We start from the raw sequence: 72,089 nt of genomic DNA, 5'->3' as shown, positions 1-72,089 counted from the left end.
TAATGATAAATAATTACATATTAAAATGAAAAGTGCTTGAATGAAATAAACATCTATTTTTAATTACAGTGATTATTGTTTTTGATATTGTAAAAGTTGCAATTTGTTTTTTATTCTCACTGCGTTTCCATCAACGTTTGCGTAAACATTTCCACCAAATGACCATACACTTGTTTTTCCAAAGATAACTTTCGCCGCATTCAACAAATCAAGTCTCAATCTTGTAAGATCTTCACAAATAAAGATTTTGGAACCCTTAAAATTTTTGAGAGATTTTAGAACTTTCCGTTTATCCGTAATGTTATCGAATTCAACGATAACAGGTCCTGATTTAAAATTGTTTACTTCTTTCCCATTTCTATATGCACTCATATTGCTCGCAGATATGTTCGGAACAGTATTATTCAGAATGTTTAATGTTTTCAATGTTATGTTTTCTTGTTTTTCATCGGTGATTCCATAAATGCAGATGTTATTTACTTTCTCGGCCTGATATATATCATCAATTCTTTCTTCGAGGCAATCAATTTTTTCCAAAAGAGATTCTATCACTTTTTCGGAATTTTTTCTATGAAGGTCAAGTCTATCATAGATTGGTTTGAAAATATTTGTAACGAATTCTCTGTCCTTGAATATTTCAATGATGGATTCCTTTATCAACTGTTTCATTTAAGTCTTTTCTTGTTGATTTCTTGTTGGAGCCATAGGTACTTAATCAAAAGTTCTTTTTCTAATGTACGTTGAAAACGCAGAAATAAATTATCACTCAATCAAAATTGAACTAACCAAGACTTTTCAGAAGTTAATACGGAGCTCATTCAGACACGTGTTTACTCCTCGCGCATCACCTTCCGAACGATGAATATATATATATATATATATATATATATAACCTAACAAGATTGTCCTTTTTTTTGTTAATTCATGTACCAAGTAGAGTTAATACAGTATAGATAAAAGTTTTGGCAGTTTATTCAATTATAGAATATAATAACGTTCCACGTGAAACTGATAGAATAACACACATCCTTTTATATTGGATCCATACTGCATAAATCATACACATTTATTTTATTTATATATTTTTTCAAATTTAATCAATTGATATGCAACCGAGTTACATTGTATATATTTTTGGATTTTTGTTCAAAGTGAGCAATATATAGACAATACTTCAAAAAGTTATATCTATTTGTGTTTGTCTAGATTCCCATGAAATATGAATTATGAAGCATGATCATTATTAGATACAATCGTCGCCAAATATGTTGGCAAGAACTTGGTTGCGCACAAAACTGAAGGAGGAGCTTATCTTATGACTGACTATGAGTACCTAATAAACCGAAGCGTTCCATTCAGTAGCGTACATATAAAGCATATATGTAATGTCATACTATCGTACTACCTGTATATCTTATTTTCTCAAATAAAAGTATCTGTTATAAATGTAAACTTTTTCTATATTTTCTTATAATGAATGGGTCTACTCTCAATGTCAATGTTAGTTTGTTGATATATTATAAGCTATGTGTATTTTTCCAATACGATTCAACATGTAACGATAAAATCGTTAAATTTTTTTTTTGTTCTTGAATTTAAAATTTATTTATTGCATTTGTTGCACCGCCACTGCATTAGTATATTCTTTCGCATCGATAAAATATTAAATTTTTAGATTTGGTGCATGTTTTCAATCAGATGAGATATTAATCGGTTATTCAAAGATTTTGTGGGCTGTATTCCTTATACGGTGACTATCAAGTAGTTCACTGCCAAGGAATTTAGGGAAATAAAAGAACAGGATAAAAAAATACGTATTCGATTTATTTCAACCCACTAAAAGAGTTTGAAGAAGAAGAGTATTTGTCTAGATTCTTAGGGTCGCTGGACGCTTGGGTCGTTGTGGCTCGGTCGCAGGTAGTTTTTCGCCGGCCGGGAACAGATGTGATATTCTTCAATCTTCTTGTTGTCGGTGCAAGTGTGGAACATCTGTGGAAGTCGTAGTTTCTTGTAGAATGGTCTGAACTCTGTTGAATTATTCTCCTTGAAATGCCGAGTTTTATGGGCATTCAGGCTGTTTTCTATTCGCCATTCACAACGCCTTCCTACGGATCCCTAAGGGGTGTGGCTTTGATTATTCCAAGTTTTTACACCGAGTTCTTCTGTTTTTAAGATTTTCGTTCTCGGACGGAATATTTTCGAGGGAATCGATAGATTCCCTACAATTTCATTCTTTCTTTCTGCTTTGTCTAGTGAATGAGATAAATCATCAGAGTTTAGTTCTTCATCTAGATATTTTTTGGTAATGAATTTTGAGATTTAGTTAATATTTCATAGTTATATATATATATATATATATATATATATTTTTTTTTTTAACAACCACCATTTAGGGTATTCGAGATCGAGCCGAGCCAGTAGCCAAGGCAAAATCAAGCGCAATGTAGAAACCGTCTGACTATGCGTGTAGTACCCAAAATGACCTCCCTTTGGGCGTCAGAGATGAGTGAGCTTTCCAGTTGCAGTATCTTTGTGTTCTCTCGAAGATGTTTCACGATGAGACCGTTAACGGATATGATCAGTGGCACCACCACAGCAGACTTGAGCTGATATATGTTCTTCATTTCAAAGGAAAGATCATAGTACTTCGTGATCTTCTCCCTATAGGCCTTTGAGATATTGTCATCCGCTGGGACCGTTATGTCTATCACGAAGGCTGTTTTATCTTCTTTCCGTATCAAGACGATATCAGGTCTGTTGCTCGCAACAGGCCTGTCCGTGACGATCGTGGTGTCCCAGTACAACCTACAACTCTCGTTTTCCAATACATTGGCAGGTGAGTAAATATGATTTTTTTGCCTGTTCTTCACGAGTCCGTATTTGAGAGCTATGGCTTGATGGTATACTTTCGCCATCTGATTATCCATGTACTCCCTCGGAACGAGCACCGAGCATGATGATGTCACATGCTGAATATGTTCACACATTTGCGGCATAAATCAGAGGTCAAATCCAAATCAAATCAAATCAAATAATTTATTCCCAAATCAATGTACAATACATGAAGAAGAACATGTCATAATAACAAAAAATAGAATACAAGTTAATATAAATCAGCTATACAAATCCTTTACACTTACAGTGATCTAAATATTCTTGAACATTATAAGGTTCAGCTTCAATTAGAAAGTTTGATATTTCTCTTTTAAAATTTTTGAAATTATCGATTTGTTGAATCTTTCTTGGTAAAGAGTTATACAATTTCAGGCACATATATTTGACATTCTTCTCAGTCAAAGTTAAAGAGTGTTGGGGGAAATGAAAGGGAATCATTTTCCTTGTACTATTAGTATTTCTGAATTTTTCGAAATAAGAACTTTGCTGCCGGAAGAAGAGTAGGCATTTTTTCACGTATAGCCCCGTCAATGTTAGTATTCCATTCCTCCGAAAAACACCACGGCAGGAATCTCTGTATTTCATGTTATTCATAATACGTATTGCCGATTTCTGTACAATAAATATATCAGATGCATCAGAAGCATTACCCCATATCATTAAGCCGTATTGTAGGAGAGACTGAAAGTTGGCAAAATAGACCACCCTGAGAAAGGAAGAATCTACTCTCCTCGACAACACTCTCATTGTATATATTACCGAGTTCAATCTTTTTCTCACGTTTAACACCTGAGAGCTCCAGCTTATATGGCTATCAAGGATTACACCGAGAAAGTTGGTTGAAGACTGGAACATCTTTCCGCCACCTTCCAGGGATACTCTATCAGGAAACGTCAGTTTGGAATTATGTGTAGTAAATAAAACACACTCTGTCTTCTCCGAGTTTACTATTATTTGGTTATTCTCACACCATTTCAAAAAATTTTTATATTTAGCTTTGATGTCATCAACTGCGTCATCTAACAGTTTTCTAGATACTATGATGTTTGTGTCATCCACAAACATCAGAAGCAGACAGTTTTGGACACAATCAGGAAGGTCATTTATGTATAGAAGAAATAGTAGGGGACCAAGAATACTTCCTTGGGGTACCCCCATCTCCACAATCCGATCAGCCGAGAAATAGTCTTCCCCATTCATCTCAATTTTTACCTTCTGAATCCTGCCTCTCAGAAAGCTCCGGATCAGTTCCAGTTGATTGTCTCTGATCCCACAGTGGAACAGCTTCTCCAGCAGCAAGTCATGGCTAACGCAGTCAAATGCCTTACTGAGATCCAAGAACAGACTAATTGAAGGATTTCCATTCTCTAATTTCGAAATTATTTCATCAACCATTTCAAATATTGCGGTCTCTGTGTTCTTCCCTTTCAAAAAACCGTGTTGATTACTCGCAAAGATATTATATTTGCGAAGAAACTTAATTAATCTCACTGATAGTATTTTCTCGAATATTTTTGAGAATGCGCTCAGAAGACTGATAGGTCTGTAATTCCCAATATTGTTGACATCTCCTTTCTTATAAATAGGTTTCACTATTGAAGTCTTCAAAGACTCTGGAAATATTCCCTGCGTGAAACAAGCATATATAATTTCAGACAGTGGTTTGGCTATCAAATGAATTGACCTTTTGATAACTGTCATAGGTATCTCATCATAGCCAAATGAAGTTTTATTTTTCATTCTTTTGACAGTATTAATAACTTCATCATCAGTTACATTAAATACGAAAAACGATTTAACGTTTCCTCTGTTTTCAGAGGGTTGAAATTTTTTCTTAGTTTGGGAATTTTGAATTAATTTTTTGGCTACATTGATGAAGTAATCGTTGAAATCTTCAGCTAGTTGCTGAGGATTTTTTGTTGTTATTTGATTGTGGTTTTTATTATCCCTACCGGTCATGTTATTGACTATTTCCCATACTTTCTTTGGTTTGTTATGCGAGTTATTTAAAATTTTGTGACAATGTTCTTGTTTCAGTTTTTTTAAGAGTGTTTCATATTTAGTTTTTGTTATTTTGTAAAGATCCATATATTCACTTTTATGATGAGAAATAGTGTAAAGAATGTCCAGATGGTTTTTCAATTCCCTCAATTCATCAGATTCTGCATTGAAATTTCTCGACTTACCTTCACTTCTTCTGGACCAAAATACCGGAAAAGCTTGCTCAAAATGAGCTCTATAAGCCGCGAAAAACTGATCCCACTGTCGATCAGCAGAAATGCCCGGATCTATTACATCACACCAATCTATAGTTGCTAACGATGTCAGGAAATCAGCGACTGTTTGGTCATTTATCAGTCGCATACGTTTCTTTCCCCTGACCACTCTCTCAGATGAGCAACGAAAAGAGAACTTCTGAGCAGTGTGATCAGAAAGATGGGATGGAATTATAGTTGTTTCTCCGCTTTCCAGGTTAGTTATTATGTTGTCAATACAAGTGGATGAGGTTGATGTAATGCGAGTCGGTTTATTTAAAGTAAATCTAGCATCAAATCCTTCTATTAGTGAAACAAACGTTCTACTTTCTTTCGTTTGTGAAAGCAAATCAATATTATAATCTCCAGCTAAAATATAATTTTTTCCCTCAAGTGTTAGTATATTTAGAAGTTTATATAGCTTTTCAAAAAATAGTTCATCATTTCCTGTTGGCGGGTGGTAAATACATACTATTACGTACTTTGACGATCCCAACTGAACCTCCACTGCGGAGCATTCAAAACATCGAATAACACTAAGTGAGGTTAAATCAGTTCGCTGTTTACAAGAAGTATTAGACCTACAGTAAATTGCGCTGCCTCCGTGGCACCCACTTGGACGACAGAAATAAGACACCAACTTCCATCCTTCAATGACATATGCCGGCAGTTCATCTCCACTCTTCCAATGTTCCGTGACAGCCACGAAGTCTGCGCGAATATTGTTTATAAACACTTCAAGTCTGTTCAGACAGTTACCTATAGATTGGACATTTTGATGGACTAGAATACAATCTTTAGTATTTAAATTTTCACATTTCGGCGAGCGAGTCGAAATAAAAAATTATTTATACATGTACCTTCTGGCCAAATTTCCGGGTTTTTAATTTTTTCAAAGTCACCCTCCTGCACAGAGATCTTGAACGACGAATATTCTTCCGGTCTATTGGATTCTAGCTTTTCGCACTTAATATCTTCAAAACCATTCATTTTCAGATAGGTAGTCAAATCTTCAGTTTTCAAAGTTGGATGTAACTTACATACATGTAGATGACCATATTTTGGCGCACTCTTTATTGTTATTTTTTCACCTTTCCCTATTCCAATAATTCTTTTAGTTGAGCGTCGAGTTGACTTTCTGCTTTCGACCAACTTGAATTCTTCGTCAGCAGATATAGTCGGAATAAGTTGGGATAATACACTCGAGACACTTTTTTGATTTGAAGTAGATTTAGCCTTCTTTTCTTCAGTACACTTGTCCTGTATCTCCATGTCGCTGTTAGATGATTTTTCTTTATTATGTGTTACAGTAGGGTGAGTTGAACCAATTTTTGTTCCATGTTTCACTTTATGTGTTTGTTGTGAACCCTTCAAATAACCATGGAGCAAAGTATGCAGTTCCTTGTTTTCAGTAGTAAGGGCAGAAATCTCCTTCTTCAAATTATTTATTTCAGCCCTCATCGATTCAAGAACGGGATGAAGAAAAGTTTCCATTCCCTTCCTCATCTCCTCCCCGATCAAAGATAGAAATAATGATTGGTTTGGATCCAAATTATTCGAATGTGAGGTTATGTTAGCGGAACAGAAGTTACAGTTCCATTCTTTCAGAACGCCTTGTTTTTCACTCTGAACCACACTTTCCTTGGATACTTTGACACATTCAACATGATATATATGAGAACTATTAGCAGAGCAAGTAATAGACTCATCATTTCTACTAATTGTTTCAGAGCATTTACTGCAAGTAACCGCCATATTGAAAATTGAATCCTGTCCAACTATGTTCTTTAAATAGGATCTAGTCGGGATCACCTGATCCTGAATGGCAAGTAGCCGACCCTCAGTTTCAGGAAACAAGTACCCAGCTCGAAGGTGAGTAAGAGATTCCTTCTTATCAACATTTTCCTCTTCCAGACTATTAGGATATCGTCCGTGTAGGGCCTTTCCCCTCCATTCATCCTGCAGCTGCTGATTTTCCACGACCGACGCCGACGGTGTGAAGTAATCCCTAGACAGCTTTAGAGGTGTATATCCGTCATCGATTTGGCAAAGTGTCCTGAAATAAGGTGAGCTCTGTTTTCTAAAGTAATCCCTGAGCCTCATTATAGATCGATTGTGGGTAGATTCCAGGCCAACCAACCCTCTTCCTCCTTGGTGTCTCTGGAGATACAGTTTAGCAACAGAGGCATGAGGATGGTGTATGCCATACTTCGTCAGCATGGTCCTGACCTTCACATCGAGTGCTCTGAGTTCTGTAGTGGACCACGTGAGTATACCAAATGTATAAGTTATGCTAGGGGTTGCCCAGGTGTTCAGGGCAGTGAACATCGATTTTGAGCTCAATTTAGATCTTAGTACCTGACCCACACGGTGAAAGAATTTTTCCTTGAAGGCTTCCTTCATCTCTGCATTTTTTATCTCTAGGGCTTGATTTACGCCTAGGTATTTGTAAGTGGTGTCTTCTTCAAGAGACTGTATTATATTCTGATTCATGGTATTCGAATCTTCGTTTGATATTTTTCCTTTTTTCACGCTTATCTTCGCACACTTATCAAGTCCAAGCTCCATATTTATAGAATTACTGAAGGCTGTCACTACCTCCAGAAGTTTGCTCAGTTGATCTTCATTGGAAGCATATAACTTGAGATCATCCATATATAGTTGATGAGTTACCTTGATTTGTCGTGTTTTATCTAGAATGTAACCGAACTTTGTGCTGTTAAGTAGTGAACTAAGCGGATTGAGGGCCAGACAAAACCACAGAGGGCTAAACGTGTCACCTTGAAAAATACCGCGCTTTATGTCAATAGGAGATGTTTTGATGATGGAATTTTCTGACCTTTTACTTAACGATGTTCGCCATCTGCTCATAAGTCGTTCCAGCAGATGAATGACGGGTCCACTTATTCCATACAGTTTGAGAACTTAAAGGAGCCAGGAGTGTGGCACGGAATCGAAGGCCTTCTTATAATCGATCCATGCCACCGAGATATTTCTCAACCTTTTTCTAGCATGTTTAGTAATTAAAAGGTCCGTTATCAAAAGTTCTTTAGCTCCCATTGTTTTTGACCTGCAACCATTCTGCTCAGGGGCAAGAATCTTATTATCTTTGATAAACTTATTGATGTGACGCGTTAGTACTCCAGTAAGTAGCTTATACACCGTGGGTAAACAAGTAATTGGCCTGTAATTTTTTGGATCAGCTGAGTTGGAACCTTTTGGAAGCATATATGTGATCCCAGTTGTCATGTAATCAGGAACCAGTTCTGGGTTCTGCAGCATTCTCTGAAATAAACGTGCCAAGCAAGAATGAACAGCTGTGAAGTTCTTCCACCAGAAATTATGTATCTTGTCTACTCCAGGTGCCGCCCAATTATTAGCAGCTTTCAGAATCTGCTCAATGTCTTCCTTCTCTACCCTGATCTCATTCATCTTATTCCGAGAGAATTTATCTTCCACCTCTCCGATCCAATATGCCTGCTCATCATGATGTACCTCTTCACCCCAGATCTTCCTCCAGTAGTCCTCCATTGCTCCGGGCTGCGGCAACGGTCCGCCGCTCCCAGCTTTTCCCTCCAGATTGCGAAAAAATTCCTTTTGGTTCGAGTGATATAAGTTGTTATTCCTGAATCTTTTTGTTCTGTCATTGTAACGTCTCAATCTAGCTCCTAATGCCTTTGATTTTTGTTTCAGGTTATCAGCGAGGGTAGTGATCTTCCTGAGGAGATTTTCTTCGTTTATTTTTATGTTATCCTCTTTTGCAAGCGTCCTGATAGACCGCAAAAGCTTCCTAGTTGGTTGGGAAGTGTTCATAAAGGTATGTATTTTTCCTATCTTCTTTCTGAGGCCATTTATTTTTCCTTCCAATCGGATCTTCCAAGGAGGTTCACGACCGGCCTCAACTCGATCCCAACCTGGAGGTGACTTTCCCTGAAGCTCAGCAGCAGCAACCGCACCGGCATAAACAACATCCACCACATGGAGGGGAGATGGTTCGCTTCCCAAGTTTTTGGATAATATTTGATTGATAGCTTCTAGATCTTCAAGCAACTTTTTGCAATGCCTAAGTCTGGGTATTGAAGGTCTAACCGCTGGTTCCATTCCTCTGTACCTCATGAAATTCCTACAGAACACCACCTCAGCATAGCTGCCCGACCCATCGCCTCGTGGACTCCGCTGCACGGGTGCACTCTGGTGTTCAAAAGATGTTTCTGGTGTCCCAGGATCACCATCAGCATCATCAAGAAGGATCCAATCCGGCCAGCAGCTACGCTGTATCAGTTCCAGCTCCGGAGCAGATATTTTTTGTTCATCTAATATCCAACGCACTCGGTTGGAGATAACTTGGGCATAAGTCCTTCTGTCGGGCCTCATAGCATTCCATACATCAGCCAACGTCCGCATATAGTTTTTTCCTCTCTCCCCTACGATTTCAAGTGCAATATAATGTGCACGCACAGCAGTAGAGTTATCCTCTTTCGTCCAGCGTACACGCCGATCCTGTTGCTGATGTTCTTGCCTACGATATGAGGTGGATCGAGTCGACAACACGACCAAACCTACATCGCTTTCAGTTTGATGCACAGGACATGGCCTTACGGTGCCAGACTGGAGGTAGGCGCCGCTCGCCCCACCTAATCCTCCGTCGGGCTGAACTTCTGGACGGTTCCGAAGGCGACCAGCCCGCAGTCCCCCACCGCCCTGAGTATTGTTTGAAGCTGAGAAAGCAAATTAATTGAAACACCTGCTTCAGGCTGCTAACCTGGAGCAGTGATTAGCTCAGGTCCGCGGGGGCGCCACTCCCCGATAGTCTCACGACCACCCGGCGGTGTATGGTTTTATTTCAGGGTTTTCCATCCCTTAGCCTTCGAGATCCTTTCCCTACGCGCAAGGCAGCGCGGATTTGGTCCGCCCTGGGTATTTCATTTCTCCAGTACCACCCATATCTGGGAGGCGTTCCCCTATCCGCCACCTGGGAAGGCGTCCTATGGGAGTTTTCTCTCCTCAAGGACATATAAAGAGATCCATAAACTGAGAACAGTAACCATTCTCCCTCCTATAATCAGCACTAACGGGCTTGTTGAAAGCCATCTAAGAGACCACACAAATTCCTTAGATCTCGAGCTAAACCTTATTGACACAGCGCAGAAGGAAGTACTGCTCTGGACAGCAAGAATAGTGAGAATCTTCCTGACGACAACCTAAATTAGTCTTGGTCAAACTTGGAACCAATACCCTATACATATATATATATATCGTGAATCTTTAAGGGAATTCGACTGATAAGAAGGATTTCAGTTTTACTCTTTATTCATACCAAGCTTTCGGAACTGGTTAGTTCCTTCCTCAGGGTTACTACAATTTTAACAATTAAAATTAAAATTACATATACAAAAAGAACTTTCCCAAATCTTTAAAAACCCTGTTTTCTGTTCCATTCCTGGATACAAAGGTTTGCAGAATAAATAACATAATTAAACTGGACTGGTATCAAAAAGAAACAAATTCAAACAAATTCATACATTTCAAATCAGAACATCCGATAAACATGAAAATAAATTGTATCAAAGAAATGAAAAACAGGATACAAAGAATCTGCCATCCAGATATGGTGGATGCGAACATAAAGAAATTACATGAGATCTTTCGGCAAAATTCCTATCCAAAACAAATGCTCGACAAACTAATGTATGAAACTGACAGAGTCTCCATAACAGAATCTCGACGAAAACCTGAACAAATTGAAAATATAGTTCAAGATGATCCTGTAATAAAATATGGCAGCCTTCCCAACATAGGAAATCTAACCAGCAAAATTAAGAATTGTTTTAAAGATGAAAAAGTAAAAATAAGTACATACAACACGAAAACTATCAAGATGTTATACAGTAAATTGAAAGATATAACACCAAACCCACTGAAATCTAATGTAGTGTATAAAATTAAATGTTCCGAATGTGATGGCACCTATGTGGGACAAACATCTCAATGGTTAAGGGTGTTCAATACCTTGTTCATACCACTGCTATTTCAGTGCTAATTTCAGTGCATTCCAATTCCAAAGTACAGGTCGGATTCATTTCATTTTTTGAGTGAACAATGACGTGATAGTGAACTTGAAGATCTCGTCTCGTTTTTAAAACAAAAATCGATAGTATTCCGAAAATTGAAATTTGAAATTAAACACTTTCTTTAAATGACTATTCAGCTTTAGAGAGACTTCTCATTTCAAGTAACTCATCCACAAATGTTCAGTGATATTATGAGTTTTGAATTGGTGCAAGCATTTTTTTAAAATTGCTTGATTTGCTCTAATTGTAGATGTTTTTCAAATAGAATTATGCTTTTTGGAACGCCTCCCAAAGGTTCACGCCTTTTTGCAACATGAACGCCAATAGAATCTTGGACTGTATTTTATGGCTCGAGATGAATGACACTTTTATGATTTACGAGGGTAGGGTTTCTCTGATTGGCTAAAATTGTGTACATTACTAGTTTATGACAATATTGCACTGGAGAATAGGAATAGGTAGAAAACTTGTTATGAAATCATTGTTAGAATTACAAACGATACTGTTCCTAAAATATATATGCTAGCTGATTTTATTCGTAATGATGTCTGGAGAAGTACCTACATTTTGAGCGCTTAGTATCATAAAGAAAATTTCAAAAGTCATAAAGAAATTAAGATGAAAAAAAGGTATCTGGATTTTTGCCGAAATATGGAAAATTATCAATATTTGAGAAATCTGAAAAAAAATTCTCAAAAAAAAAAATTCTTTTGAAAAACTCCCTATTCCCGAAACTCTATCTACAATATTTGTCATTTAATTTAACCCTAAAAATAGGCAATTCTTGATTAAGAAAATTTTCTCGTACTTCCTTCATTAATATTAACTTGAAAAAATTTATAGTAAACATTTTTTGCTTCGTGAAGCCATTCTTGTATACATACCTCCTTGAAAATTTCATGTCATAAAAGTTTGAGAAATTGCAAAATTTTCTTATAAATAATTTTTTTCGTTAACAAAAAATGAAAAATTTATGTAATGCAATGTAAAGTGATGTGCGTTTTTTCTTTTTCATCATTATATACCGTTTCTCCATCAGCGAATGACATCTTTTAATCCAAAAAAAATCCGCCATTTGTGTAATTGAATTTCAATTATATGAAATTCTAACAGTATTGAAATATTCCATTTTTTTCTCGAGTTAATAGATGCCTTCGTTGATGAAGGAAGGATCATAACATATTGAATTGAAAAAAATCACACATTACATTTTTCGTTTCTTTAGATTTCTTAAATGTTGATAGTTTCCGAGATATCACTTCGCCACAATGGCCGTACTTTTCAAATTTTTTTTTGTGACTTGAGTAATAAGCCTTATTTTGATAATTTATAAGTTGCTTCATTTCATAAATTAAAATCACTCCAGTAATCCGGACGCCTCCATAATCCGGGCAGGTACCGGAACGAAATCTGCCCGGTCTACTGAAGTTATACTGTACATGGCTGAGCGTAGCGTGGCTGGGAATTCAGCTAAGGTAGTCAATCACTACTTTGTCGCCTAGTAAAACAAATTATTGTGTGGATTTTATTTGGCAATAACCCTTTTCATCCGATTTCGATGAAACAAAGCTTGAATATTGAACTTAGATGAGCTGAATATATCTGTAAAAACCCAAAGTGACACCCGATAGACAGAACAAAATACAACTTTTCATTCCTATTCTGTTACCCTTTTCTTATTGCCCTCACTAATTTTTTTTCACGACTTATGATACGTGTCAAATGTCAAATAATCATTTGAATAATCATTCTGAATTTCAGGAGAATATCAAAAATTCTCATCTAGATAAAGAGATCGACAACAATAACCTAATAAATCGCATATCTTATATTCCTATACACAGTGTTGTGGCCTCCAAAGGCGCATAAAATGAGAACTCAAAAGCTTTTCGAATTTTACATTCTAGAAATCTCAATATCCAAATTTTTCTGATTTTCTCTGTGAAATCATACAACCAGAGATGATCATATATTTTTTCTCAATTCGAATAAATTGCTATTTCTATTATCCATACTCAAAATAAGTCCATGACAGTGGTTCATTGTCATTTCTAACTTCACAATATTTTCAGCGATTTTCTTATTTAGTATTATATACCTAAACAGTGGCGTACCCAGACATAAGCCTTGGAGGGGGGATAAAGGAAAAAAAATCAAATTTTCCTACTTTTGAAGAAGTTTTCCAAAGAATTTTGCTTACTCATAATAAGATTGTGATATATAAGGTTGTTACATATAATGGATATTCCTCCTGGGGGTATATATCCCCCTTATCCCCCCCTAGGATACGCCACTGTATCTAAACTGAACTGAATTTCTAAAGTTTACAGAAACACAAATTTACTCTTTGCTGGGCTCCATCGAGAGTTGAGATTTTATTAGGGGCAATAAATACCAAACAGGCGGTTCTTCAAATTGAATGGGTGTGTCAGGTACAAATCTACCAAAAATTTTCGGGTAGCTCCATCTAGCGGAATTGCAGTTTCAGCGCAAAGTAGTCTACAACCTTAAAGAGTCGATTAACGTTACATAAGAGTGATATCCGGACAATGAACCCACGATGTGCTTTAGCTGTACACTCAATGAAAAAGGATCATAAAATTGATTTTGAAAATACAGAAGTATTATGTACGGAAGGTAAATATAATAAAAGACTGATACAAGAAATGATCAACATAAGAAATCAAGAAAATCCAATAAATAAAAAAACTGACGTACAAAGATTAAGCAATGTTTACACGTTCCTGTTAACATATCCAAACCGGGAACGATTCTATTATGGACCACTAGACGAATAAAAATAAGAAGAAAAAGTAAACCAAAGTTGACGCAATGCGATTCTGTGATATGTACCAAAGAAAATAATCAAGTTAGGTTAGACACACTGTTTATACTTCACATCCAATTGACAAAGAAAGATTAATCCAACTGATAGAGTATTTGAGACTAATTTACTTAAAAATTTGCGTTAATTGATGAATTTTAACTTATTAAGGAGACAACCTCAAATTCTGTAAGTGACTGTTTTTAAAGATTTGGGAAAGTTCTTTTTGTATATGTAATTTTAATTTTAATTGTTAAAATTGTAGTAACCCTGAGGAAGGAACTAACCAGTTCCGAAAGCTTGGTATGAATAAAGAGTAAAACTGAAATCCTTCTTATCAGTCGAATTCCCTTAAAGATTCACGATATTTATAGTACGACTGTTATCTGGAGACAACATATATATATATATATATATTTATATACACATATATATATTTATATATATATATATATATATAAAAAAAAAAAAAAAAAAAATATATATATATATATATATATATATATAAATAAGTATATATATATATATATATCAACAATTTTAATTCCCAATATACAACAATAATTATAAGTTAGATAAGGGGTGTGGGAAAATTGATAAGTGTTATAATGTCACTCTTCTTTATTTCATTTAGTCGACGTTTCGATCCGGATGGGGACTTTCTTCAGGACTCTACAATAGCAATAGAAAACAGTCAAAATAAGGCAATCACAAATCATGTAAAAATAGTACATACCGAAATACAGAGTTGTAAAGATCTTATTTGAACACAAATCAATAGCTCTCAAGAAAGCAACTAACAAGAACATCAACAGCTTCAGCGAAAAAAGATCTGATATTTCGTTTGTGAAGGAGTAGAAATCAATTATAATAAGTAAATAGGTAAACAGAATAATCAACAAAATGAGAGGTTGTCAAAAATGTTGTCAACCAGACTTGCCACAGAATACACGCACATGACAGATGAAACATAGAGTAGCATTAAATCACATTGGTCGCAGTAATTCACTCTCACCGAACTCAGAACAAATGCGATTTTTTTGAAAGATTCCATGAACCGAAACCAATCCCCTCTCACAGAAATGGCCTAGAACACAGAATTCATTTTCACGTTATCCCTACGACTGCTGAACTTGTTGAAATTCCTTCTGTATGTGATCCACCTAATTCTCTCCCACCGAACTGAATAGATGGAGCTGATATTATTTACATCCCTTCTGTAGTTCATCGAACAGGTTTGGCGTTTAATATGATACATCTCTAAGAAACATCTTTTTCTTCCACTAACTTCAATTTCTAGGATTTTGGTGGAATCATAATTCATTGGATGATCTTTGTCCCGGGTATGGTCTGCTAGGGCACAAATCTTACTTGAATTCTTGATGTCGCTTTTGTGTTGAGCAATCCTTCTCTTCAGAAGCTGAGACGTCTGACCAATGTACACCTCACTGCATATTGAACAAGGAATACAATATACCACACCACTCATGTTATCAACAGTCATCCTATCTTTCACTCGACTGTATAATCTGTCAATTTGAAAATAAGATTTCTGAATCAACATAATTTCTGTGGTCTTTAAGAGGTTAATTAATGCGTTTGTCATACCATTAATTAGGGGAATAGACAAGTAAAGAATTCTACCCGTGTTCTCAGTGTCCACAGTGGTGGATGCGCTCCTCTCTCCATTCGTTGGCCGTGTCGAAGGAGTGGTATTATAAATCAACCTGGACAATAACCTTTTTGGGTATCCATTCTCTAGCATCAACTGCATCAACAACCTCAGATTCTGCCGCCTTAGACTTGGATGGGCAACCTTTTCTATGCGATTCTTCAATCCTAAAATCATGTTTACCTTTTGTCCATATGAATGATTAGAAAAATAGTGTATGTATCTCCCTGAACTTGTTGGTTTTCGGTACCAATCCAGAATCAGCCTATTTTCCAGTGTTCGAATCACCCTTGTATCCAGGAATGGGACCCCATTCGCTGTTTCTTCCTCCAAAGTAAACTGTATACTTTCATGTTCACTGTTAAACCTGTCTAGAACGAAAGCAATCTGGTCTTTAGGTACAGCACATATTAGATCATCAACATATTTCTTGATGAAAGGAATGTGGAAAGGAATACTAACAAGAATGCCGTCCAGAAGTAATTCCATTACTAATTCAGCAATGGATGGACTGAAGTTGGAACCCATAGGGGAACCGAGCACCTGCTTGAAGAACCTACCATTAAAAAGAAAATAGTTTGAAGAAAACAGGAACTTGATGGCATGGATGAATTCTTCTTTTGGTAGACTTGTGTGGTTTCTGATAGTATCCCACTTGTTCTCAACAGCTGAAACTGCCAACTCGACAGGAATGTTGGTGAAAAGAGATACAACGTCCAGGCTGATCAGGACATAATCAACAGGTAACTGGAAATCATTCACATACTGGGCAAAAGCAAAGGAATCTTCAATAAAATATCTACTTCTGGTAGAAGAAAGATATTTAGACAGGATGTCTGAAACAAAAACTGACAGTTTGGATGTGGGGGTGTTAACAGATGATATTATTGGTCTCAAGGCAAGAATGGGTTTGTGGATTTTTGGTAAACCGTTGAATCTAGCTGGAACTGAATTGTAAATGTACAGTGATTTACCTTGTATTTGTGTTATGTGGCCCTCACTGACCCATCGTTTAATCAATGCATTACATTTACCTTGTATTGTAACGGTTGGATCTCTGTTAGTAAGAAGTTGGTAATTGGTAACGCACTCAACGAATTGTATTGTCCGCCACCAGAGGGAGCCGTGACTGGAAAGAAATGGAACCCAGCCTCTGCGCGAGGGACGAAAGGGCCGAGGCGGCGACGCAACGGAAGGCATTCAAACTTAAGGATCAAGATCGAACGTTACGCCGATACGGCCATTTTCTATTCTTATTACAACTTATGCATTGTTTGTTACTTGTTACAATTTCCATATTTCAAATATACAGTCCACTTAATTCAAGTTTCATTCAAACCAGTGCAAGTTATACCATAAAATTGGACCTTCTACCGGATTCAATAAGCCGACGATCTACAAAAGTCTTCACGACGCCATTCCTGCAGCCATTCAAGTCAAGTCACGACGCCCTTTCGAGAAAGTACAGAGTGAGTCCTTTCCAATCCAAGCCTTTTTTTACGAATTTATTTCAATTAATTGCCTCACGTAAATTGATATTACCTATTACGAATTATTTACTCTCTATTCATCGCTTATTCATTTCTATTATCGATTATTGCCTGGTAGGTACGTCTATTCTTATTCATTGTAAAAATGACGTCTATTAATGAATTACGTTTCAAGCGAGGTTTGAGCAAGGGAGCTCTAACAAGATTTCAAAATTTTGTTGATAAAATTCAATTGGATAGTCTCGATGTCAAAATAGTTGAACAGCTCAAGGCGAGGTTAAGCATGCTAGAAAACACATATTGCGAGTTTTCAAAATATCAAGACCTAATTGAATATCATTTACAAGTAGACGAAGCACAGGATGTTGAGGCTGTTTCACGCGAACAAGATGAGCGCGAACTCTTCGAAAACAATTATTTCAATTTACTTTCATTTGTCAAATCCAGAATAATACAATTTGAAGATACCAATGACAGTGTCAACAATGTCGGTAATACTAGAATGCCAAGCAATGATGAAAGTATATCATCAGCATATTCAGATAAACAATTGGCTAAATTGCCAGCACTTGTGTTACCCCAATTTTCAGGTTCAGTAGAAAATTGGCTGGAATTTCGAGATATCTTCAATTCTTTAATAGAAAATAACAGGTCCTTGGACGACGTTCAAAAGTTTTATTATTTAAAGTCATGTCTAAAGGGAGAGGCATCCCATATCATTGAATCAATTGAAATTACTAAGGACAATTACAAGATTGCATTCAATTTGTTAAAGGAAAGATATGAAAATAAAAAACTGATTGTTGAAAGGTATATCAACATTTTATTACATGCTAGTCCGATTCAAAAAGAAAATTCTACCGAGTTAAGAAAACTGCACGATTCATTCATAAGCACTTTACGTTCCTTAAAAGGTCTAGGTTAGCCCTCGGAACATTGGGACACATTCATGGTGTATTTGCTTGTTTCAAAATTCGATAGTAGAACTCGTAGAGACTGGGAAAACCTCAAAATTCAAGGTGAACTTCCCACGTTGAAAGAGATCAGTTCCTTTCTGAAAGAAAAATGTGATATATTAGAAAAATACTCCAAATCTGATAAACATTTTGAAAATACATATAAAAACGACGCAAGTAAGAGTAAAAGAGTTAATGCATTTGTAGCAAATGGTTTTGCTTGCTACCTGTGCAACGGCAATCATTCTATCTTCAAATGCGATAAATTTCTAAAGCTTAATGTACACGAAAGAATGAATGAAATTCAAAAAATGAATCGTTGTGTCAATTGTTTTGGAAAACATTCTTTGAAAGAGTGCAAAAGATCTACCTGCAAGATTTGTCATAGATTTCACAATACTCTGTTACACCGTTCGAATTCCGAACGCTCTGATAAAGGTGAGACAGGAGCATCGGTTACAGCAAACGCTACGGTCTGCAACGACACAAGCAGCGTCGCGTCTAGCAACTCTGTATAGTTCATAGGGCAGTCGAAACTACAGATCCCGCAAATTGTTTGAATATTTCGTCCAATGCTGCTACGGCCGGCGGCACGATGTCGATTCTGTCGACGGCGAAGGTTGAAATAAATAATAATAATAATAATAATAATAATAATAATTTATTCATCCATTAAGACACCATACAAAAGGTATATAGGATAAGTCAACATGAAAAAAAAAATTTACATAGAAGCTTAAATCTAAGACAAAATATCAATACAATATTCCCGTACTGAATAATAACATTTCTTCAACAAAATTTCCTTTACTTCAAGTTTGAATTTACGTAAGTCCAGTGATTTCACAGAAGATGGTAAATGATTGAATAACTTAATGCTCTGATAAAGTGGAGAGCATTCAAATTTGTGAGTTCGGTGCTTAGGCACTAAAAGAATCTGTGAATTCCTGGTCTTGTATTCATGGTTGCTGGATAGTCTTGTCCAGTTTTTTTCATTTTCCTTTGCATACACAAGACATTTCAAAATATAAATGCAAGGTAAGGGCAATAACCTATTTGCATTAAATACTGGCCGACAACTTGTTCGAGAACTCAAATTAAATATTTTTCTTATTATTCTTTTCTGTGCGATGAAGATTCTTGAGATATCCACACAGCTGCCCCACAAAATAATATTGTACGTTAAATGGCAATAAACCAGGCTATAATAAATGTCTAATAGTGAACCAACAGGTAGTACATTTTTAACTCTTAGTATTGCAAAAAAAGTGGTGTTGAGTTTTTTGCAGAGATAATCAACATGGGTAGTCCAACTTAGATTTCGGTCTATATAGACACCCAGGAATTTGGTACATTCACTTGGAACAATGGTGTCCTCCATATAACGAATTCTCAAATTACCCCTCTCGAAATTTTTCAGGCCGAAGTAAACACACACCGTCTTATCTACACTCAATATCAACCTATTCGAGTGACACCAATTCACAAATTGTTTTACAAGGGTCTCACAAGCTACTTGTGTACTAATAGACAGGGTATTCGTCGAACCGCGCGAATGTTACTAGACGCTGGCTCTCAGAGCAACTTTATCACCGAAAATCTTGCGAACAAGCTAGGTTTAAGGAAAATTCCGGTCAATTATTCCATAACTGGAATCGGAAAAAATTCTGTTTCACGTTCAAACCATAAGGTAAATTTACGACTATATTCTAGAATAAATAATTACTCGACTGACATTTCTTGTTTGGTTTTACCAAAAATAACTGATTCTATACCGAGTTGTCATTTAAAACCTAATTTATTCGAAATACCCCAGGAAGTAGTGTTGTCGGATGATAAGTTTTATGAAAGTGAAGAGATAGATATTTTATGTGGCGTGGGAATTTTCTATGATATCCTGATAATGGAACGAATGAAATTAAATAATGGTTTGGTTTTACAAAATACAAAATTTGGTTGGGTTATAGGAGGTGAATGGAAGTTACCTACCTGTAAACCAAATCGCGATACAAGTAGTTACCTATGTATTAATTCAAGGGTCGATGAAGACAGCGTTCTTAATGACAATTTGAGAAAATTCTGGCAAATTGATGAATCTTTGGAACCGGCTATCAAAAATGAATTTTGCGAAAAACATTTCGTCGAAAGCTATTCTCGTCAAAGGGATGGCAGATTTAAGGTCAAAATTCCTTTTAAAGAGAACATTAAGAAATTAGGTAAATCAAAACAAATGGCTCTTAAAAGATTCGAGGGTTTAGAAAAACGTTTGAAACAGAATCAACATTTGAGGGAACACTATAATAAATTCATGCAAGAATATTTGACATTGGGTCATCTAAAGCCAGTTGAAGGCGAAATCAACGATTTGGCTGATGATGGCACAGTGTATTACGTCCCGCATCATGCGATTTTCAAGAACTCAACTACTACACCATGTCGCGTTGTGTTTGATTTTTCGGCAAAAACAGACAGCGATATATCATTGAATGATGCGCAAGGATTAGGTCCGACAATTCAGAGCGAATTGATCGAAATTTTACTGCGATTTAGAATGCATTCATTCGTTATGAGTGCCGACATTGCGAAGATGTTCAGGCAAATCTGGATACACCCTGATCACACAAGGTATCAGAGAATATTTTGGCGGTTTTCAGAAAGAGAAAGGTTACAATGTTTTGAGTTACTGACAGTTACCTATGGGAACGCGTCATCACCATTTTTAGCGGTAAGAGTTCTTAAGGAACTTGCAAATGACTATGCTATTTCAAACCCACGGGTTAGTCGTTCAATTTCCGAAAGTTTTTACATGGACGACTATCTGGAGGGCGAAGATGATGAAGAAAAACTTATAGAATTGCAAGTTGAAGTATCGAGAATTTTGCAAGAATCTGGTTTCATTTTGAGAAAATGGCTAACTAATCACCATTCCTTGATCAGTAAATTTAAATTTCATGAGAATGAAACAGCTAGTGTAAATTTGAGTGACAATGAGAGTTCGAAGACATTGGGGGTATCATGGAACGCGTCTTTGGATACTATTGAGTACAATGTTGGAACATTTGATGTTTCTAAACCGGTTACTAAGCGGTCTATTTTATCTTCTATTAGTCAGCTGTTTGATCCTATGGGACTGGTTTCTCCTATTATAATCAGAGCTAAGTTCATAATGCAATTACTTTGGAAGGAAAAAATTAACTGGGACCAAGAGGTTTCCGAGAATCTCAGGCAAACTTGGTTAAATTTTGTACAAGATTTACTGCAATTGCAAAATTTCCGAATTCCTAGGCATGTATCAATTCATAAGTCGGAAGTTTATGAGCTTCACATGTTTGCTGACAGCTCAGAACTAGGTTACGGGGCTTGCATATATATAAGAAGTCAATTTGAAAACAAGGTCGAATGCCACCTGTTATGTGCAAAGAGTAAGGTTGCACCTATTAAGAAACATGAACATATAAGATTAAATCATTGTGGTGCTCAACAACTTCTCTATTCAGTGAGAGAGCGATTTGGGATACTGAATGGAAGAAATCTTGCGCGAAAAATAGTTCACACTTGCATCGTTTGTTTCAAAAACAAGCCTACAACTATTGAATACATAGAAGGAAACTTACCAAGCGAACGAACAAGTCAGTCGTTTCCTTTTTGCAATACAGGTTGTGACTATGCTGGTCCATTTATTTTGAAGGATCGGAAAACTCGCAAACCATGCTTGACCAAGTCTTGGGTTTGTATTTTCATCTGCATGGTGACCAAGGCTATACATTTTGAACTGATCACAAGTTTGAGTTGTCATGCTTTTTTGGAGTGTTTCAAAAGATTTATAGCTAGGAGAGGTACACCATCAGTTATTTTTTCGGATAACGGTACACAGTTTGTAGGTGCTAATAATGAACTCAAGAAGTTCTTCAAAACAAATGATGATTTCTTAAAAGAACATTTTGAAAATGTGAAGATTGTTTGGAAATTTATCCCACCGCGCGCTCCCAACTTCGGAGGTTTATGGGAATCTAATATCAAAATTCTAAAATTTCATCTAAAAAGAGTAATAGGTAATACTAATTTACATTTTGAAGATTTTTCCACAATTCTATGTCAAATTGAGGCTATTTTAAATTCGAGACCTTTGTATCCCATGTATCCTAATCCAGAGGATAACCTTCCCCTCACTCCTGCACACTTCTTGATAGGAAGAACTTTGACTTCCTTACCTGAAGGAGACTATACTTGCATCCCAGAGAATCGTCTCAAGTTGTATCAAGGTCGTCAGCGAATGGTTCAATCATTCTGGAAAAGATGGAGCCTAGAATATCTGAGGAATCTGCAGACCAGATTGAAATGGAAGACCCATCATGCAAATCTGTTGAAACCTGACAGTTTAGTCATCATCAAGGAGGACAACTTACCACCACTTGTATGGAAGATGGCTCGAGTTGTGGAGTGTTTTCCGGGCACCGATGGTGTTATTCGAGTCGTGTCAGTGCGGTTAAGTGACGGCAACGTGCTCAAACGACCTGTAAATAAATTATGTCCTTTACCAACTGAAGGTGAAGTTGCTGACAATTGAACTTGATAACTGAACTTACCTGCTAATGTTATGAATTGTTTATTGTTCTTCCATATGCTTGTTTATCATGTCTGTTAGCTATAAGTTGTTGAAATCACTAATTTCAAGGCCGGCGGTATATGGTAACGCACTCAACGAATTGTATTGTCCGCCACCAGAGGGAGCCGTGACTGGAAAGAAATGGAACCCAGCCTCTGCGCGAGGGACGAAAGGGCCGAGGCGGCGACGCAACGGAAGGCATTCAAACTTAAGGATCAAGATCGAACGTTACGCCGATACGGCCATTTTCTATTCTTATTACAACTTATGCATTGTTTGTTACTTGTTACAATTTCCATATTTCAAATATACAGTCCACTTAATTCAAGTTTCATTTAAACCAGTGCAAGTTATACCAGTAATATTGTTCATTAAGTAAAATTTTGTTGGAGAGCTCTATGTACTGATCCTTATCCATCAAAACCGTAACATTGCCTTTATCAGCCCGTAACACAAGCAATTCTTGATGTTCACTTAGGTATCTCTTACAGTGGTAAAATTCTCTCTGGAAAACATTATTAGTCCTTTTTCCAGGTTTGATGTAGTTTGTGATAATATTAACAGCTTGGGAACGTTTGATGTTCTTTCCCTCATCTGACAGTCTATCATTAAGGTCAATAATGCCCTCTACATCTGACAACAGCCTCGACATGGAAACCCCCCTTAAAGGAATATCAATGCCGAATTTGGGGCCCAGTGCTAGAAATTTCAATATTCTATCTGGTACAATAACAGTACTAACATTCTTAATCCACCTTTCCTGTGGTTCTACTTTCTTTAGAAGTTCATCTGATAGAGCTCTCACCTTCATCAGATTTCTCTCCCTGATAGCAGCAAATTCTCTTCTGTACCTTCTGGACTGGTAAGTTTCAAAACGACTTAGCATCTCTGGTGGACTAATAATGTTTTCCAGAGAGAATTTTACCACTGTCAGAGATACCTAAGTGAACATCAAGAATTGCTTGTGTTACGGGCTGATAAAGGCAATGTTACGGTTTTGATGGATAAGGATCAGTACATAGAGCTCTCCAACAAAATTTTACTTAATGAACAATATTACCAACTTCTTACTAACAGAGATCCAACCGTTACAATACAAGGTAAATGTAATGCATTGATTAAACGATGGGTCAGTGAGGGCCACATAACACAAATACAAAGTAAATCACTGTACATTTACAATTCAGTTCCAGCTAGATTCTACGGTTTACCAAAAATCCACAAACCCATTCTTGCCTTGAGACCAATAATATCATCTGTTAACACCCCCACATCCAAACTGTCAGTTTTTGTTTCAGACATCCTGTCTAAATATCTTTCTTCTACCAGAAGTAGATATTTTATTGAAGATTCCTTTGCTTTTGCCCAGTATGTGAATGATTTCCAGTTACCTGTTGATTATGTCCTGATCAGCCTGGACGTTGTATCTCTTTTCACCAACATTCCTGTCGAGTTGGCAGTTTCAGCTGTTGAGAACAAGTGGGATACTATCAGAAACCACACAAGTCTACCAAAAGAAGAATTCATCCATGCCATCAAGTTCCTGTTTTCTTCAAACTATTTTCTTTTTAATGGTAGGTTCTTCAAGCAGGTGCTCGGTTCCCCTATGGGTTCCAACTTCAGTCCATCCATTGCTGAATTAGTAATGGATTTCCTTCTGGACGGCATTCTTGTTAATATTCCTTTCCACATTCCTTTCATCAAGAAATATGTTGATGATCTAATATGTGCTGTACCTAAAGACCAGATTGCTTTCGTTCTAGACAGGTTTAACAGTGAACATGAAAGTATACAGTTTACTTTGGAGGAAGAAACAGCGAATGGGGTCCCATTCCTGGATACAAGGGTGATTCGAACACTGGAAAATAGGCTGATTCTGGATTGGTACCGAAAACCAACAAGTTCAGGGAGATACATACACTATTTTTCTAATCATTCATATGGACAAAAGGTAAACATGATTTTAGGATTGAAGAATCGCATAGAAAAGGTTGCCCATCCAAGTCTAAGGCGGCAGAATCTGAGGTTGTTGATGCAGTTGATGCTAGAGAATGGATACCCAAAAAGGTTATTGTCCAGGTTGATTTATAATACCACTCTTTCGACACGGCCAACGAATGGAGAGAGGAGCGCATCCACCACTGTGGACATTGAGAACACGGGTAGAATTCTTTACTTGTCTATTCCCCTAATTAATGGTATGACAAACGCATTAATTAACCTCTTAAAGACCACAGAAATTATGTTGATTCAGAAATCTTATTTTAAAATTGACAGATTATACAGTCGAGTGAAAGATAGGATGACTGTTGATAACATGAGTGGTGTGGTATATTGTATTCCTTGTTCAATATGCAGTGAGGTGTACATTGGTCAGACGTCTCAGCTTCTGAAGAGAAGGATTGCTCAACACAAAAGCGACATCAAGAATTCAAGTAAGATTTGTGCCCTAGCAGACCATACCCGGGACAAAGATCATCCAATGAATTATGATTCCACCAAAATCCTAGAAATTGAAGTTAGTGGAAGAAAAAGATGTTTCTTAGAGATGTATCATATTAAACGCCAAACCTGTTCGATGAACTACAGTAGGGATGTAAATAATATCAGCTCCATCTATTCTTATTTGATTCATTATGACCAGTTCGGTGGGAGAGAATTGGGTGGATCACATACAGAAGGAATTTCAACAAGTTCAGCAGTCGTAGGGATAACGTGAAAATGAATTCTGTGTTCTAGGCCATTTCTGTGAGAGGGGATTGGTTTCGGTTCATGGAATCTTTCAAAAAAATCGCATTTGTTCTGAGTTCGGTGAGAGTGAATTACTGCGACCAATGTGATTTAATGCTACTCTATGTTTCATCTGTCATGTGCGTGTATTCTGTGGCAAGTCTGGTTGACAACATTTTTGACAACCTCTCATTTTGTTGATTATTCTGTTTACCTATTTACTTATTATAATTGATTTCTACTCCTTCACTAACGAAGTATCAGATCTTTTTTCGCTGAAGTTATTGATGTTCTTGTTAGTTGCTTTCTTGAGTGCTATTGATTTGTGTTCAAATAAGATCTTTACAACTCAGTATTTCGGTATGTACTATTTTTACATGATTTGTGATTGCCTTATTTTGACTGTTTTCTATTGCTATTGTAGAGTCCTGAAGAAGGTCCCCATCGGGATCGAAACGTCGACTAAATGAAATAAAGAAGAGTATATATATATATATATATATATATATATATATATATATATATATATATATATATATATGTATATATATATCAACAATTTTAATTCCCAATATACAACAATAGTTATAAGTATGATATCATACTTATAACTATTGTATATATATATATATATATATATATATATATATATATATATATATATATATATATATATATTCTTTTGAGAAAGAGCAATACAAAATATCAATTTCAAACAATCAAGCATATGTGTCGATGAATCTCAGTATAAGCAGAGGAAATGTAACGGGGCATCATACATTTCAACGTATGATACAAGAGAACAGATGAAAACCTCAGCAAAAACTCTGTTTCCCCGTATAGGTGTAGTGACTGGTTTGTGTAAACGTTTACAGAATAAGGACTTCCTCTTCAACCAAAACAAAATTTTCTTCATCCTTTCTTTTCGGTTGACGACTCTATAATTTTCAATTGGATCCTAAAACAAAAAAAAAAGAAGCAGAAAGGAGTACTAGGGGAGAGGGGGGTACATTGGGCCATGGGGCACATCTGGACATTTCAAAATTTGGTGCTCCTAAGCGTAAAGTTTAATTGTACATCTCATCGTTAGAGTCCACCACGTACCAATTTTATTGTAGAAAAGTATAAACAGCGTCAAGCGACGAAGTAGCTACTAACAGTTTGTTACGTGCATGTGTGCGCCGTGGTAAATAAAACTGAAATCGGTTAAGATCGCATATTTTCCAAGTGGATGCTAGAATCAAATCAGTTTAAATTCTGAAGGTAAGAGGACTTGTTTATGCTTACTATGTTTGTATGTGCTGATGTTATTGTTTATATTAGTTATTTATATAATCCCACTTTGTTCATAAGAATGATTGGGGTAAATTGGGACATCTAATCGGGGGCACATATGGACACTGTCCCAATCGACCCCAGAGAAAAATGTGAGAAATGACTGAATTTTTTTTCAGGATTTAACATGGTAAGGACTTACAAGAGGAAGACTAATCGTTCCGCTATATCGGAGAAAAACATATGTGCCGCTGTTGAAGATGTTTTGCAAGGAAGACTCTCAATAAGAATGGCAGCCTCAACCTACAACTTGACAAAATCGACCGTTGGTAACAGAGTGAATAAAATAAAGAGACGACGTCTTGAAGATGCTAACCGAGACCATGACGCTCCTGAAAGAAAAGATCCAGATTATCAAATATCATTTGCATCACCATTCCAGTCAAAGTATTCGTCTCAACAAGTTTTCACAATTGCTCAAGAAGAACAACTGGCCAAATATTTTATCCAAAGTTCGAAAATTAATTATGGTCTCACATATACTCAAGCCCAAAAACTTGCATATGATTATGCCAAAAAACTAAATGTAAAGTATCCACCGAGCTGGAATAACTCGTTATCTGCTGGAAAGGATTGGATGAAATTATTTATGAAGAGGTTTCCAATATTGTCATTAAGGAAGGCAGAAAATACCAGTATGGCAAGAGTTTCTGCATTTAATGAAACAAATGTAAAGGAATTTTTCGATAATCTACAGAGAGCTTTAGAAAGGTATAAAATACCACCAGAAAGAACCTACAATTTAGATGAAACAGGCGTTGCCACTGTATTGGATGCACCGAGAGTTATTGCCAAAACTGGAACAAAACAAGTTGGTCAGGCAGTATCCGCCGAACAGGGAGAGCTCGTTACATTTTGCGCTATAATAAGTGGAGTTGGAAATACAATTCCTCCTGTGTATGTGTTTCCAAGAACAAAATTTAAAGATGTTTTTATGAAAGGGGCGCCCACAGGAAGTCTTGGATTAGCCAACAGGTCAGGGTCAGGTTGGATGACATCTTTATTATTCTTGGATCTGATTAAACACATACAGAAGCATACGAAATGTACGAAAAATGAACCAATATTGATTGTTTTGGACAACCATGAGTCCCACACCAGTCTAGAAACTATTTTATATTGTAGAGAGAACGGAATTATTTTCGTTACATTTCCCCCACATTGTACGCATCGCCTTCAGCCTCTTGACGTTGCGCTATATGGCCCATTTGAAACCTATTTGAAGCAAGCTTTCAATGATTGGTTAATAAACCATCCTGGCAAAAGAGTATCCATTTATGAAATCGCAGAATTGACAGAAAAGGCGTATCAGAAAGCTTTTACTCTGGCCAACATATGTTCTGGGTTTAGAAAAACCGGTATTGTGCCTTTTGATAGAGGTATTTTTAAGGAAGATGATTTCGCTGCTGCATCTGTAACAGATTCCAGGGATCCAGTACCAACAGACGCACCATCAACATCTGCGTTGGTCAGTAGCACTTCATCAACTTCATTACAGTCGGGTGTTATATCTCCAGACATAATACGGCCCTACCCAAAAGCAGAGTAAAAAAATCAAATTTAAAAGGAAGACAGCCTGGAAAATCACGAATTCTAACAGAGACGCCAGAAAAAGATAGACTAGAAGAAAAAAAATAATAAAAAAAAAAAGAAGCAAGTTAAACATAACCTGTTTGATAATGTAGAGCAACAAGCGAATGATTCAGATGATTCCGGGGAGAAAGTGAGTTACACTGATGATGAGTCTGACTGTTTAAGTGAAATGGACCGTGAAAATTCCGATGAAGAATTCATGCAAGATGTAAACTCTATCATAAAACCTGAATCTGGGATGCCAAATATTAAAATCGGTGACTTTTTGCTGGTTAAGTATTGCACGAAGAAAACCCAAAAATATTATATTGGAGAAGTAGAAGAAATGGTCGACGGAAAATATTTGATAAATTTTTTCAGGAAGAAAGGAACTGGATTTATCTTACCCCAAGTACCTTATAAGGATCTGATAGAATTTGAACAAGTGGAATTAAAACTACCTAAGCCAAAATCGTCTGAAACAACTGCAAGGTCTAGTTCAATAAAGCGATTTCAAGTTGACTTCCGTGCCTATAATGTCAACTAAATTAAATGGAAATGTTATGTATTATGTATTTTTATTTTTTTTACTGTTTATAAGATTTATGTTAGATCGTACCACCTTTATGTACCAAATGAATATGACTAAAACTTTTTGAATAAAGAAATTTGTTTTTGTTCACATCTGCCCGTACACTGTCCTAATCTACCCCAGCCAAAGGGCACATCGGGACTATTTGGATACTTCAGGAATATATCAAAATTTGATAAATCTATTAGTGGATAAGCGCTAAACCTATGGTGATAGATTGTACACTTATTAATGTCAACAATAAAACATTATTAGATCAATATATTGAAAACCAAGCTATACAGAGCTAATTATATTTGTAGCGCCCCAATGTCCCCCCCTCTCCCCTAAACATTATTTTTCATTATATCGATTTGAAGTTAACTACCCATTCTAAAAAAGAATCTGAAACTGAATGGATAGCTTGGAAACCATCATGAAATTTATAAATCGGACAATCATTCACCAAATGTTATCTTCTACATCACACTCACATAGTGGGCTATCAATAGAATGCCATTTGAAGAGGGTACTATTACAACGTCCATGACCTGTTCTAAGTCGATTTAAAATACACCAAATTTTCCTAGGAAGATTGAAACCTAGAACTTTTTCAGAGGGATGAACGATAAGACCTCTGTTGAAGACGTTAGAAGAAGTCCATCCCGAACGCCAAATTACCTTGTCGCTTTCATTGGATTCAAGGAAGGTATTAGTCCATAAAGGTTTGCGTGATTTCAATCTAGCAGTTCTAGAATCTGGGAAATAGGATTCAATTGGAGATGAGTTCGGGTAGAAATGAAATTCATCCCAAGATTTCTTGACTGCAACCTGTCTACGAATATGAGGCGGAACTATATGTGATAGCACCGGTAGCCAATCTAAAGGAGTAGATCTAATGGTCCCACTAATAATTCTCATAGAAACGTTAAGCTGTGCATCAATTTTATGAACATGAGCTCTATTAAACCAAACAGAACAACAGTATTCAGCAGCAGAAAAAACCAAGGCCAAGGCTGCTGTACGAAGAGTGTTGGCATCAGCACCCCATGAAGATCCTGCTAATTTTCGGAGGATATTATTCCTCGACTTCAATTTCGAACGTAAATTTTCAAAGTGAACCTTGAAATTCAAAGAAGAATCAAGTTTAACTCCAAGATATTTGGGGGCAAAATTATGATTAAAGACGGAATTATAATTATACTGGTTAAGTGAAACTCAATTGAAAATTGAGTTTTTGGTTAAAGCCCAGAATTTCCATTTGCTTACATATTTCCAAGATTTCACACCTGAAAACGTGATCGATTTCACCTGTGGTCATCAGAACCTGGAAGTCATTATATGAGGCTGTGGACAGTTTCGTACCAAATCAGATGGGTTCCTTCTGCATAGGAAGGAGCACATCACCTGGATTCTTATTGTTGGAAGTATTCTGCTATTCTGTAATTTCAATTGATATCCGATTCACTAACTTCGTAAACTCTTTTTTATTTTGCATTTTAAACTTTTCGCTTCGAAGCTATTCATAATCATTTTCATTATTGTTATTCAATTGTAAGCAGTTCTTTTTCAATATTTCACTCTTAACCTTTTATTCGAATTTGAGATTTGAGCAATTCAGTCGTTCATTTCATCGTCAATAATAAGTCTCTGAAAGTGGAATAACATGTTTTTGTGTGGTAACCAAAGCCTTCGAAGTTATTCTATTTTGAAAATATACCTATATTTTTTTTTAATACTGCAAAATAGGTTCCGGGCTATAGTTACAACCTATTAACCCAGACCACCTCTCCGGCTGAAGCTAGTAAGTTAACATATCTGAAAAGAGGAAAATCACTTGAGTGGTTACAAACAATCTTTTAGGAATTGGAAAGAACTGATTTTCTCTAAGTAGAATTCAATAGGTACCTATTTCATGCATATTTTTTTTATATTTAATATTTTTCAATTTTATAAAGAATATTTCCACTTGAAAATTCATCAGCTCTTGAGGAAAAGGTATGAGATAAGCCAATATTCATAAAGAAATTAAAAAAAAAACAAAAAATATCTCAGTCTTTATTGAAAGCAAATATTTTCAAAAATAAAACCCAAATGTTTCACTACTGTCTGAATAACATAAATATTTAAAACTGATCTCTCGGTGGCTTATTCCCCATTTTGGATTGAGAATTACTATTTTCCATATTTTTTCCTAGCTCTGACCCTATTTTATGGATTATATATCCTATCTCAGATATTCTTTTTTTATGCTCTTCAGAAAAAGACTGAGGCTCTAGAGTTTTTGTATATATTCTCTGAATTGTTTGAATTTTAGGACTATTGCCTTCCTCTTCAGAATCATTATTGAAAGAATCTTTCTCGTTCGAGGAAGATTCAGAATTTTCTGCACTTCTTTGAAGTTGTTCTTCAAAATCTTCGGGGAGAATTACATATATTTTAGGTAGAAGTTTCGAAGAAGATATTTTATCGGAATTCGCGTTTTGTTCATGAAGAATAGATGATTCCAAAAGATGATCTGATTCTATATTTTCAGTTCCATGCTGCTTGCTCCCTTCATTTTGGTCAGAAGATATCTCACCTGAATGTTGATTTTTTATTTCTTTGTTCTCTATCTGAGCATCATCACTGTCATTTCCACTCAGCTCTGAATCAAAAATCTCTGCAACTTCTTCTTTATTATCATTCATTTCCTGATTTGTTTCATCTTTATCATCAATTTGATCACTTCGTCTGTTATCATTATGAATATGTATCTTAGCAATATAGTGAGGGTATTTATTTTTTTCGTTGTATTTATCCGAAATATTTAGAGGGGCCTTTCTAATTTTTAGCGAGTTTGTTTGAGCTGCATGTTCTACTTCTTTGGGTATTTTGTATCCATTATTCTGTTTCTTATAACCCCAATTTTTTCCTCCAGAGGTACCAACTTTTTTTCCATGCTTTGAGTTATGACTATGATCTTTATTATGAGCAAAGGCTTTTTTCTTTCCTCCTTTATCATCGTAGAAATGTCCTTTCTCATGATGTGACTTCTTCCCATAGTGATCTACGTTATTCCCTTTTTTATTGTGTCCTACCTTCTTGTGTCCTCCCTGAAAAAATGATTCGTTTGTTTTTGCCCAAAATCAATAATTGGTAATGATATCTACCTTTTTATAATGTTCTTCATGATGAAAACCGCCATGTCCTTCATGTTCTCCCCCTTCGTGATGTTCATCAAAAAATTCTTGTTTCTTTTCATACTCGTCCTTTTTATGAATATTGTGTTCGCCCTTTGTTGAATGTCCTTTATTGTGCTTACCTTCCTCAGAGAACTGAAACGGTAGAAAATTTCACTCGGTATGTTCAATTGTATTCTAGAAGGAAGTATCTATATAAATGTGAAAGAGGAATATCCAATATTTATAATGGCCTATTAAGAGAAATCAAGTAAAAAGTGTCATCATGACAAAACAAACAAAAACGCCACTAAATCAAGATCAGTATCATATTGACTGGCCACGAAGATATACCACCCGAATTAATCAACAAGACACGTAAACAAAGTCGAACTGTTTGTACTTTAATTGAATTAAACGTCCACCGTATCTTATCACATCTGACAAAATTGGTAAGAATTAAACTAGCACCTCCAATGTTCGATTAATAATAGAGAAAAATATATTTACAAAAAAAAAATAATAATAATGGAAATACGATATAATTAGGAAAAAAAATTTATATAAAATCTAATTCCACCTGAATGTCAGTCTCTCTCTAGTCTGTGTAACTCGTTAACTTGTTAATTCAATTAAGTTTGTACATCTTAAAATTTAAAATTGTATTATACATAAGCTTGTACACTTCTCCAAGATTGAGAAATAAATATTATTGCAGCCCTGAAGAAGATTCAAAAAAGGGTTGAAACGTCGGCGATTTAAAAAAGTGTGTATAATTCACCTCACAGTCCTGAAGCCAAGAAAATATTCCAAGGAGGAATATATTCAAATCTTTCGAACTAAGAAAACTTTTTAATTACAACTTCTTTATTGGGCACTTAGCGTAACTAAAAAATTAGGAAAAATTACTTCGAGGAAGAATATAAAAAAGTTCTTATCAATCATTACAACACCTTGCTTCATTTGTTTTTCTTTACTGATCTATACCTACCCATTCTGTTGCGAAGATTTTGAAGTATTGACTTATAGGAAGAGGTAATAGGGTGTACACTACCCTTCTCACTAGGTTCTCCATTGCAGATTCATTTTTATTCTGTGCGGAAATGGCTTAATCGATCAATTCAATTTTTGGAAAAAACCTTGGTATGGCATTTAGAATAAACTCACTGATTTTTTCACGAAAGAATTTATGGTATTTATTTTATATCATTTTGAAAAGTTTTTCAATCGTATTCTCACTGATGAATTTCAAAATTTTCATTTTCTGATGAAAAAATAAATGGAATATAATTTGAGTTTTTCAAAAAAAATATATGTTTTCGTGTAGGTATTTCAATTTGAAACTTCAGAATATCAATAAATGAAAATATTTTCAAATATGCAAGCAATAAATGACGATTAGATTATGGGAACGTTTGAAAAAAATCGTAATTGAGATACGATTGAAAAACCGTTCAATTTTCATGTGATATAAGAAAAACTAAACATTTTTTGTGAAAAAATCAGTGAGTTTATCTAATAAAGTCCAGTAGCCAGAGCAAAAAAGTGGGGTCTGCTGGAAAAATTCCGAAGTTAATGAAACTTCTACAGATTGTTTAGTTTGCTGTGGGACGACTCTATCAAGTTATCCAAAACGAGGATCCTGTGTTAAGTTGAGAAAGAACGAAGAACCTCAACATTTACAGATTTTTAGCGGTTTTTTGCTCATAACTTCTAAACTAAGTAGTTCATTTATAAAATTGTAGAGAATTAAATTTGCTGCAATTTTATATTCATAAAATTTTCCCTAGAACTAATATCAACCGAGATACAGCCGATCAAAATTAGAGCAATTTTGTCAAAATGGCATGGTGGTTTGGACGAAGTCAAGCTGAGCAACATTCCAGGTAGTCTGCCAAAACTACATGGACTACATCAAAAGGCACTTTGGGAGCAATACCTTAGTGGTTTTTGATGGTTATCCTAGTGGGATAAGCTACCAAAGCACCAAAGCAGTAGAACGTTAAAGACAATTTGGTACTAACTGTAATTATTTGATATTAATATTCCCTCTGTAACCATTTAAGACGAATCTTGTGAATAGTTATTTGACTTGAAAATATTTCCTGATTGAAGCTGTTCCAAAACGACTTAACAGAATTCAAGGAGTTTACCAATATGTTTGGTTTCATCTAATCTGAGCGTTTTTCAAATCGACCAATTGAGTTACACGCTGTCGGGACTGAGAAAAAAGCCATCGCTCTATAGTTTTCTTGAAGAGCTGTTCTGTAGTTATTGCCTGTACATCCTGAGGTAGCTTGTTATATGTCCTTGGAGTAAGAAACACGAACAATAATTGTTAGTACTTTATAAAATAACTTCCGTATTCCATAGCTGTGAGAGACCAGATCTTGGTTACTTTTGGTTTTGAAATGGTACTGAAGAATACGAGCACAGTACAGCTGTCTAGGATCGAGCAGTTCAGATTCTTCATAGAGATCATCTGACGGGTAGGTAAAATCTTTTCTCATTAGTATCCTAAGAAATCTCTTTTGGATCAGTTCGATTTTTTTCATGTGAACATTAGTGGCACCCCCCAGACCAAAATTCCATACGAGAGCAAAGACTGAACGAGTGCCATGTATAAAACTTTCAACTGACTGGCATCACAAAACCTAGAGCACAATCGATACAAAGGTAGCAAACTTCTAAGTATCTTTGTTAATGCATCGATGTGGTAATTCCATTTCAAACAACAGTCTACAACGATACCCAAATATTCAATTTTAGTTACCATCCTCACAGTATTGACGTTAGTTTCTCGAGATATGGAGAGTTCTGTGTATTCTGGAAGCCCAGATGGGACATTACAAAAGGATATATAGACTGTCTTTTCCAGATTGTAGGTCAACAGCTTAGAGTCGAAGTAGTTCAGCACTTTTTTGAGATCTTCTTCTACAAATTGTTTCAGCACCCACCAATCTTCTGAATTCCAAAGTAGCAGAAAAGTTATGTCTACATATTCAAGAGAATAGAAACACATTCAAAACAGTCAGGGGCAGGGCAAATTTTTCAGGAAAAATAATTACAAAAATGAGAATCGATAATATCGAAAAAGAAGTTGTACTTTTTGTGGTTAATGAGAAAAATTTCGAGTATGATATTCTACTCGGACTAGATTCTATTTCCAATTTTCGATTAAAACAAGATTTTGATTTGAATATTTATCAAAGATTAGATATGAATGAAGAGAGAAAGATCGATTATCTCAATAATAATAATAATAATGATTACACCATCAATTTCAATGAAGGGATACCAACAGAACTTTTCGAAGCAAAATTAGACCATTTGGAAACAAATCAGAGAAGTAAAATTGAAGTTTTAATAAATAAATATGACCATATTTTTGCAAAACACAAGTTTGATATTAATAATAATAATAATACTTCAATAATACTTTACTTTATTTCAAATCATTTCCTACAGTGTGTTTAACAAATAGTTACATGAAATGAAACAGTGTCCAAAAAAAAAATAGAAAAGTTGCTACAAGTTCCTCTCAATTTCATCCATCGAATATGGTTCTAAATCCAGTAGTTCCTTATATATGTGCCTTTTGAAAATTCTTGTGGATGTTATGTTTTTAATTCTTTGGGGGAGGTTATTAAAAAACTTCATGCATCTGTACTCTAGCTGTTGTTGAGTTGTTGTCAGGTTGCATTTAGGATAATTGTAGTTTTGATTTCTTGTACTATATGAATGACAACTTTTGAATTGATCAAACATATGTTTATTTTTATGAAGGAAAAGCAAACATTCCTGCACATATATGGCATAAACTGTTAAAATGCCATTTCTTCTGAAAACCCCTCTGCAGGACTGTCCGTATTTCATTTGGTTGAGGATTCGAATTGATTTTTTCTGTAAGATGAATATAGATGTTATGTTTCCTGATCCATAGAATGTTATGCCAAATCTTATTTTTGTCTCAATTGTGCTGTAGTAGATGGTTTTTAATATATTTGGACTCAGATATTTCGACAATACTGAAAGTGCATAAATTGATGTCCCCAGTTTTCCTTGGAGGCTTTCTATATGTGCCTTCCAGTTGAGTTTCTGATCTATTACAATTCCAAGGAACTTGGTATCTTTAGATATTGCAAACTTGCTGCCATTTAAGGTTACATCTTTTGAGCTGTCTATAGTTGGATGGAATAGGACTAAGTTGGTTTTGTCATTGTTCAAAATTAGATTATTTTCTTCAAGCCAATTTTCAGTGTATTTCATCACCTCTGATGCTAGGAGTTTGAGATCTGGCCATAGTGACTCCACAATGAGTAGATTTGTATCGTCTGCATAATGTACACTCATAATTCTTCCATCGACCCATCTGACTTCAAGTCCGTAATCATTCAGATACACCAAGAAGAGAAGGGGTCCAGCAATCCCACCTTGGGCTATTCCCAATATGATTTCCTTCATGTCTGATCTTATTTCTGTACCATCCATGAAAACTCTCACAAGTTGAGTTCTTCCTTGGAGATATGATTTTATCCACTGGAGTGCTGTTCCCTCGACACCACAACACATGAGTTTTTCGAGCAGAATATCTTGGTCTACGCAGTCGTATGCCTTGGAGAGGTCTAAGAAGAGACCAAGAGGGAGATCTCCATCCTCAAATGCATCAGTTACTTTCTTGACAAACTGGTATATTGCTGTTTGGATAGACCGCCCCTTCAGGTATCCATGCTGATTTTCCTTAAAGAAAGCATTTTCTGTTAGAAAGCTCATTAGTTGATTACAGTAGGTCATTTCAAAGATTTTAGAGAATGAGGTTAACATACTGATAGGTCTATAATTGCCATAATTAGTTTCATCCCCACCTTCATATATTGGGACAATTACTGCTGTCTTTAAACTGTCTGGAAATACTCCTGTTCTAATGGAGTTATTTATTATATATCTCAATGGTTCCATAATTTCCTCAGATGTTTGCTTTATTATACTGTTTGAAATGCCATCTATTCCACAGCTGTGTTTGTTTTTCATGTTCCTAATTATTGATCTCAGTTCCTAGGTTGACAACACTTCTGGTTCAAATATCCTTTCTGGTTTCTTTATCTCCTTATGTTGAGTAACATTATTTTTTATTGTATTATTTGTCAGCTTGGATGCATTGTTAACGAAGAAGTCATTCATTTCATTGGCAATTTTTTTGGGATTCCCTTTGAGTGGGAGATCCTTTGAGTTATTTTTATTTTTTAATGAGTTTACTATTGACCATATAGTTTTGTTCTTATTGTCCGAATTGTTTATAGTTTGTTCCAATAGTTTCCGTTTTTGCTGAATTAATGCTTTGTCATATTCATTTTTGACTTCTTTATACTTTTCTTTGAATCTGTTGTCCCTTTCACTTAATGTCAACAAGATGTCCAGTTTGTTTTTTATTTCTTTAATTGTAGGATCTGAGAGATTCAATTTGTTAATTTTTAATATTGGTCAGGTGCAAAATAATGAGGCACATATAAAACTTTTAGAACACAAATTTATAGCAAAAAAACCGTACAGATGCTCAATGGAGGATCAAAAAGAGATAGAATTCCAAATAGGAAGATTGTTGAAAGCGAATCTGATTGAGGAGTCCTCCTCACCTTTTGCATCACCAGTCACTTTAGCATATAAGAGAGATGAAGGGTCTAAAACCAGATTGTGTGTCGATTTTCGTGAACTCAATAAATTAATTGTTCCCGAACCACAGCCTTTCCCATTAATTGATGAAATCTTAGCCAAGACCCGAAATGCAAAATTCTTTACAACATTAGATGTAAATTCTGCCTTTAGGTCGATTCCTATTCGCATCAAAGAAAGATATAAGACTGCTTTTGTGACACAGAATGGTCACTGGCAATGGAAATGTTTACCTTTCGGACTTAAAACATCCCCGGCCATATTTCAACGTATATTGAATAATATTATCAGAAAATATAACCTGAATTTATTCTGCCTAAATTATATAGATGATATTCTAATATTTTCTTCAACATTTGACGAACATATAGAACATTTGGACAATCTCTTGAATGCAATATGTAATGAAGGATTCAGACTTAAATTTATCAAGTGTAATTTTGCAGAAGAAGAAGTCAAATATTTAGGACATATTGTAGGAAACAATACAGTACGACCTATAAATGACAATTTAATTTCCATTAGGAATTTTTCTCCACCAGATACTCGGAAGAAGATAAGGCAATTTTTGGGTAAAGTTAATTTTTATCACAAATATATAAAAGATTCAGCTAGATTATTAGAACCGTTGCATAATTTACTGAGAAAAGATGTAAAATTCAATTGGTCATTGGCTTGTCAGGAAGCTTTCAATAAGGTTAAGGACATCCTTTGTTCTGAGCCAATTCTTGCAATTTTCGACCCAAGTGCCTATACTACTATATATACTGATGCCAGTATTCAAGGAGTAGGAGCTGTTCTTAAAGAAAAACAGATTAATGGTGAAATGAAACCTGTAGCGTATATTTCTAAAAAACTGAATAAATATCAAAAGAACAAGAAAGCAATATTCCTAGAATGTCTGGCAATTAAAGAGGCAATTAAATTTTGGAAATATTGGCTAATGGGACATAAATTTATTGTTGTTACTGACCATAAGCCATTAGAAGGGAAAGAATTTCGTACAAGACCAGATGAAGAGCTGGGTGACATGATGAATTTTCTATCACAATTCTATTTTGAGATTAGATATGAACCAGGAAAAGGAAATGTAGAAGCAGATTGCCTTTCTAGAAACCCAGTTCTGGAAGTATGGCTTGAGGAGCGAGAATGCGAGAATATATATATATATATATATATATATATATATATATATATATATATATATATATATATATATATATATATATATATATATATATATATATATATATATATATATATATATATATATATATATATATATATATATATTCTCGCATTCTCGCTCCTCAAGCCATACCCTATAAAGGTGGTTAAAAAAAAAAAAAAAAAAAAAAAAAAAAAAATATATATATATATATATATATATATATATATATATATATATATATATATATATATATATAAATCATAAGGATAAGGACAGTCCCTCTCAGAGAAAAACTAACCGTAGACACGTGTTTCGGGCTTTCGGCCCTCATCAGTACGGTGAACAAGTGTTAGGATGTGCATATATGTGTGTATATATATATATATATCAACAATTTTAATTCCCAATATACAACAATAGTTATAAGTTAGATAAGGGGTGTGGGAAAATTGATAAGTGTTATAATGTCACTCTTCTTTATTTCATTTAGTCGACGTTTCGATCCCGATGGGGACCTTCTTCAGGACTCTACAATAGCAATAAAAAACAGTCAAAATAAGGCAATCACAAAACATGTAAAAATAGTACATACCGAAATACAGAGTTGTAAAGATCTTATTTGAACACAAATCAATAGCTCTCAAGAAAGCAACTAACAAGAACATCAACAACTTCAGCGAAAAAAGATCTGATACTTCGTTAGTAAAGGAGTAGAAATCAATTATAATAAGTAAATAAGGTAAACAGAATAATCATCAAAATGAGAGGTTGTCAAAAATGTTGTCAACCAGACTTGCCACAGAATACACGCACATGACAGATGAAACATAGAGTAGCATTAAATCACATTGGTCGCAGTAATTCACTCTCACTGAACTCAGAACAAATGCGATTTTTTTTTTTTTTTTTGAAAGATTCCATGAACCGAAACCAATCCCCTCTCACAGAAATGGCCTAGAACACAGAATTCGTAGGGATAACGTGAAAATGAATTCTGTGTTCTAGGCCATTTCTGTGAGAGGGGATTGGTTTCGGTTCATGGAATCTTTCAAAAAAAAAATCGCATTTGTTCTGAGTTCAGTGAGAGTGAATTACTGCGACCAATGTGATTTAATGCTACTCTATGTTTCATCTGTCATGTGCGTGTATTCTGTGGCAAGTCTGGTTGACAACATTTTTGACAACCTCTCATTTTGATGATTATTCTGTTTACCTTATTTACTTATTATAATTGATTTCTACTCCTTTACTAACGAAGTATCAGATCTTTTTTCGCTGAAGTTGTTGATGTTCTTGTTAGTTGCTTTCTTGAGAGCTATTGATTTGTGTTCAAATAAGATCTTTACAACTCTGTATTTCGGTATGTACTATTTTTACATGTTTTGTGATTGCCTTATTTTGACTGTTTTTTATTGCTATTGTAGAGTCCTGAAGAAGGTCCCCATCGGGATCGAAACGTCGACTAAATGAAATAAAGAAGAGTGACATTATAACACTTATCAATTTTCCCACACCCCTTATCTAACTTATAACTATATATATATATATATATATATATATATATATATATATATATATATATATATATATATCCCTAAAAATAAGCGTGAATGGCCTCGTACACCGAAAGACCACTCAACATCTAAATGAACTGGACCTGCCGCACAACACCATCACGTGGATGCAGAAAGCAGTAATCCTGGGAACTGTCAGCATAGTGAGAAAAATAATATATCCCCACTAGCTCACGGAGGTACTCTAGGCGCGTGCGCCCGGGTATCACGGCTACCACGAGAAGTGTGAAATTTAAAAAAAAATATATATATATATATATAATATGACCAGTGACGGCTCGTCAGGGTCGGCAGGGTCGGCCGGGCCGACCCAAAAATTATCGGGAAATAGAAAATAATTCAGATATTCAATTCATTCAAACTCAATCGGAGTTATCGATTTTGATGTCCAAATTCCCTCGGTAATGAATATTTCCACTCAGAACAGGAAAATATAACTTATACCGGCCAATATTTTCTTTCGGACCCACCTAATATTCGATTTCCAAAGCATCCAGCGTTGTTATTCCCTTTCATAAATTGTAACAAACCACAATCGTAAATGGTTACTTTTCGTGACATCACTCCAAACAAGTTATTCCAGAATTGTACGTAACACCGTAACATTAGGACTGAAATGTAACACAAATGTTACAATTATACAATTGCAACTCCTGGAATGTCACTGAAAGCATCTCATCACGTTAGGTCGGCCAAGAGCCGATGGCGGAACCAGCGCTGCCGAGAGCGATACGTAAAGGAAAAGATACTACGACATACGCCCAGAATACGACCACTCAGTAGAACGGCACAACAACTCGATGTTAGGTCGCTTCCCAATACACAGGGTCGGCTGGCCGGTTATCCTATTGCAGAGCGTCAAGCAGCAACTTTTCACAGTTTATTTCAAATATTTGATAATTAAATTAATGGTTAATTATGAGACATTATGTCTTAATCAGAAAAGAACTTATTTATGCCGTTCGATAGTAGCTATTGATTTTCAGATCATGAAAATATAATGATAATATGATAATAATATAATGAAATTTCCTGAAGCATAGTGTTTATTTATTTTTTTTCCTTTTTTTTTTTTATAATTCACACTTATAAGTGGGTTTCGTAGAGTTATCCGGACGCCAAGGCATCAAGGATAACCCTCTTTTTAGTCAATGGGGGTATACTACCTTCCGTAAGATATTCACGGTTCCCAAAATCATTTTATATATATCGGGTGTCCCAAACTCGATGGCCTATTCGACGTTTCTGGAAAACTAATCATGAACTTGGACAACTCAAATTCATCAAAACTCAAGATTTTCAAATTAAAACCTATATTTATGAACACAATTTATCACAATTATGAAATTAAAAAAAAAAAAAATATATATATATCATATATATATATATATATATATATATATATATATATATATATATATATATATATATATATATATATATATATGTGTGTGTGTATGGCCGACCCACATCTCGAGGGCACGAGCCGTCACTGAATATGACAGCAGCCTAGGAAGTCCTTGGTTTATTTGGACCCGGTCTTTCTAGCGAATTTCTAATGGTGAAGGAAAAGGAAAAAAAATATATATATATATATTTGTATATGATTTTTTTTGAGATCTAGGTTGAAGTTTCTTAATATTCCTATATTTTAGAATTTGACGTTTCCGATACATAGTAATAATTGCCTTATGGAAAATAAATATTTGATTGATTTATTGTTCATCTGGTATTCCACATTTCATTCTTCAAAAGGTATCATAGAAATTGTTATTAGTCATAAGTAGATAGATGTTGTAAGGTACAAAAAACAATGAAAACGATACGAGAATAAGACTGGATTATTTTACATATGTTCGTAGGCCTTTGAATGCGGAAACTCTTTACCTGTTATCAGAGCTGTAACGATCACTGAAAAAAAGTGCTTGAGCACAAAGCACTGAGCACTCGAAAAAAAAGGGCTTCGAGTACCAAGCACTAAGCACCGATTTTCACAAAAGACTCGCGATTACTAAGCATTTTGTAAAAGTAATTCGAAATTTCGAGCACTAAGCACTAAGCACTTTAGTAGGAACTGTTGAAAGTGAAGTTTTTTAATCGGAATAAATATTGTTCCAATAAACATATGTAAGAATATGGACGGGTAAGAGAAGAAATACACCAGAACTTTATAGAAGCGAACTGATTCAAAATAATAAATTTTTGCGAATAAAAAAAATGAGGTTATTATTATGACAATATATACAGGATTATCAAAATAAAAAATAATGGGCAAAAAAAAAGAGAACGAGTTGAAATTCTTCAAATATGGATTTTGAATTTTTAATAATTCAATTCTTTTCTGTAGAAAAATGTTTGACTATATTTAAATGAAAGTAAAAATTGAATTGTCACAATAGTGAATGATACTAGTCAACCAACATATAGATTGAATATCAAATATGTAGCAGCAAGCTGCATGGAAGGGACAAATGTGACGAGTTATTCCATACTGGAGAACTTATGACTTTATATTGTTGAGCTGTCGTTCAGCTTTATTATTTCGTCATAATGTCTGTAATTTATGAATTTTGTGCCAGAGATGGTCAAAAACAATGAGGTTCGACTCAGTGATGATGAATTAGTGATGATGAATTCGTGCTGAAATTCGATTCTGTTCGTCCGGTCGAAAAAATGATAGTTCTCGGAGAGATATTTAAACTTGAAATTTTCAGGATATCTTTGAATATCGAATGTCGCTGTTTAGTTAGTCGAAATCCGACAAGGAATGCCGTAGATATAGCCGATCGAATTTTTTTTTCTGAAGATTTCGAAACTTTCAATTCAATCTGAATAAACTGTTGCCTTTAGATGTTGAATAACAATTTCAAGTGTCGTAATGAATATGATGTGGATAGCTTAACCAGAAACATAAAAATTTCAAACAAAATATCATAAAAAAATTATCCACTATTTCCTTGACCACAATACCGACGAGTTTGGCATAATCATTACTAGGCTTCGGATGAATATGCATTTGCATAACTGCAAATTTCCATGAAATTTTTAGTAGGAAGAAGTCATTTGGCAGATTTTAGTAGTTCTAGAAATCTAACCGAGACGGTTGGAAATTGGGATGCCTAGACTGTTCCAATGAATCAATTCATTGTCCATTGAGGTTCTACGTTTTACGCGGTTCTAGAAGAACGTACTCAAATATAATAAAATCATAAAACTTCTTTGGTGACTGTCGGCTGAGAATAACTACAAAGGGCAGTGAAAGTTTCGAAGGTTACCTCATTGAAAACATATGGTGAATAAACCTAAGTTGAAGATTTTTACATATCTTTGTATTCCCAATCAATTCAATCATTTAAAATATTTAGATTCATATCATTCGGTAATGTAAGATTGTGGGGATATATGTTCAATTGTTGAAAGCGAATGAAAAAAACCATAAAAAATATTGATAATCGTGAATCCAATTCTGAAAGATACTACTGTGGAATCAAATATAATTATTATAATAATCTTTGTTACTTGAAATCGAACTCTATATCTAAACTTAAACCTTATAAGTATATCATATTATACACTGTGTCCGTAAAGTATGGAACAGGCCATTTTAAGAAATAATCCTGAAACACGTCGATTTTTTATTTAAATTCACCATATTTTGGAATAATAAGCTGATATACTATCTGCTGATATTACTATCGAGTAATGATGCCACCGTCATTTTTTTTAATGGAACACCCCCATTTTGTCTCAATTTTCCGATTACTCTAGCTGAGCTGATTCCAAAAATGTATCACATGTTGATTCGAATTGGTATAAGGTGGACAAAAATACAATAGTTTTGTGTGTGCTCATAAAGTAACGCGTAACATTCTTGAATCATTGAGAACTCTACTGGGTGGTAAAATGATAGAATTCATTGATAAGTCATTCAAAAGTTAATATCGGGCTATTTCAACTGGTACACCCTATAATTTATTTTGTCATTCAGTAGACAACCTTTCAAAGATACTAAAATTTGCTACCTATTAAGAAAATAAAATGCAGGCTATGCCATTTAGAATGAGCCCGATAATAACGTTTGAATGAGTCGTCAATTAATTGACTTGTTTTGAATAAATTCATTCATTTCGAAGTGATTAGGATCTTCCAAAGCCCTTTCACTTTATAAAAAATCGAGATATTTCAAAAACGGTAAATTTTGAGCAAAAAAACTTGGGTTAATTTATTCCGTGCACTCTGAAAACTCAATGAAAAACAAGATGTTCCATGAAAAATTATTTGTTCATTAATCGAGGTACACTTTTTTGGTACACCCTGTATATTTCCAAACGATCAGATAATGTAGCTCTAATAGAAGTTCGTGTTACCGTGTCGAAAATATTCGAAAATATCAGCCCTTAACTGTAATAGAGCATTGCATCAATGTTGTTGGAACAGCCTGTATGGATTGGATGATAAAAATGAAAGAACTCATTTCAATTTATAAGATATAAGCCATCGTTTTATTCTTATGATTCTCCAACAAAGCTAAATAATTTTTATGATAGCAAAATAAAATCAAACATTTTTTGCAGACGTGCCTTATCAGCATCGGATTTTCATTTTAAAAGCAGTGTGACCAGATTAAGTAGAAAACAGGTGCGTCAAGTTGGTGATCCACTCCTCGAATTTTGGTATCAAATTGTTTTCGGTATTTTGTGCCCATTTTGTGCTAATTTTTGCCGTATGAAAAAAATTTTGTGCCCATTCAGTTTTCGAGATATTTCGATTTTTTCCCGTGAGTCACCAACTTGACGCTGTGACTCACACATGGAAATTTGAAATTTTTTTTATTTGGCTATTTTGTGCCCATTTTGTGCCAATTTTTGCCGTAAAAAAAAAATTTTGTGCCCATTCAGTTTTCGAGATATTTCGAGTTTTTACCGTGAGTCACCAACTTGACGCTGTGACTCATACATGGAAATTTTCATTTTTTTTTATTTGGGTATTTTGTGCCCATTTTGTGCCAATTTTTGCCGCAAAAAAAAAATTTTGTGCCCATTCAGTCTTCGAGATATTTCGAGTTTTCCCTGTGAGTCACCAACTTGACGCTGTGACTCATACATGGAAATTTTAAATTTTTTTTATTTGGGTATTTTGTGCCCATTTTATGCCAATTTTTGCTGCATGAAAAAAATTTTGTGCCCATTCAGTTTTCGAGATATTTCGAGTTTTTCATGTGAGTCACCAACTTGATGCTGTGACTCATAGTAGATGTTACATATTACTTTAACATAGTAATATTCTAAAGTAGTAAGGGCAAAACATTTCTATTTTTTATGTTTTATTTTATGAAAAGATAACAGTTTTCTTTACTGTATTTTAAAGATTTTCAAATGAAGTTAGTGTTAATTATTATTATTTCATCAAACTTATATGTACCTCATTAATGGATATGTCAACATCTTTAATTAATCCCAATATATTTATATATTAGCTTAACTACTATACTGAATTAATCTTTCTAAGTGATGAGGTATTTCTGAAGATAAAAAGGTATTGAAACGACGACTCATTGAAATTTGAGTTTCCCCACCTCAACCCAATGCCTGCCTGCCAATGCAACAACTCATAATTATAACTAGGCTTCCGATAAATATGCATTGAAAAAATTCATACTGTACAGGGTGTTTCAAGTTCGACGGCCTATTAGACGTTTCTGGAGAACGGGGCCGATTTGAAATCTGAAAATTCGGAATATGACATTGTTTATGATGCTCTATCCAGCCAAAATATTTTCGAAGTTCCTGCACTTCCGGTTATACAGGAATTAAGAAAAAATTTTTTCAAAAAGAACTTTTGAGAAATATCATCACAGGGTGTTTCAAATATTGTGCCAAAAATTGTGAACAAAATTTGATCATAACTTTCGATTTCCAAATTTGAACCCTATTTTTTTGTGATTTCGTTGAATTCTACGGTGAAAAATAAGGGTAGTGTCCGAACATGATTATGCTCTCAAATTAAATAATTCAATAGTTATTCGAGATTTTATGAATTTATTTTATACGTTGTGCTTCGCATCTTTCTTCTACAACCGTTGTTTGTTGTTTCATTTAATGATTAAAAGTTTTATCTTTATCTTTTCCTTACAGCTTTTGTATAGTGGCATTGTATAATGTCTGGACATAGTTTTTTCGCAATAAAGATTCGTCTAGAGTATTTTGCTTAATATGTTTAAAAAAAAGTTGTAAATTCTTCAATGTCGCAAACAGAAAGTCCGCTGAAATTAGAGATTCACTCAATCCTTCAGTGAACGACTGAGACGACAAACGGATTTTAACGCCCTCATTTAAAAAAATATACAAATATATAAAAATACAAAAACATTGAGTAAGTATACAGACTGATTTAAAATTCAGTTTCAAGATATCAGAGGCGTATTTTTCAGATCAAAATAATGCTTTTTTTCAATACCTAACCTGTGCTCGCTAACGCTTCGTTACCGAACTACAGGGCATAAAAGATTTTTTTAGTCCTTTCTTCACAGCTCTTTCAGTTTAAGAGCTCTTAAGATAGTATGAATTGATTGTAAGGGAGATATTTTTTCGCCTCATACACTTTTTGCAGTACGGCGCTGGTGAATTCTAACATATGAAATGAATGTATATTATATTCATAAATTTTGTGGTTTCTGTTACTTTTACGCATCTGCGATCGTCATCGAGAAAAAAGTGAAATCATTTTTTGTAATTGGCTGCATTTCATAAAAATTTTTACTAATGATAAGAACCTATTATTACATTGAAAACAAAAAACTTTTGGTTCAAGAGCAAATTACAAGTTTCCTTAGACATTAACTAAAAATAAGAACTTACACGTTTTTGGTTCAGTAACTGAGCGTTTGCGGACATATGTTCATGTGAAAAAGTCTTATTTTGACCTAAAAAATACGCATCTGAAATCTTGATACTGGATTCTGAATCACCCCCACAATTATTATCCCTAGCAAGTATCTAGCAGGGCCGGCGTTAGTGGTGAAACCGACTGTTTCGGGCGCCTCTATTCGAGGGGCAGCAATTTAGCCCAGAGTGTATTTCTATAAAAATATAGTCTTGATTCTGAAAAACAACTTGAGGTTGTTCCGCTCCGCTGCGTTCATCAACATTCCCTGCAATAAAAATTTCCAGACCGTCTTTACTAAGCCGCCTGTTAAATAAATAACACATGGCAACCCAACCAATATACGCATTGACTATTACACTAATTGAAAGAGGGATGAAATGTATTTCACAAAGACGAAAGAAAACACTATCTTCGCTTTCGAATTATATGGAAGTTGTTTATTCATTCAACATATTGGAAATTCCTACGATTCTGCATTCGAAACTAGTTACTATTAAATGCCAAATGTTTTCGGCGGAACATATGTTTTCTCATTTATTTTTCGAAGTTCTGCGTGTGATCGTACGCAGTTGATATTTCTTGTGTCTTGTGAATATGAAAATCAGATATATTACTTACAAGGGCGTAGATCTATTTTTTCCTGTGGGGTTTATCGTCGACATTGTTTACTTATATCTATTATGTGGGAAAAAGAGGTCTGATAACGTAGTTTGAACCAAATTATTCGAAATAATTTTGTTTTTTATTAATAATTGAATTGTTTCTATCTTATACTTATACTGGATGTTCCTGAATTGGAGTTATGAAGGAAAATGAGGAATTCCGATTTTCTACTGACGGCTTGTTTCCAAAGGAAAGTGAAATGATCATTATTGGTCCATTTTATGGAGAAATTTTAGTTCTTCGTCTTTACGGTTTGATTGATACTTTTTCAGCGGGGGCGCTAAAAAATTCTTCGCTTCAGGCGCCAAAATTGCTAGCGCCAGCCCTGGTACCTAGTGATTCAAAAACAATCTATTTTCATCATGAAATTTTGCTATGGTTTTTGAACGATCTAGGGTCAATTTGGCGCTCTTGAAATATGCCCCGAGGAAAGCTCAACTTCCTTCCCACCCGGTCACTACGGCCCTGGGTGTGTTAGTTCTGTGCATAGATAAACTAGTTTGTCTATGGTTCTGTGTGTTCGATTCTTAGATGGTGTATTCAGGTATGCTGTTTTGATACATCGTTTGAATTCTCTTAATTTACTTTCAGTTTCGTTCAATCTGTTTTGCGATTGTTCGACTGTTTTGTTTTTGAAGTCGACCAAGTTAACATCGATTATGTGTTCCCTTGTAATTCTCACCAGATGTTAGTAAAATTAGCAATCGGGATAAATATTTTCTCCAAACACTCCATTCCTTAGAGGTTGAGTAGACAAAAGCTCATAAAAGTTGGTTGGGATTTGTCAAATATATTCTCGACGTACGGTTTTATTTGGCTTGTTTCTATTTGTTTGAAAACAAATTTTATTTTGAAAATATGCAGATGAAACAGAAAATTAGTAAATATGCACTGCAAGGCAAAAATATCTCATTCGAGACACAAAAATGTATATTTATACGCATTAGCATATGTAGTTGAGCAAATGCAGATTTATCCGAAGCATAATTTTATAATACAATGCTCGTCGTTGAATTGTGCTACATTTATCCATCTCACTGAAATTACTACAAATATTTCGAAAACTGTAGGGGCTCAAAATCCATACGATACGCCACAAAACGAGCACAATTTATCTAAAAATTTCCGTCTGACAAGTAAGTGACTCACAGGGAAAACTCGAAATATCTCGGAAACTGAATGGGCACAAAATTTTTTTCATACGGCAAAAATTGGCACAAAATGGGCACAAAATACCCAAATAAAAAAAATTGAAAATTTCCATGTATGAGTCACAGAGTCAAGTTGGTGACTCACGGGGAAAACTCGAAATATCTCGAAAACTGAATGGGCACAAAAATTTTTTTTTACGGCAAAAATTGGCACAAAATGGGCACAAAATAGCCAAATAAAAAAAATTTAAAATTTCCATGTGTGAATCACAGCGTCAAGTTGGTGGCTCACGGGAAAAAATCGAAATATCTCGAAAACTGAATGGGCACAAAATTTTTTTTATACGGCAAAAATTGGCACAAAATGGGCACAAAATACCCAAAACAATTTGATACCAAAATTCTAGGAGTGGATCACCAACTTGACGCACCTGTAGAAAACTACCTTTTATGAGCAGGGACGGCGCTAGCAATTTTGGCGCCTGAAGCAAAGAATTTTTTAGCGCCCCTGCTGAAAAAGAATCAATCAAACCTACCCCCCCCCCAACAAAAAACATTACCTGCTTCGATGATGTCTTGTAATCGTGCTTAAAAAAATTTTAATTCCAGTGAATAAAGAACATTGAAATATTTTGATATATAATATACTGTTTTTTTTTAAATAGTTTTGAATGAAATACAACAGCCAAACTGAACAAATACATATAAGTACATACGTCAAAAAAAACCTAAATAAAACAAAAAAAACATTATGTTTATTTATACTAAAGCATAAAAATAAAAATATAACACAAAATATCACATTTCATAAAAAAGTAGGAACGGTAATAAAATCATTTTACCTACAATAATAATAATAATACTTTACGTGCCTGCTTTTGGAGAAAAGTCAGATCGAATAAAACGAAATGTGTCTATTTACCTTATGTCTTTTTACGCTGTAGGTATCTCTGATTTATTACGTAAGTAATCAAGGGCGTAGAAATTGGGGGAGTACTGGGGGTAATTGACCCCCCAAGATTTTCGAAATATAAAATTTCAGAAATCTCGGGAAGACGAAGAACTAAAATTTCTCCATAAAATGGACCAATAATGATCAATTCACTTTTCTTTGAAATCAACGCGTCAGTAAAAAAATCGGACCCATTGCAATTTATTTGTGAAGACATCAGTTTTGAATTGACTATATCTACAGGTTGTTTCTGAATTGGAGATACAAATGAATACAGAGAGATACAGATTTCTCGGATCATTTTAAGAAAAAAAGTCCCATAAGATGAATCCGCAAACGCTTTGTTTATGAGATATAGGTGTTAAAGTTCAAATTTTTCTCTCATAGCGCCTTCCCTTCATAAGATATCCAACTTGAATTGGCATAGATATTCCAATTTGAAGTTTTCATCATGTGATATCCTAATTTTGAATGCAAATCTACAGGGTGAATTTTTTCTGGTCGTTCAGAAAAATTTAAAAAGAAACTCTCATTTTACTCCGTAACTCCAATTCAAGAACCCCTAGTATAAGTATAAGATAGAAATAATCCAATTATCAATAAAAAAAATTACTTCGAGTAATTTGGTTCGAACTTCATTATCAAACCTCTTTTTCCCACATTATAGATATGAGTAAACAATGTCGTTGAAAATTTTTTTCTATTACCCTCCCCCAGGAAAAAAAAAGATCTGCGCCCTTGTACGTAATATATCTGATTTTCACATTCCCAAGACACAAGAAATATCAACTGCGTTCGATCGCACGCAAAGATTCGAAAACTAAATGGGAAAACATATGTTCCGCCGAAAACATTTGGCATTCAATAGTTACTAGTTTCGAATGCAGAATCGTAGGAATTTTCAATATGTTGAATGTGTAAACAACTTCCACATAATTCGAAAGCGAATATAGTGTTGTTTTTCGTCTTTGTGAAATACATTTCATCCCTCTTTCAATTAGGGCAATAGTCAATGCTGCGTATATTGGTTGGGTTGCCATGTGTTATTTATTGAACAAGCGATAAAGACGGTCTGGAGATTTTTATTGCAGGGAATGTTGATGAACGCAGCGGAGAGGACCAACCGCATGTTGTTTTTAAAAATCAAGACTTATATTTTTTTAGAATAATGAAAGGGTGACCACACTCTGAGCTGAATTGTTTAGTAGTTCTCTTCCATTTCCATGAAATTTCTAGTAGGAAGAAATCAATTGGTAGATTTTCGTAGTTTTATAAATCTGACCGAGACGGTTGGGAATTGGAATGCCTAGACTGTTTCAATGAATCAATTTATTGTTCATTGAGATTCGCCGCGATTCTAGAAGAAAGTAGTAGTAGGAGAGCTGGCACGAATTTTTGGGTAGGTATTTTAGGCAAGCTGAAACTTGTCAGATACCTCTCCTATTATATACCGACTCGGAATTGCAGACCTGCTGGTGAGTAGCGGGGCTGAATCAACCCCTAAATTTTCAAAAATATATTTTTTTTTTCCCAAAAAATATATTTGAGGCACTACGCAATCTATATATGTTGCAGTGTAATACTTAATGAATACGAAAAAAAATAAGCCAGATAATGTAATCGGAGTTTTAACATTGTCAGACGCGTGCGAAAATATTTTGCAAAAAATTATAAAAAATGTTTTTGAGGCAGCTTGAAATTTTAATGGAGTGTTATTTATAACTAAAAAATAATATTCCCAAAAAGACGGATCATTTCGGTGGGGCTTTCTACCTGCCAGGTGATCAAACAAATAATGAATGGGTACGAGCCAGGTGATCAAACAAATAATGAATGGGTACGAGCCTGTAGTGCTATAGACAAGCTATAGTGTGAGGGAGAGGCCATCTTTATGTACGAGTTTACCTGGTTTTCATGCATTAACAGGATGCGATTATAATCCATCATTTTTTCAAAAAGGCAAGGTAAGACCATACAAAATATTGATGAAAAAAAAATTATCATAAAGCATTAGCAGATCTTGGAGTTGCGCTTGTTACCGGTTCGCGTGATGAAATTTTGCCAGTCTTAGAACAATTCGTTTGCGAAATTTATGGATTCAAAAATACATCATATATAAATGGAGCACGATTCCTTAAATTTTGTACGACTTACAAGGCCGACACTGAAGATGAACCTTTCAAGAACAAACTGAAAAATTGTGATCCCTCTACCTTACCTCCATGCAAAGATGAGTTAAAACAACATCTTCTAAGAACGCAATACATAACAAGCATTTGGAGAAATGGATATTTGCGATTCCCCAGTTCCTTAACGCCTAATAGAAATGGATGGACACTTAATGAGGGTACACTAGATTATCACTGGTTTGACGGAGACTGTATGTCGCAATTGGTATTCGACGCTGTTGTTCACGAGGAAAGTGAAAATGACGATGATGAAAATCATACTGCAGGTGAGAATAAATGGTTTATTTTTAACAACTGCTGCATTAATTAAAAAAATAAATATATATTTCTTTTCGCAGATGGTGTAGAGGATGGCGAATCTGACACAGATGAATCCGAAGATTTCGTTACTTCTGATGAAGAATCCACAGACGAAGAATGTTAATTTATATCTGATGTGAAATGAATAGAATTTATTTCTAATTTTTTTATACTTGAAATAATTGTACTACTGGAGAGTTAGTATATTTTTATGAACCTGGTTTTGCGATTTTTTATTTTAATTATTGTTTATTACCCTTATTATTTATTAGTAATTTTAAGATGAAAAAATTTTAAATTTCCGTATGAATTTTGATTTAGAATACTGCCAGAGAAAAAAAAACAATTTTTAGTTTTGAATGTAGGGGTAATAATATGAATCCTGTACAAAAATTTTTGGAACAAAAATTGTTTCCTCGTGAACAACAGCGTCGAATACCAATTGCGGCATACAGTCTTCGTCAAACCAGAGAAAATCTAGTGTATTCTCATTGAGTGTTCATCCATTTCTATTAGGCGTTAAGGAGCTGGGGAATCGCAAATATGCATTTCTCCAAATGCTTGTTATGTATTGCGTTCTTAGAAGATGTTGTTTTAACTCAGCTTTGCATGGAGGTAAGGTAGAGGGATCACAATTTTTCAGTTTGTTCTTGAAAGGTTCATCTTCAGTGTCGGCCTTGTAAGTCGCACAAAATTTAAGGAATCGTGCTCCACTTATATTTGATGTATTTTTAAATCCACAAATTTCGCAAACTAATTGTTCTAAGACTGGCAAAATTTCATCACGCGAACCGGTAACATGCGCAACTCCAAGATCTGCTAATGCTTCATGATAATTTTTGTATGGTCTTACCTTGCCTTTTTGAAAAAATGATGGATTATAATCGCATCCTGTTAATGCATGAAAACCAGGTAAACTCGTACATAAAGATGGCCTCTCTCTCACACTACAGCTTGCCTATAGCACTACAGGCTCTACCCATTCATTATTTGTTTGATCACCTGGTAGGTAGAAAGCCCCACCGAAATGATCCGTCTTTTTAGGAATCTTATTTTTTAGTTATAAATAACACTCCATTAAAATTTCAAGCGGCCTCAAAAACATTTTTATAATTTTCTGCAAAATATTTTTGCACGCGTCTGGCAATGTTAAAACCCCGATTAAATTATCTGGCTTATTTTTTTTTCGTATTCATTAAGTATTACACTGCAACATATATAAATTGCGTAGTGGCTCAAATATATTTTTTGGGAAAAAAAATAATATTTTTAAAAATTTAGGGGTTGATTTAGCCCCGCTACTCACCAGCCAGGTCTGCAATTCCGAGTTGGGATATAATAGGAGAGGTATCTGACAAGTTTTCAGCTTACCTCAAATACCTACCCAAAAATTCGTGCCAGCTCTCGGACTATACGTAAACATAATAAAATCATAAAACTTCTTTGGTAGCTGTCGGCCGAGAACAACTACAAAGGGTGAATCTACAAAGGGTATCTCATTAAAAACAGATCTCACATCATCTCACATCTCGCATTTTATTCGGCGGAAAAAAAATATGATATATGTAACTGAAATTTCATAGACAAATTGAAGTGGCTGAATATTCTGGTTCGATTCACGGAAAAAAACTTCAGATAGAAGAAATCCTAAAAAAATATGTTCACCCGGGTCTACCCTCGGGTCTACCAGCAACAAAAATGGGTAATTAGATCATCAAACGTGCCGACAGTAACAGCGGACAGCCGTAATCACTTCTGAAATTCGGTTGAAATATTCTTACTAATACCTACTGAAGAAACTCGCACAGATGGACATTTTTCGGAGTAATAAAATAATAAAACGAAGTAATTTCCACAAATCTCTTACTGTCTGTGACAATTGTTTCACCAACACTGTGACATAATCAGGGTATATACATTTCGATTGACAAAACAGAGCTTATTTAAGTGACAAAAATATGAGCATTGCCTGAAGAAACATAAATACTAAATAGGTCCTAATAAATTTTAAAGGTGAATTGGACGTTCACCACGCCTGGGATTTCCAAACTATTGAAGAAATTCTATAATGAACAAACAGATGTAAACTCATTCCCATTATTGAATTTCTTCGAATAGTTTGGAAATCCCAAGCGGCAAATGTCCAATATAAATGTGAAGTTTATTTTGTCCAATTTAGTATTTCATTAAGGTTGTTCAAAATATCATGTGAAACACTATAAAAAATAATTCAGATTATATATTTATTTTTATGGGAACACATCACAGAAATTTTTTCGGACTTTATTCCGTGAAATAACAATATACTAGCAAAAGGTTATTATCTTGCATCCATATATAATCAAAGATATCATTTTTGGAATCACAAAATCGAAGGTTTAGAAAAAGTCTTATTTTACGAGATCAAAATAGCTTCATTAAAATATGAAAATATTCATATTGAAAACTAAAAAGCAAGATATGGAAACTAAATTTACTTGTAGAATACAACGCAAGCATGATTAGAAAAAAAATAGAGATATGATTAAGAAAAAGGAATCGTGATTTGATTCAATTGTCGACACAAAGCATTCATATTTTCAGAAAATTATTCAATTTTATCGTTTACATTCTGGCTAACTACTATTGATCGAACTTTGTTCTTCAATCATGCAAATATTAAAATTCTTATTGTTGAAAAAAAAGGGGATGGTAATTGTAATAACTTTCTCATTTACCTATAAGATTAGTATTGAAATGTACAATTTCAAAATATCATAATAAAACTGTTTATACTTTATTTATAAGAAATATCATGTGATATGATTGAAAATTCAATTTCATATTCTCCTTCTGCCTAAGAAATGAATTGATTTTTTATTAAATTTAACTTATCTGATTTATAAATGCACACTGAATTCACACAGAAGAGCCAGCGTCAGACCTTTATTGTGTACCTATTGAATTTCAATACACCATCAAAGACTAATCAGATTATGTAGACAATCATCAAGGCGTCGGCGCATATTCGTGTTATAACAAAAATTTGGAAGTGCTTAGTAATCCGCAAAAGTAATCGCGAGCACTTCAGTGCTCGGGAGTACTTCTGTGTGCCTTTTGTCAAAGTGCTTCGATTACTAAGCACTAAGCACCGATTTTAAAAAGTGCTCGGGAGCACAAAAAGGCTTCAAGTGCTTTCAAAAGCACTAAGCACAATGCTTTGGCACAGCTCTACCTGTTATGAAACATTTGATTGAATAACTCACCTCATATCCTTTTTCTCCTTTTTCTCCTTTGTTGTAATCTCCATGGTGTTCATGTTCTTCATGATGTTTCTTTTCTTCGCCACCTTTATCTGCATATTTCTTCCCATGTTTTTCTTCATCCTGATGCCCTTTTTTTTTTTTCGATTCTTCATGGAATCCTTTATAATTTTTTATTCCCTTATCCTCCTTTCGCTCATGATGTTCTTCGTGTTGTTCTTGACCTTTACCAGATGCATACTTTTCATTTCTATTTTTTTTCAAATTTTCTTGGGAATTGTCAGCAGTTCCCTTTTGGTCTTCTCGAAAAACATTATCTTTCATGTCTGATGACTTTGCTGATTCCCTGTTATAATATTTACTCGACCCATTTGAAGTTTTCAAGGGAGGCTCTTTTAATAGAATTGCGGGCGGTTCTTCATTATGAGTTTGTGGGTAATTATCTGGATATTCTACGTCTGTGTAAGTTTCTTTATGATTGGCAGGTATATTTTCTCTATATTTTTGACCAAGCGTATCATTTTTTTTGACGTGTGTGGATAATATTTCTGTATCTTCATATTCTTCATTATATTCCTCACTTTGATGATCACTCTTTTTTTTCAAATCATTTTGTATTACTCGTTCAGTATCTTCAACTTCTATAATTTTTTCTTTGTCTTTATATACGTCAGTGTACTTTTCATCCCCCTGAAATTTTTCTTCGTTATTTGTTGCAAAAGATTGTTCCTGTTTGAATGTTTTTTCATTTTGATTAGCATCATCTTCATAAGGATCACCAACCACAATAGGGTTCGTTTTGATACCATCGTAATCTTCCTGGTCAAAAAACTTAACTATTGTTTGACTTATTTTCTGGTCTGGTAATTGGGTTATCGGTTCATCAGAATTTTCTATGATGCCTAAAATGATCCTTTTTCCGAACTGACCATCATCGATTTTTTCATCATTTCTCTCGTCGTTTCTGCTGAGGCTAGCATAAACTCCTCTTGTTGTAGATTCTTCACCGAAACTGAGAGTGACGGGAAAGTTTAATATTTTTTCCACTCTTTTTCTCGTGCCACTATGTAAAGAATCATGCTGAGTATAATTCTGAGTACGGATATCAGAACACCTCACACTACTTAATGTTATCAAAGGCAGAATAATTATAAGATTCCACTGCAGCTTCAGGCTGTGAATTAAACACAACAACATTTTATAAGATAGTAATTTCGTTCGATGCTTGGACTTTGCTTACTGATCGATTTCATTTTATTGGATTAATATATAATAATAACACCGTTGAAGCATGAATGATTTTTGTTGGATTTACTCTGTTCCGGTACAACCTGATTATTTTGAGAAAGAGAGAATCGAAATGAAGTGAATATACAGGGTGTGTTCAAAAACTATCATATAGCACATGGTTGAAATGTTGATGATTATTCTTCAATTTAACATTTCTTGATTTCAAGAAATATTGCAAGTTTTTCCATATCAATTATACTTCATTTATTCTTATAGCCACATCAAATTTCACCTCACGGCATTAAATTTGCTACAATATAGAAAGTTCTGTGTGCCAAAAAATTCTAATTGCGGTATTCGTAAGGTCATGAATGAAGTAGACAAACTCAGTCATATTTTTTCAATGATGAGAGATTATCAATTATGTTTTCTTTCCAGCAAAAAAACCCTCATTTAGGTAATAGTACCTACGTTTTCTTGAATCTACCGAATTAACTCAAGAATTAAAATCAAGAAATTACGCCTATTTTTTCAAATATAGAATATCGCGGTTTGCGAATTGAAATGTTCGCTCAATAGCTCAATATTGGACGAAAGCCTCTGGCCAACAGACTAAATGTCTGATTGCAAATCAATGGCTGCCATGCTCATAACTAATAACCGGAATGAACGGGTCTTAATGAATGAATATTTTTAGGTGCAATGGATTGGAAGGAACGGTCCGGTAAAATGGGCACCAAGGAGGTTTTTAGATTTCTGTCTGGAAGATCTTGAAAGAAAAAAACTATCAAATTTGCGTCCAGCCTCCAGATTATTTATTCGAAAGAATAAAATTATGTTGTGCAGAAATGCGTCAGAAACGTTGTGAACTTCGCAGGGTTGTAGATTAAGTGCGAAATCTATGTGTGAAATGTATTAAACAAGAGGATAGATATTCCGAAAAACTCTTATGAGTAGTAGTAATATGTTTCATTTTCATTCTCTCATAAAATCTGTTTCATTGAAATTTATGATTCGTTTAAACTATTTTGATTTGAGAGATCAATTCGCGATTTCCAAGATAATTACTATAATATTCAATCATAAAGAGCTTCAAGATAGAGCAAAATTAGGTTATTTCAACTTCTCTACATATGTTATCTTGTTAACCTTGATATTATGGCAAAGGACAAGCAGCTAGTACGACAGCTGATTCTGTTATCCGAGAGCACACTAAATGAGATTTTTTTTGCTGAAAAGGAAACATGTCCATAAATATTAATTTTTCGGCAACCGTCCGGGAAGTTCTCACTTCCCGGACACTTTTTCTCTGAGAAAGTAGCATTTCCCGGCCTAGTCCGGAAAGTACGTACTTCCCGGACTAGGCCGGAAAAGAATCATAGAATCCATAGACCGAGATAACGGCTGACAGTTCATATGAAATTAGTTGTCAAAAATTTGCATGTTTTTTTATCGCAATCGCAATAAAATATGGAAAGCAGCAGCGATAGTGTTATTTTACATGGTTGCCGAAAAAATATTGTACGCAACACGCCCGAAAATGGTTTTTTTGGACTCACAGACAAAATTCCAGGACGAGCGTAAGCGAGTCCTGGAAAGGACTCGCTTACGCTCGTCCTGGAATTTTGTCTATTCGTCCAAAAAAACCTTATTTTCCGGACTTGTTACGTAATAGTAATTTACGTAACAAGTCCGGAAAATAGGGTTTTTTTGGACGAATAGACAAAATTCCAGGACGAGCGTAAGCGAGTCCTGGAAGTCTGTGAGTCCAAAAAAACCATTTTCGGGCGTGTTGCGTACAATATTTTTTCGGCAACCATGTAAAATAACACTATCGCTGCTGCTTTCCATATTTTATTGCGATTGCGATAAAAAAACATGCAAATTTTTGACAACTAATTTCATATGAACTGTCAGCCGTTATCTCGGTTGCTATGGATTCTATGATTCTTTTCCGGCCTAGTCCGGGAAGTACGTACTTTCCGGACTAGGCCGGGAAATGCTACTTTCTCAGAAAAAAAGCGTCCGGAAAGTGAGCACTTCCCGGACGGTTGCCGAAAAATTACTATTTTCATCGATAAGATGGCAAATTTAAGGCGCAGAGAGAGATAATGCTATCTCCTTCGCACTATTACGGCATTGGTTCTGATTTCGAGACTGCTTAACTCAGTGGCGTGGTGAATATATTGAATCGGCAATGAATTATTCGAGATAACGAAAAAAAATATCAGAGGATAATATTTGACATTGAGAGTAGAACCATTTATTAAAAGAAAAGATAGAAAAAGTTTACCTTTATAACAGGTACTTTTAGTTATATATATAAATATATATATATATATATAGGACCACTTCGAAATTCGTTATGCTTTATATGTACGCTACTGAATGGAACGCTTCGGTTTATCAGCTCCTCCTTCAGTTTTGTGCGCAACCAAAGTCTTGCCAACATATTTGGCAGCGACTGTACCTATACGTGATTTTTTCCTGCTTTTTTCGATATATGAAAAATATTCCGTACCTTCTTAGGTTAAGTAGTTGTATTTACGCACAGGTAGTTAATTTTAGAATTAAAAACCTCTGTAACTCACCATGTTTATTTATGTTGAATAAACATTATTATTATTATTATTATTATTATTTAGGTACAACTACGAATTATTATGAATATCGAACACTTGTAAATAAACGTGGTGGCCACCAAATGGGTATTCACTGTTAAAAGATTTTAATTCTTTCTAATTAGGATGTCATAGTGCAGATTGCATTATCCAAACCACTAAAGTATTCATCTGGAATGATTTTTTTCAGCTTTCTCTCCGTTAGTTCTGATGGCAACGGTTATGGTTCTTGGATAATACGTATTCAATTGAAAAGCCGTCTCACCGCAATTCGACTACTTTCCCTATTTCGAATCGGTTCCGATTCACATGGATAATAACGTGATTAAGTAAAGCAACTGCAGGTGCCGTTTCCTATGAAGAAAAATAATTGAGTAGAAAAATTAAATGGACTGTTTTTTTAACGGTCGTTTCCTGAGTAGATTGCTTTATCATTTAGGCACGATGATAGTTTTTATTACCTGGCCGTAAACACAATAAATCTCAAACAGAACAACCTTACAACTTGAAATTTCCAGGGTGACTTCAGATTTCGATTAGGTACCATGATCAAATTCGTTAATGAGCGATATACCAACTACTAGGGCTTCAGTGAATATGGCCTTTCGGCATTTTGTTTTCACGATAATCTCAAAATACGAATTCGATCTGGATGAAATCATGCGTTCAAGTTTAAGGTAAGATAACAATTATTTCAAGCCACATGCAGAATATTATGTTGACCACATAGCTAAAACCACAGAAATTCGAGAAGATTGGAAAAATGTACTAATATGTTTGGCAACATTGCAAAATCTCGACGGTGATCATAGAGAAATCAGGAATTTCAATTTTCTAGTATAATGTTCTCTGTTCTTGCGGTGACAAAGTTGACATAAATTATAAATTATTAATTGAAATTGTCATCAAATGACAATTCACGGTCTGAATCTGAATTCATATTCCAATTTTGAAGTTCCTCACAAAACCAAAAACAGAAACACACAATTACTGCGTTCGGAAAATACACACCAGTGCAGAGTGTGCAGTGAAAGGTGCGAAAGGTTGATAGATCGCGTGACCACGATGTAAGAGGTGCGTGCGTGTTTTGCCGAACGATGACGGAACTGATATCGAGGAATTTTGAATGTGTTTTGCGAAAAGAAAAAAAAATTTCGTCGATTGAAATTATTGGAGACGGTCAGACTAGATCTAATTTGTCTCCGTCATAATGTGTTCATCTTGAAAGGAGATAATCCTGAGAATATTGTTGATGAACCACTTATTGAAAACGTTGGAAATTTTGTAGCCCTCGAAAATGTGCATAATGAATTAGGGAACCAATCAGAAGAGAGTAGAAGAAATATGATAATGTATTCTTTGAACATGGATTTATTCGCTGAGATTCAATTATGTTCTTTGTAAAATAAACCTTTATTTTTGATAATAATATTCGTTTTCTAATTGGCTTCAACATATACAAACACAAGAAAAAACTCTAAATATGTATATGAAGAAATTTTGCATAATAAGCTTATATTTCATAATTATCGTTTTTCCAAAATTCTTAGATTCTTGCATGATGCTCAAAGACAACCAATGCATGTACCTATTTCCAAACTAATCCTTAATCTTTAATTTTTAGGTTCAAAGCTGAATACTATCTACCGGATTTCGATAGAAATTTAATATAACCAAAATTGCATCAATTGTAATCTTTGGAATGTCCGGTTTAGTCTCCTTCTATAAGGATATATTCTTATTGGGAAGCTTCCAATTTTCATTTGTATTGTCCTGAATATAAAACTTCAATACAACCTCTCGAAATCAAAAATTCCTATCTCACATAATTTGACGTACTTCTTTTTTTACATTTTTATGTTAATATTATTGTAATCTATGGTCCACAGTTCACACCAACCGTTTTCTCCGCCTATCTAGTTAACATTTACCGAACGCAGAACGGTGCAGACTGTGCGAACGATGTGATTTGCCGAAAGCTTATGGAGCCTACGATTGGAATAGTGCGAACACTGCGAACCATAGACAAACTAATCTTATAGACCCCCAACTAGAGGCATATTATTGGTTCAGGCTATTTAAGTACCGGCGTGTTGATACTCGCGGCAGGTCGGTCGGTTCTGGCCGTTTTTCTATCGTTAACGTCTAATTTACGTAAAAGAAAAACAATAACAATTCGTTTGTCTAAATTTTCTCCGACATGACATCATGGACCAACTTGTTTTTAATAATAATTATTATCTGTAATCTGTGATAATAATCCAATTGAAATTGTATCTTGCAACGTGAAGGTGAGAAATAGTTGGTGTTTCGTTAAGTATAGTAAAAATTATCAGTGTTTATCATTGGTGGTGCTCTTAAATGTTCAGTACCCGGTTGTAAAATTAATTCCCTTCGGCGGCATCGTCCACCGAATGTCAGAAAAGGTTTCAAAAATGGCTGAATATTATACAAAAAGAAGATTCGACGGATTGCTTCCAGAATCTATATACAAATATATGTCTGTCATGTTCATTCCGAAAAAAAAAATTGTTCCCCAGGAACAATACGGCTACATGTAGATGCAGTACCAACTCTTTTTCTTAAGAATGGATCAGCATCAGGTTTGTATTTTTGTTCATATTAAAGAGTCTATTCAAATAGTATATTATTATTAGTGAAATTCTTCGTATATGTACTTCAGCAATATTTTCAAGTACTGAGAAGGAGCTTATTTCATCTCAGAGTATTGACGAGCTGCCATCTGTTTCAAATAATTCAGAAGAACAGGAATATAAGCAACCAATTATAATTAAATATTATTTTTTGATAATAATAATTACTGTTCTTTATTGACCATCAACCAAAGTCCTTCAGCCTAGTTTATAATAATACATATTAAGTCATTTCAATTTCTGTTAACATGTTATGTATTGTAGAATTAGAATAATCTGATATGAATAATTTATTCCCAGCTCTAGGAGCATAAAAGCATAGACAGAAGAAACTAAGCTTTCTGAAACAAATGAAAGAATAATAAGTGGAAGGAACTGAAGAGTATATATGGATACTGACCCAATCAAAATTGCACCGATTGAAATTTTCAATTATAGGAAAAAAAGGATCGAAAAGGGTTCAAAAATACTTTGATAAGGATATTATACATCAAAACTATCCCCATTTCGATCTTCACAGTATCCCTGTCTCAAATTTCCTTCACTAATAGACTTAACTTTTTGCCATTCCAGTTTAATTTTTCAACTTTTTTTTATTTAACAGTTATTTCAATATTTGGAATCTCAAGATGTACGAATAGTTTTTTTCTCAAAAACTTATTTTTTTCCATAATAAAAACAAATGAGATGTGATGACGACTGACATTCTCTTCAAACCAAAAGCCTTTACAAATTTAATTCATATAAATGTGATACACTCCTGAAAACTATTCCTTATAGTATTTGTTTTTGCAATCTTGTTTCGGGCATACATTGTATACCATACCTGCCCTATAAGTTGTTTTGACTCTATTCCATTTGTAATGTTGCTTTCATGTCCTATTCATTATTCAATTATAAGGTTTATTGTATTCTGTAATATAAAAACCAATCCAACACAATATACAGAGTTTATTTATTATAATATTGTTATGAATTGATATTTTTGTATTTTTTACGTGGTAGTAATTCCATCTTTTGTATTTGAATAACTTGGCAGCATACAAGCTTGCTTGGGCTGAATATTGTGCATTTTATTTTGTTATTTCTCACAATACATGTAACTTTTGAACATGATGAATTAATCGAAATATTATAATACTTTGTATTGTTCATATTATTATAAACTATTATTTATTATATATTATTGAATATATTTCTATTTCTCTGACTCAAATTACCCTTCACACATAGTTTGAGTCAGAGTTAGTTTGAAAATTGAGTATTTGATATCGCTGTGCGATATCACACACTCAACTTTCAAACTGGCTCTAACTCTCATTTACAAAAGCAAGCATTCTGAATGGAATACCATTTGAAATTCCCGCCAAAGCATCCCATCTGAAATTTCCGCGAAAGCTTTAGTACTGGCGTGAAGACGCTTGAGACCGGTGTTAATTGTTGAACCAGTGTTATGCAGGCTCGTTGGGCATCTAGATAACTAGTTTATCTATGGTGCGAACGGTGTGGCATATACCGAACGCAGTGAATGTGACACAATCAGGTTATGTCCATAGAGAAATAATAATTAGGGCCAGTTGCACCATTTGCCTAATCGGTGATTAAAAATTTAAACATTGATTACGTTCTGATTTCTCTTGCACCATCTGTCAAATGAGGTTTAATGTGGCCTTATCACCGATTACGCTAAACAGGAAAATTTGGACGTTTATTTTCCCGATTAGTTTCAAACAGTCTATGGTTCCGAGCAACTCAAAATGTCGAAACACATGACTTATCTTTGGAAATTTGAATATGAATTGAAATTATGGATTCAATAAAACACAGAACAAGGTTCGACGTATTTATTGTGCACAGCTTACTCAGTTGAGATTCAACAAGTAATTAATTAATGCTTAAGTTTCAAGTGGTTGGCTTGGCTTCATTAGTCGAATGTAAACAAACATTACATATGAACTCTATGCTCCGTGGGATGATCATTGGCCTCAATACATAGAGCCGGTTAACCAGTTCATTTATTCCAACACTCCCTTCTCATCATTGTTATCAAAGTTCCAATTACCGATGACGATCTCTATGAACTGAACTATGCACCTTACCTTTTACCTTAAAAATTTTCACCGTATTTTGAATATATGCTTTTTCAACTTACAAGTCATATAATTCAGATCAGCATTCCACCGTAATATGCTGTCCCACCTTAAAATATTTCAAATAAGCTCTTCAACATAGCGAGCTGTCTCAACTTAAATTTTAGCACTTCATCGTAATATGCTAGTTCAACTTAAAATTTTTATTTCAGCATTTCACCTTAGCATGCTGATTCAACTTAAAACCAGATATTTTCAGCATTTCAACATAGTATGCTAGTTCAACGTAATTTTTATTTATTAGCATTTCCACATAGTATGCTAGTTCAACGTAATTTTTATTTTTTAGCATTTCCACATAGTATGCTAATTCAACGTAATTTCTTATTTATCAGCATTTCCACATAGAATGCTAATTTAACTCAATTTTTTATTTATTAGCATTTCAACATAGTATGCTAATTCCACATATGATTTTTATTTATTAGCATCTCAACGTAATATGCTAATTCCACATAGGATTTTTTTTATTTATTAGCATTTGAGCGTAATATGCTAATTGCACAAAGGATTTTTTTATTTATTAGCATTTAAACATAATATGCTAATTCCACTTAGGATTTTTTTATTATTCATTAGCATTTCAACTTAGTATGCTAATTCAACTTAGATATATTATTAGACCTACACCGTACTGTCCAATTCCTCTAAGTTAAAGTCTACGAAACAACTTAATTACATATATTTTTAAATGTCAACATAAAAACAAAATCTAAAATATATTTCTAAACATAAATGCTGCACCACCATAAGAGTCATTTTGATTTACTCAAACTTCTGGTTTAGATCTGAAAAATATATAGAATTATTTCATTTTATGGAATAATTCATCTCTAAATTGTTCAAATTTAGTTCCACCTAGTGCCTTAGTAAATAAATCTGCAATTTGGTTCTTTGTGCTTATCCACTTAATTATCAAGTTGCCTTTTGAAACTTCGAGCCTAACATAGTGATAACAAAGTTTCACTATGTGCTTCAAACATTTAGTCTCATCAGATTTGGCTAACTTCATGGCTGCAGTATTATCCTCATAGAGGATTGGCAGTCTATTTATTTTTAATAATCTAGTGCACATTTCTCTTAGACATACTAGCTCCTTACAAGCTACAGACATTGCAATAAATTCAGCTTCTGCTGAAGAAAGTGCAATGTGTGTTTGTCTTTTTGTTCTCCAATATATAACGTCATTAAACAGTTTAATTACCAAGCCACTGCTAGATTTCCCCTTTGGGTCATTTATGCCCAGTGAGGCATCTAAAAAACATTCAAGTAATTCACCTTCACCTGTATATTTTAACCCTAAATGAAGAGTCCCTTTCAAATATCTGAAAACTCTTTTGACTTTTAACCAGTCATCTTCAGTAAAGTCAGCCTGTTTTTTACTTAATTCATTAACTGCATATGTAATATCAGGTCTAGTTCCATTAGCTAAGTATAACAAACTTCCAATTGCTTCTTTATATGGATAATCTGAACAACCGTTTTTGTTTAATCTTATACTAGCTTTTCTTTCTCCATCTCTTGTAACCATTGGAGTACTTGATTGATTATAATCTTCCATTCCAAATTTTTCAAGCATTTTGCAAATAAACTTTCTTTGGTGTAAGTAAATTGTTTTCTCATTAGGATTTCTAATTATTTCAATGCCTAAAAATTTTTCTGGAGTTCCCAAGTCCTGTATTTCAAATCTACAAGCTAATTCTCTTTTTACTTGTTTGATTTTCTCAGTATTGTTGTCAACTAGCAGAATATCATCTACATACAACAATAAGATGATAAATCTGTAATTTTTCCTCCATGTAAACAAGCATGGTTGGAATACATAAGGAGTAAATAACATATTTAGCATGGCTTCTTTAAAACGTTCATACCAACGTCTAGGACTCACCATGAGACCATATAATGCTTTACGCAATCTACAAACATGAGAATCTTTTTGTTTTGCTATATTCAGTCCCTCGGGAATCTCCATGTATACTACCCTTTCTAAATATCCATTCAAGAAAGAAGTTCCAATCTTCTTCACCACGTATGATAGGTGGATCCTTTAATATTTAAATTTTGTTTTCAACATTATAAATACTACCGTATGTTTTAGATTCAATAAACCCAACATGTTTTGAGTTATGTACTTTTCCCGTTTGAGGATCTATAATATAATAAGATGTACTTCCACAACCTACTTAAAATCCCTCAATACTTCTATCTTCAAACTTTTCTTCAACTAGAGGATTTAGTACATAGCTCAAACAACCAAAACGTCTAAAGAACTTGATACTCCAAGGTTTATCATGAAATTTTTCATAAAGAATTTGAAAGTTCCAAGATTTCTTTGGAGTCTTGTTATAGATTTGTAATGCAAATTGCAATGCATAAGCCCACATTTGAGTAGGAAAGCCAGAGTCGAAAATTAGGCTTCTAATTTTGACCTGTGAATCACGATTGAATCTTTCAGCAGTGCCATTATGGCTAGGAGTATGAGGTGCTGTGGTTTCGCAAGTTATTGACTCCCTTTCTATAATTGATTTCATACTTTCGGTCATGTATTCTGTACCATTATCCATTCTCATTCTAGAAATTTTAATATTATTTCCCCGTATTTTCTTTTCATCCTCTAAAAACTTTCCAAATGCTATGTGAACCATAGTTTTATTCATTATTGGAAAGGCCCAAGCATATCTAGAATAATCATCTATAATAGTAATTTACGTAACAAGTGCGGACAATAGGGTTTTTTTTGGACGAATAGACAAAATTCCAGGACGAGCGTAAGCGAGTCCTGGAAGTCTGTGAGTCCAAAAAAACCATTTTCGGGCGTGTTGCGTTCAATATTTTTTCGGCAACCATGTAGAATAACACTATCGCTGCTGCTTTCCATATTTTATTGCGATTGCGATCAAAAAACATGCAAATTTTTGACAACTAATTTCATATGAACTGTCAGCCGTTATCTCGGTTGCTATGGATTCTATGATTCTTTTCCGGCCTAGTCCGGGAAGTACGTACTTTCCGGACTAGGCCGGGAAATGCTACTTTCTCAGAGAAAAAGCGTCCGGGAAGTGAGCACTTCCCGGACGGTTGCCGAAAAAAGTTATTATATACCTAGCGCCAAATTTGTAAGTACTCGGATGAATTGGTCCCATGAGATCAGTGTGAATTAATCTCATAGATTCTGTATATCTGTACCTAACACTGTTAAATGGTAGTTTAGATATTTTAGCCCTCTTACAAATTTTACATTCTGAGATGGAATTATATTGAACTTCACACCTTTAAGTTCTTCAATTATTTCTTCAGCTTTATCAAGATACATTTTAGAAACATGACCTAGCCTATAATGAGCCACAGCAACCCAATGTCTCCTTTCAAACTTTCTAGATTAACTTTATTAAGTTCTTCCAAATCACTTATATTCATTTCACTTGCAGTATCAAGATATTTTTGTGAAGCACTTTGCTCTTTAATGTTATCTTGTGTTATAAGATTATCAGCACTTATTTCCTCAATTTCCACCGTATTATTTATTTCATTTTCTTTGAGCATGGCATCAACATAAGACTGCCGTGCATAGTTGTGTTCTCTTTGATTACTCCCTTATAAATTTAATTTACAATATTCATGATCAATACTATTACTACTATTGGGTTCATTTCGAGAACTATTACTTTTATTATTATAATGACTGGAGAAATTGCAGTGCTTATGAATCATAGACTTGAAGGGAAATCCCATAGATGGCGCCAGCGTCAGTTCTCTTTTATATATTTGATTCAATTTAATTATTGAATTATATTCTCTGTTGTATTTCTTCCTCTGATGAGGTTTTCTAATGTAAATTATATAATTTGTATTTTATTGTATAATTTTAGATAAGTTTTCTTGATTGTAAATTCATTAATTCTGTGCATGTAATATTCTATGGTAAAAGTCTATGTTCTGGAAGCATGAGATAATTCTAACTCTCTCTTCTCTTCTCTCAAGTTAAGCTAGTTAAGTTAGGTGTATAGTTAACAGTGTCGTTAACTGTCTCGTGTTTAACACGTGCTGGTAAAGTCTTAAAGTGTTAAAAGGCTTTCGTTTTTAGAGCTATCTGTTTTAGCTCTTGTATAGTTAACAGTGTCGTTAACTGTCTCGTGTTTAATACGTGCTGGTAAAGTCTTAAAGTGTTAAAAGGCTTTCGTTTTAGTGCTATTTGTTTTAGCTCTTGTATAGTTAACAGTGTCGTTAACTGTTTCGTGTTAAACACGTGTTCGTGAGTCTATGTTAACAGGCTCACGTTTTTTTGTTCTAACTGTTGTTAGTTTTAAGTGTTCAAAATAAAACCATTTAACCAGCGCAGGAATTATTATTTTATATTATATTTTATACAGTCCATTAAATCGTAAATATTTCCATGGTCCTTCGTAGCCGCATATTTTTATAGAAGCTTCGAACCGTATATTTCCATGGTCCTTCGGAGCCTGATATTTCCATGGTCCTTCGGAGCCTGATATTTCCATGGTCCTTCGGAGCCTGATATTTCTATAGAAGCTTCGAACCGTTTAATTCCAAGTTACTACGTGTACCGCATTCTGGTTAGTGTGTAAAATTGTTACATCGAAAGACTGGTGACCTTTCTGTTCCTGTTTTAAAGAAGACATCAGTGGAAACCGAGAAAGTGCCAGAGGAAAAGTCCATCTTTCGAGTTGAAGTCTCCAGAAGAATACTGTTTTCGTGTGAGAAAGAGCCAAAGGAACCCATTTGTTAAGTATCCTTTGTTTTACCTACCAATACTATTTGAGTCAACAAATTTATTCGCTTATATAGTTAGTATATTTATCAGTTATATATATATTCAGTAGGTATATTCGTATCATTCATTATGGATAAAATGCTTGTTAGAAAACGTGCTATAGTAAAAGCAAAGTTCACAATAGTTGTAAAGAAATTAGAACCCCTCATTGTGAAATTTGAAAGTGATTCATCTTCTTTGAGTGAAGGAGATTTTGATTTAATTAGAATGTTTAAAGATGATTTATCGTCAATTGATGAATCCTTTGATCAAGTTCAGTCACAAATTGAAATGTCTTGTGAAGACGATCAATTTGATAGTGAAATAAGTCAAAGAGAGGAATTTTCTGACAATATGTGTTGGTGTCGAAATAAAATTAATTTGATGTTGAATAAGAGAAATGTTCTCAATCATGATGTCAAATCTGAGGCAAAGTCAAGGGTACAATTGCCAGTTATAGACTTGCCTAAGTTTAATGGTACATTAGATGGATGGTTGAATTTTAAAGATATTTTTTATTCTCTAGTTCATTCAAATCAATCGATGAGTAATTTTGAAAAGTATCATTATTTGCGGGCTAGTTTAAGTAGTGCCGCATCCGAAATTATAGAGTCGCTTGAATTTTCATCAGATAATTATTGTATTGCTTGGGACTTACTCTGCAACCGGTTTAATAATAAAAAGGAAGTATTTGCTTCCAAGAAAGATATAGCGCGTGAAGAAAGTGTCGAATCCACTTTCTCTAGTAGGGAATGCGGTAGATTTGGGGTGAAGATTCCTTTTTTTACAGATGATATCTGTAAGTTGGGTGATTCAAAGGCAACAGTAATGAAAAAGTTGTTGCCTCAAGAGATTAGCTTAGAAAAAAATCCTGTCCTCAAGGAACGATTTCATGATTTCATGAAAGAATATCGGGAGTTAGGGCACATGAGTTTGATTAGCGACATATCGCATTTTAAGGTGTCATTTTTTCTACCTAATCATCCTGTTCTTCGTGAGGATAGTCTCACAATAAAAATCCGAGATGTTTTTAATGGGTCATCTTTTAGTACCTCACGTTATGCATTGAATGATATTCAATGTGTCGGACCTCCAATTCTTGGCAATCTTTTTAAAGTATTATTTAAATTCGGTAAATTTCGCTTTGCCGTCTTGGCAGCCAAAATGTATCGAGCTGCTTCGATGCTCTCTCGATTAGTGAAATCTGTCACCGAAATCATGACCACGGTGACAGAATGCTATTTATGGTCGGATTATGAGATTGTGTTATATTGGATTAACACAGAACCCGTCAAGTTGCAGCTATTCGTCGATTCCAGAATTGGTGAAATTCAGGAGCTCACCTGCAATTTTAAGTGGAACTATGTCCAATCTAGCGAAAACCATGCGGATGTCGCATCTAGATGTTTATTTCCGTCAGAGTTACAGTCGAGTGAACTCTGGTGGCGCGGTCCTAATTGGATAAAAGATTTCAATCGAGACAATTTTCAATTTAAGTTCACTCCCTCATTGAAAGAAATTCTCGAATTAAAACGATCAAAAGATAAATGTATTCTCCACGCAACTACCGAAAATTTTGATATGTTTATTAGGTATTCTAGTTTGAATAAATTTATAAGAGTAGTTGCCTTTCGTCGCAGATTTTGTTTTAATTCGTCAAAAGGGGGACAGAGGTTATCAGGTAGATTAACAAGTGAAGAACTTCAAAACTCACAACATTGCCTGGTGAAAGTAAGTGATCATGAAACTTTCGCGAAAGAATATCATTTCTTGTTAAATAATATTCGACAAACTTATTGGTCACTAAACGGAATGAATCTGGCAAAAAAGTACGTCCGAATTTGCCTAAAATGTTTCAAGTTTTCACCAACGTCTCAATCAGTCATCATGGTTGAATTGCCTGATTGCAGAGTAATGCGCTTATTCCCAATTCAGTCGACTAGTGTCGATTACGCGCAAACGATTTATTAAAAGATAGGAAATCGAGAGGATGCAAAATATCAAAGGCTTATGTTTGCCTGTTTATTTGTTTAAGTGTCAAGGCAATACATCTTGAAATGGTTTCAGATTTGACATTAGACGCTTTCATTGCTTGTTTAAGAAGGTTTGTTTCACGAAGAGGTTTTCCATCTGATATGTTTTCAGATAATGGAACTAATTTTGTCGGTGCAAATAACACTCTTCAAGATTTATATCAGTTCCTCAAACAAGATGAATCGTCCATTTTTAATTTCGCTGATGAGAATAGTATTAAATGGCATTTTATTCCTCCTAGCTCACCTCATTTTGGAGGTATCTGGGAGGCAAATGTGACGTCATTCAAGACACATTTATTTAAAGTAATTGAGAAAACCATTTTAACGTTTGAAGAATTTAGTACTGTGTTGACACAAATAGAATCGGTCTTAAATTCCTGACCTTTATATCCTTTCTATTCCGATCCCTATGAGTTTACACCCTTCACCCTTGCTCACTTCCACATTGGCCGCCTGTATCGAAGTGTACCAGATCCAGACGTGACTTCCATCCAAGTGAATCGGCTATCCAGGTTCCAGTTGCTCCAGCTGCTCCATCAATGTTTCTGGAAACGTTGGTTACGGGACTATCTGAATTCCCTCCAACAGAGAAAAAAATGGACTACTGGTTCCACTCCAGTTGTTGTGGGAACCATGGTCATCATAAGGAACGACAACTGCCCTCCAACCAAGTGGGATCTCGGACGAATTAG

General features: G+C 34.6%; 1 protein-coding gene across 1 annotated transcript; it reads right to left on the bottom strand.

The window, feature by feature from the left end:
- Positions 1 to 31,033: 31,033 nt before the first annotated feature.
- LOC123684940 (nuclear speckle splicing regulatory protein 1-like) lies at positions 31,034 to 57,319 on the bottom strand. The gene is made up of 3 exons (XM_045624472.1): positions 55,939 to 57,319; positions 32,130 to 32,294; positions 31,034 to 32,072 (listed from the first exon to the last, which is right to left on the bottom strand). Exons 1-3 carry the CDS (start codon positions 57,130 to 57,132, stop codon positions 31,104 to 31,106), a joined length of 2,328 nt encoding a protein of 775 aa, XP_045480428.1. The 5' UTR covers positions 57,133 to 57,319; the 3' UTR covers positions 31,034 to 31,103.
- Positions 57,320 to 72,089: the final 14,770 nt, after the last annotated feature.

The sequence above is a fragment of the Harmonia axyridis genome, chromosome 7 (genome assembly GCF_914767665.1).
Source record: "Harmonia axyridis chromosome 7, icHarAxyr1.1, whole genome shotgun sequence".
Classification (NCBI taxonomy): Eukaryota; Metazoa; Arthropoda; class Insecta; order Coleoptera; family Coccinellidae; genus Harmonia; species Harmonia axyridis.
The sequence above is the reverse complement of the archived record's forward strand: the minus strand, read 5'-3'. Positions and strand labels throughout refer to the sequence as shown.

What these genes read in the sequence shown, in the direction of transcription:
- LOC123684940 (XM_045624472.1), bottom strand. Translation starts at nt 57,132, where the DNA reads ATGTTGTTGTGTTTAATTCACAGCCTGAAGCTGCAGTGGAATCTTATA. An exon ending in AAGGAGAAAAAGGATATGAG is followed by an intron (nt 32,295 to 55,938) that starts GTGAGTTATTCA and finishes CTACCGTTTCAG; the next exon opens with TTCTCTGAGGAAGGTAAGCA. An exon ending in ATGAAGAACATTATAAAAAG is followed by an intron (nt 32,073 to 32,129) that starts GTAGATATCATT and finishes TCATTTTTTCAG; the next exon opens with GGAGGACACAAGAAGGTAGG.